Consider the following 70,854-nt stretch of genomic DNA (forward strand, 5'->3'; position numbering starts at 1 on the left):
GCCAATAGATCTCGAAAGAATTGGTCTAGCAAACTTGACGATGCACCATGGGCTTATAGGACTGCTTATAAGAATCCCATGGTCATGTCGCCGTATAAAATGGTTTACGGTAAGGCCTGTCATTTACCTCTTGAGCTAGAACACAAAGCTTATTGGGCAATCAAAGAGCTCAACTTTGATTTCAAACTTGTCGGTGAGAAGTGGTTGTTTGATATCAGCTCATTAGATGAATGGAGGGCCCATGCATATGAGAATGCCAAGTTGTTCAAGGAAAAGGATAAGAGATGGCACGATAAAAGAATACAAAAATGTGAGTTCAATGTAGGTGATTATGTCCTGCTATACAATTCTCGCTTAAGATTCTTCGCAGGCAAGCTTCTCTCTAAATGGGAAGGTCCCTACGTTGTCGAGGAAGTATATCGTTCCCGAAAATGGGATAAATGGGCAAAGAATGGGCAAAGAATTCCGGTTTATAGGTGCCATCAAAATCAATAACACGGAAGGTAATTTTCCTAGAGTGATAAATGGGCAAAGAATCAAGCATTATATCTCTGGTACTCCCATAAATGTTGAGAGCAATATCATCAATATCATAACTCCAGAGGAGTACATAAGGGATGTTTATCAGCCTGTTTGAGACTCTGAAAACGAAGAGGTATGTGTTTCGGTAAGTAATTGGACTCCAAAACTTTTCCAGTAGGAAATTTTCTCCGTTTTGGAATTTATGGAAAAATAAAAAATAAAAAGCAGTCCGGAGAGTGCACGAGGCGGCCACAAGCTTGGTAGCCACGGGCCGCGGCTACAGGGCTTGTGGGCACCTCGTGTGCCTCCCGGACTCCGTTTTCTTGCGGAGCACTCATTCTGGTCCAGAAAAAATCATTATATATACGCCCGAGGGTTTTGATCTCCGTATCGCGCAGTTTTCCTCTGTTTTCGTTTCGAGCCTGTTGTCTGCCGCAGATTTAGAGCAAAGATGTCTCAGGAATCTGTTGGGGAGAATAATCTCCCTCAAGTTCATGAAGAAGTAGATGCTGATCTGAAAAGAGTAGAAGTCATGAAAGCCAGGGACAAAGCTAAGGAGAAAACCCAAGCTAGGGAGGAAGTTCAACCTATGTTCAACATTGAAGACGTTGAAGGAGTGGATTTTATCCAACCCTTCCTCCACATGTTGTCTCCATCCTTGATTGAACTCTTGAGCTTTTGTGAAACAACTCGTGCTCGCAATATTTCCTTTTCTCGTGAAGTTGTTTTGCTGGAGAATCATGACGCGGATCTCCAAGGTATAAATCAAAGATTGATAGCTCTCTTGGAATCAAAGGCAAAGACTCCACCACCATCACCACCAAAGGAAGACAACTAAGCATTGGTATGGGCAACTCCCTTGGCTTGTGCCAAGCTTGGGGGAGTTGCCCTGGTATCGTATCACCTTTATATATTTTGCTTTTACCTTTGTTTTAGTTCTTTCTTTTTCAGTTTTTACTTTCTTCTCTTAGTGGGATAAGTCTTTAGTGTTTAGTTTGAGTCTTTTGCCTTATGTCTCCCCCGATGTATTCGAGATTGCGAGCTATATAATAAAGAGTATCTTAGTCAAGGGATTTGTTTTGTGCCGTGATCAAAAGTATGAAAAGAACGATAGCATGAAAGATCATGAGATGATCTTATGGAAAGTGATAGCTTCACATATAACAAGTATGATGATTGAAACTTGTTGAGAATAGACCAACATAGACCCCAGTCATTGTTGCAATTAATAAGAAGTAATAAGGAAAGAGAGGTTCACATATAAATATATCATCTTAGACATTTTTTACAATTGTGAGCACTCAGCAAACTATTACATGCTTAGAAGTAGATGTTGGACAAGGAAGACAACATAATGAATTGTGTTTGCTTGATTCCAAACAATGTTATATGTCTAGAGATCCCTTAGCATGTGACGATTGCTTCCACCTCATATTAGCCAAAACTTCCGTACTAAGTAGAAATACTACTTGTGCATCCATAAACCTTCAACCCAGTTTTGCCATGAGAGTCCACCATACCTATCTATGGATTGCGTAAGATCCTTCAAGTAAGTTGTCATTGGTGCAAGCAATAAAAAGTTGCTATCTAAAGTATGTATGATTTATTAGTGTGTGGAAAATAAGCTCCATACGAACCTGTGATGAGGAAGACATAAAAGTGACAAACTGCATAATAAAGTTCTTTATCACAGGGGGCAATATAAAGTGACGTTCCTTTACACTAAGAGGTCGTATATCCAAACCTTAAAAGCGCATGACAACCTCTGCTTCCCTCTGCAAAGGGCCTATCTTGTACCTTTACTTTTGTCCTTGTGAAAGTCATGGTGATCAACACCAATTCCCTATTCCGTCTTCATCTTGGTGAACGTCATATGCTAGGGAAAGATCTATATTCATATATCAACTTGGAGATGACTACTTATGCTTTATTATTGTTGACTTTACCCTTGAGGTAAATGGTTGGGAGGCAAAATTATAAGCCCCTATCTTTCTGTGTGTCCAACTGAAACTTTGATACCATGAGTACCACGTAAGTTGTAACAATTGTGGAAAACAAAAGAGATGATTGAGTATGTGGATTTGCTTTACAAGCTCTTAGTTGACTCTTTCTGATGTTATGATAAATTGCAATTACTTCAATGACTATGGACTGTTGTTGACTAGTTCTCGGTAAGGTTTTTGATTCATATTTTGCTTTGTGAAGGAATTGTTATTTTCCCATAAGAATCTTTATGATGTATTGTTGTTCTATGTGTGATCATGATGCCCTCATGTCCGTATTATGTTTTATCGAAACCGTCATCCCTAAACATGTGGACATGTTTCTGGATCTTGGTTTTCGCTTGAGGACAAGCGAGGTTTAAGCTTGGGGGAGTTGATACGTCCATTTTGCATCATGCTTTCATGTTGATATTTATCGCTTTATGGACTGTTATTATACTTTGTGGTATCATACTTATGCCTTTTCTCTCTTATTTTGCAAGGTTTATTTGAAGAGGAAGAATACCGGCAGCTCGAATTCTGGACTCGAAAAGGAGCAAGTCTGAGTCCTCTATTTTGCGCAACTCCAAATGCCCTGAAAATCAACGTGGAATTTTTTGGGAATATAAAAAAAACTGTGCGAAAGAAGTGCCACAGGGGAGCTGCCAGGGGCCCACAAGCCTGGTAGCCGCGGCCTGCCCCCCTGGCCGCGGCTACAGGGCTTGTGGGCACCCTGGTGGCCCACTGGCCCCCCTCTTTTTTTTATATGAAGGGTTTTGTCCAGAAAAAAAATCAGGGCAGAGCTTTTTCGAGGAGGCGCCGCCGCCACGAGGCGGAACTTGAGCAAAACCAATCTAGAGCTCCGGTAGGACGATCCTGCTGGGTAAACTTCCCTCCCGGAGGGGAAATCGCCGCCATCGTCATCACCAACACTCCTCTCATCGGAGGGGACTCGTCTCCATCAACATCTTCATCAGCACCATCTCATTTCCAAACCCTAGTTCATAACTTGTAACCAATCTCCGTCTCACGACTCCGATTGGTACTTGTAAGGTTGCTAGTATTGTTGATTACTCTTTGTAGTTGATGCTAGTTGGATTACTTGGTGGAAGAGTTTATGTTCAGATCCTAGATGCTACTCATTACCTCTATGGTCATGAATATGATTATGCTTTGTGAGTAGTTACTTTTGTTCCCGAGGACATGGGATAAGTCATGCTAATAGTAGTCATGTGAATTTGGCATTGGTTCGGTAATTTGATATGTTGTATGTTGTTTTTCCTCTAGTGGTGTTATGTGAACGTCGACTACATAACACTTCACCATTATTTGGGCCTAGAGGAAGGCATTGGGGAGTAGTAAGTAGATGATGGGTTGCTAGAGTGACAGAAGCTTAAACCCCAGTCTATGCGTTGCTTCGTAAGGGGCTGATTTGGATCCACTAGTTTAATGCTATGGTTAGACTTTGTGTTAATTCTTCTTTCGTAGTTGCGGATGCTTGCGAGAGGGGTTAATCCTAAGTTGGATGCTGGTCCAAGTAAGGGCAGTACCCAAGCGCCGGTCCACCCACATGTCAAACTATCAAAGTAACGAACGCGAATCATATGAACATGATGAAAACTAGCATGACAGAAATTCCCGTGTGTCCTCGGAAGCGTTTTTCCTCCTATAAGACTTTGTTCAGACTTGTCCCTTGCTACAAAAGGGATTGGGCCACTTTGCTGCACCGTTGCTATTACTTGTTACTTGTTACCTTTCACCTGCTACGTTTCACCTCACTACACTATCACTTGTTACCGCTACTTTCAGTGATTGCAGTTATTACCTTGCTGAAAACCGTTTATCAGAGCCTTCTGCTCCTTGTTAGGTTCGACACTCTTACTTATCGAAAGGACTATGATTGATCCCCTATACTTATGGGTCATCAGCAGCGGAGGCGCAGGTGGTGCAACATGCACAAGATCGCCGAGTGCCTCCAGTCTCCACTCTCCAGCCGCCAGCCTTCACACACACACGGCATACATCGCGTCATCGTCGAGTTTCATCGGCAACGCGATCTCGACTAATTTATGATATTAGGTATATTAGATAATCATTCCCTATTTCCTATTCCCTAATCATAGATTTGCCAATTAAGTAATTTACCTTCCACTAACACTGTGTAGCTTTTGATACAATCTTTTTATATTTTCAGCATTGTGCTATCATGTTGTCCAAAAGGTACTCATTCGATAACGATAAAATAAAAATAAAACAACCTGAGGTCCTCTTGGTAGAATCACAGAGAGGAGTTATTGCCAAGAAAAAATAATCAAGAGTATACTAGCGCGTCAATGAACCAAGATGATGAAGTCCCGACACTCATGTGATATAGTTGATTAACATCGTAATGTCTCCACTTTTAACTACAACTTATTTACTCTGCATGTGACTATCACATCGGTTGGAAGAAACTTCTCAAAGTCGAATTGTTGAAGAACTATTTGAGTTCAGTAGTGATTCAAGAGAGTGAATGTTAGAAGGATCTTTTGAAGGTAATATTTATAAATTATTTGATATGAATATTGCATTTTAAGTGTTTATTGGCTACATTTCATATATATGTATATTTATTATTATTATAATATTTATATTAAGGGCCCCGATTTCTAGTTTCGCCCCGGACCCAAATTTCAGGACCGGACTTGCTTTTATATGCGTGCGTAGTATGAATGTCATTTTTTAACCTATCTTACAGCCAATCAATAACCACCTAGGTTCCATAAAATTTTCATGCACGCCTTCTAAACCGCGATGAAAGGAGTACGTCTATAAGGCAGGGACGTGCGACAACTAATTTCTAGCGGATCTATGCTGCACGTACAAGCTGTTACACTGCTAAATGTAATCATATAAATACTTATAGTTGGAGCAACTTTTACAAGATAGTTTTCCCAACTACAAGTATTTTGGTACAGAGGTAGTACTAATGGTTGGGACGTGACTCAGGTAGGACGCGCCCCCTTCCACTTTCCGTAATATGTAGTGTTATTTTATCAAACTCAAATTACTGGTTCAAGGTAGAAGGCGCACTGTGTCAAGGGTAGAATCCATGTGACTTTCTGCTAGCTAGCTGCTACAAATTCAGTTTTCACACAGAAACAAAAGAAGACCGTACATGGTGCCAAACAAGTAAAATGTACAGGCCAAATAGGGATCAACCACGTTGGTACGCAATACACGGGGAACCATTGCAATGAAAAGAAGAATCAATCAAAATCCCAGCCAAGGTCCAACCTTTGATCACTGCTAGTTCATTACCAAATCACCAATGTCAGCAATGGTAGATATTCCCTCGGTCCCAAAATAAGTTTCTCAAGTTTGATGCAATTTTATACTAGAGGTAGTGTAAACTTGAGATATTATTTTAAGACGGGGGTGTATTATATATAAAGAATCGGAGCTGACCAGCTCGCTAATCGTCAACCCCAGGAACGGGGGCTCCTTGCCTTGACCTACTTTTTGATGCGGAGATGGAGGACGATCCCTCATTCCTGCCGCGGCGCGTCAGCCGACACTAGCAATGCACCCTCACTGCTAGGAGGTAGGGGTCACCGGTAATCCCCCTCGTCACGCTCATGTCGCGTGCTTCACCCGGCACTGCACAAGAACCAATTTTTTATGTGTGAGAGAAGTAACCAGGGAACAACGAATATTTCTACCACAAGGACTAAACCCAACATGTACTACAATCCTATAAATAAGATTGCAGAAGAAATGTAACATGAGACTTTACCTCGCCAGACTTTGCAACAGCTCCGCCCTTCATTCGGTCACCGGAGCCGTCATCATGGTCTCCTTCTTCCTCCGGCATACGGTAACGGAGCCATCATGGTCATGTCCGTCGTGTACAAATCGAATAATCTCTTCCGAAGTATCTGGGTTTCTTACGAAAAGTCATCTGTTACAGAAGGGATTTTATTTTTTTTAACTTATTTGAACTCAAGATTTTATGTGTGTTCAAAATGCACCATTCAAGGCCAAATCATCAATTTTCAGCACTTTCTGAGTTGATTTGGTATTTTTCGTGCATTTACTGATTTTTTGAGCTAAATGACCCAGAAATTGAAAAGCACTACAAATGAATTCTGAATAGATTGAAAGTTGGCATGGTATCATCATTTCACCCACATAGCATGTGCTAAAAAGTTGAGAGGGTTGCGGAAAAAACTGGATGCACTTCGTGTATATATATGTGGTCGAAATGCATGATACCATAAAAAACAACAAATGAAGTTAGAAAGGGTTAAACCATTTAAATTTGGAAACTATAATGGCACAAACATAAACTAGACATATATAAATTGGTGCAAGCAGTACATAATAATACTCGTCCAAACAGTACATAATAATAGCTAGCATAGATATATATATATACAAGTGCTCGCCGTTGTGAACACTACTCGTCTGAATCGTCTGAATCAGAATGTCCCCAACCTGGTGTGAGGTGACGCTGGACATAGTTGATGACTCGAATCTTGTGGTACAACTCGTATGAACCGTATGCATCTTTTGCTGCATACTAAATGTTGATAGGGTCAAGTGAGGTCCTCTCCCAATGTCTGTGCTGAAACCTTGGGAATTTGGTCTTCATATCAGCATACTCCTCATCGGTCAAGGTGACTGCCATATGAGCCATCGAAGTCCTGTCACGTCGAAGCCTGAATTTCTGTTGGAGATCAATGTGGCAATCAGCTGGTATCTCAATACCGAAGTCGTGCCTCATCTTCAGCTTGTTGTTCCTTATGTCAACGCTAGCAAAACTTATGCTCCTGTGAAGGAAGTCCAGTAGTTCTGGACAATGCTTGTCTCTACTGCAACAACAACAAATTAAAATGGAACAAATGTTACATACTGTTGCAACAAGGAAAAATGTTTCACTACAACTAAAGAGAAAATTATCTTTAGGATTCAAATGGAACATATTGCTATCCTATGCAATTTTGATATCTTATGAATTGATCAAGAAACCGTAAGTTAACTATGACATTTATATATATATTCTCCCACGGTTTTGCAAATATACAACAAGGAAAATGGTTTCACTACAACTAAAGAGAAATTGATCTTTATAGGATTCCAATGAAAGATATTGCTATCCTATGCAAGAAACCTTCAATTAACTATCCAACGGAACATTTATAGAAGCTGCATATTGCTATCCAATGGAACCTAGAGAGATCACTATATGCAATTTTCATAACCTTGGATCAAAGAACGCCGCAGAAAAATGTTTCACTACAACTAAAGAGAAATTGATCTTTATAGGATTGCAAAATGGAACATATTGCTATCCTATGCAATTTTCATATCCTATGAATTGATCAAGAAACCCTCAATTAACTATCCAATGGAACATATATAGAAATTGCATATTGCTATGCAATGGAACCTAGAGACATCACTATATATATGCAATATTCATGACCTTGGATCAAAGAAAGCCTCAAAACATACCTTACCCATTGGAAGATCAACACATGGAGTTTGAAACATAGTTGGATGACGGCAACACCTCATTGGTCAGCCGTGTACTCCAGATCAAGCCCCAAGAATTGCTCATGCTCCACCGCGGCGTCAAGCCATCCCTTCAACTGTCTAAGAAAATGTGGCACCTTCCTGCTGTCGTTCGTGTACACGACATCGAGTTTGGTCTTGCCATGTGCGAGCACTTCTCTGAAGCGAATTGGCATGGTGGAAGAAGAGAGGGGAAGAAGAAAGGAAGAAGAGAGGAGAGCAAGAGAGGAGAAGAACAGAGAATGGCGAGAGACTTTGCTTCAGTTGTGCTTTTCATCGCTGGAAACGACGCGGGAGGCAAACCGTTTGGGCCTTTAGTCCCGGGTTGAGCCACCAACCGGGACTAAAGGGTGATACGAACGGTTGCCACCACCACTTAGTCCCGTTTTGATCCACTAACCGAGACTAAATGGGGATACAAACGGTCTACCTGGTGTTGATCCATCAACCGGGACTAAAGGGGGATACGAACGGTTCCAGCCTATTGGTCCCGGTTCGTGTCTGGAGCCGGGACCAAAGGGTTGACACGAACCGGGACCAATGGCTCACGATGCCCGGCTGGCGCCCTGGCCTCACGAACCGGGACCAATGACACCATAGGTCCCGGTTCGTGGGTGAACCGGAACTAATGGGATTGCAGGCCGTGGGCCAAAGCCCTCTTTTCTACTAGTGCAATGTTGAGAGGCTGACATTTAACAGGTGATAGGCAACGAGACATAACGAAAGAAACGAGACAACTAGCATGACATTGATAGTAATGGTATCTAGGGAAATGGTCATCTTGCCTGAGACCCCGCTTGGAAGAAGAACGACTCCGTGAAGCAGACAAACCAACGTAGTCGAACGGATCCTCACACTCCGAAGTGGTTCGGAATTCTATCGAGAAGAAGGAAATCGGAAACAAGAATCAACACACGATATTCAGCACGGCACATGCATGATATGATGCGCAACCGAATATGATGAATGCCCATTTCAACTATGCAAGCATGGCATGGCAGTTCACAACAATCAAACACTACACATTAAGTGAAGCTCAATATGCAACGAGTTGCATATTAACGAAACTCCACATTTAAATATTTAGTTCCCTCTCGTTTAGGTACACGACAAATTTAAAATGTTGTTAACATGGTAAGAGGTGAAGCATGTGATTCTACATGGCATTCTAGTCGGTCTACACCTTAGAACATTTGAACGGAGCTACGGTTAACTAGCTACGAATTAAACCGATTTTAACACGCTATCACACAAACCAATGTAAATAGCACGTTAAACAGTTTTAGATATGCATGAGAGTTTGAAAATATTAATCTACATGAAATTCTACACACTTTACATATATAACTTATTTCGATTCGACGCACGGTTTAAAAGTTACGGACATTTTAAAATAATACAATTTTTTTGAAATATGCAAGTGCTGGAAAATGCCCAAAATCTGCACAGCCGGAAAAAAAACAAGCATGGCCCCGAAGCAACCCATGCTCGTATCTTGTGTGTGAACAAACAAGTCCCGGTTTTACATGAAACAGAGACCGGAATTTAATTCCGCAACCTCCACGAAGCAGGAACGCTGCGTTAACCAACTCAACTGCTAAGTGACTCGTGTACAGAACTACTCCCTCCGTTCCTAAATATAAGTCTTTTAAAATATTTTATTAGAAGTCTACATACGCAGCAAAATGAGTGAATCTACACTCTAAAGTATGTCTATATACATCCGTATGTAGTTCACTAATGAAACCTCTTTAAAGACTTATATTTAGGAACGGAGGGAATAGCACCCACCCTATGGCCATGGCGAACGAAAGGCCAGTGGCCAGGGCGATGCTGCGAACAGGCGAGAGAGGTGGGGGCCCTCCGGACCCGGTGGCTGGGAACGTGCGGAAGGCCGGAGAAGGGTCGACGGCGACTTGATCCGGCCGGATCTAGCCGGTAGGTGGCTAGATCGAGCAAGGGCGGGAGCTTCAGGTTCCATGGTGGGCATGGGGCCTCCTGCGAGAGAGAGAAGTCAGAGGGAGAGGAGAAGAGAGAGAGGCAAGAGGGAGAGAGACCGGGGACGCGCGGCTGGCCAGGTTCTGCTATGGGGCTGCTCCGGCGACGACACTCGCCGACGCGGCTACCGGGGTCGGACGAAGACGGTGGCGCTGGACGAGGCCCTCGAGCAGAGGCAGTTGCCTCGATCCAGATGGGATCGAGAGCTGCGGGAGGCTGCGAGGGCTCACTGCGGGCTGTGCGGGAGCACCCTGGCCGTTGGATCTCCGATCCGACGATCCAAATCGGGTGAGGGGTTGGATCTGTAGGGAGAGGTGGAGGCTGCTGTTTGGGGGTGGTGCTGAAAACGAGGAGGCCAGGGGGTGGCGGCGGCTGGATCCCGAGGTGGGACTAGGCTCTAGGGTTAGACTAAAATGGTTAGGGTTCATGTGCTATAAATAGCACATAGCTAATAGGAGGGGGGGGGGGGTGCACCCTTTTGAGTCGTGTGATCACAGTCGGACGTCTCCGGTTGTGGGGATTGACTAAGTGGGCTATGGGCTCTGTAGAGGGGGTTTGTGTTGAGATGAGGGGGAGTTTGGCAGCCCGTGACACGCGTTTTAAAACACCGAAAATGCCCGATAAATGAACCGATGACTGTGCCGCTACAGTCGACCGTTCGGGTATCAAATGGACTCCGATTGGGACAAAATTTGGCAAACGGCCTAACTACATTAAAAAAAGACCGCACGTCTAGTTTCAACCCAATCCGAGAATATTTTATAGACACTTTTAAAAACAATATTTTAATGATGCCGCGGGCGCATGAGTGTGTGGTAGGTCTTGAAACGGTCAACGACAAGAACAGAGAGAACCGACAACTAATAACGGATGCAAGTTCTGAAAACTGGTGGCAATGGAGTGCCGATGCAATGCAGATGATGCGCATGATGCGATGAGGAATGCGACAATCAAATAAATCACACGATGACAATGGACTAAAAGGGGAATCTTCTAGAGCGTCGGTCTCGGGCTGCTACAAGCAGCGTCTCACCTTAACCTTCTCCTAAACCAACAGGCCCCATGGTGGTAGACGATGGGCAGGAACCGAGATACATCAAAGTTATGGTTTGATAGAAACCAACAACAAAATGAAACAATGGCTCATTCTCACTAGTAATAACTCCTAGGGAGTTCTGATAAATGAAGTGTCAAAAACAACATAGAAGTTAAGCAATCGACACAATAATGGGGTAGAACTACAAATCGTGAGGGGTTGTAAGTGGCTCATCGATTTACATTTTAGCTAGCAAACCAAACACGGTTATCAGAGAAGGAATCAAGAAATGCCTAAGGCAATGGATATCAAAGCGAAAACCAAAAAAAGGTGAGAAGAAACCTTGTGCGTCTTCATCTTGTAGTTGTTCCCGGCAATTTCAGCAGGTAGATGGTGTGCACCAGTCTTGAAAATGAAAGTAGAATGAGTTGTTTCATGACACCAAATTTATATGCAATATAATCCAAAGCGTGCCAGTCAGGTGAACATAGCACTCGGCAATATCCAAGAAATATTTGCCAAAGTTGAAAGATGATGTTTCATTGGTTAGAAATGGAAAGCAGCAACATAGAAAGTCCATGTTAATGGAATTTTCAGCAACCCTACCAACTTAGTAACAAAGTAAGCATTTTCTTCATAAGTTAATAACCAAGAGCTAGCTACAACTAAAATTAGAAAAACATGTGAGCCTGCATTTGAGCCTTCCTTAGACAGTGCTTGTGCAACTACAAAGTTCCCTCGTACCTGATTTAGCTCAGTGGGGATCAATCTTTCTCCATAATGACTACACGACTAAAATAATAAAAGAAAAAATATCTCAAATATGCATGGCTCATGAGACAGGATATATAAATTAAGAATGTTTCCGCCACTTATCATGACATCCATGTTTTGTTTTTGAATTCAAAGGATGTAAGGAAGCAAGGTTAATGCTTTGCCACACAAACATGCACTCACATTCTCGTCTATTAGTATAGGTGAAAATGTTAGTTGCAACATACGGAAAGACGGATTAACGGATTCATGGCAAGTATTGTTTTTTTTTGTTCACACAGAATAATGCATCTCAAATCCTAACAATCTAAGTATCCGAATTACCACGAATGACTTCTGGAGCCAGACTTATCCCTATAATACACAACAATGGGTAGAAAGCCAATGTACATATTAGAATTCATGTTTGCCACTTACTTTAGGAATGAATTTCTGGAAGGTTTCTTGCTTTTGCCATCTTTAGATGTTGGTCAAAGTGTGAACTACAAAGGATGTTTTTGTTCTTCCGAAATCTGTTGCTGAAACAAAAATTTGACACAAGTCAAACCATCAATTATTTTGCTAAAAAATGTTCCCATGCTGACAATATAAGAAGGCCACTCCTTGAATTTGTTCACCACGCACCAGTTGTTTGCATTGCCACCAGCAATATACGGTTTAGCACTAAACTTTGTACGAGCAAAAGGGAAGATGGCCCAAGTTCCACGCATGAATAGAGTGTGTAAAAGATCTGGTGATTTCTAATAATGGAAATCAGAGAGGAAACTCCCTTTGTAAAAAAAAATATTTTGCCCAGTAAAAGTGATAATAAAATTAAATTGTTAAAGTAGTACTCCCTCCGATCCATAAACCACCACACTTATTATGGATCGGTAGGAGTAATAAAAAGGAAAAGAAATGTAGAAACACAATATTTGCAACGAAAAAACTATAATATTTCTCTATCACAAGCAAAAGATGAAAGAAAGTAAAATAAGAGAAAGACCCAAAATAATAGAAAAAGGTACCTGATACAAAAAATTGTATTTGACCACTTCCTTTGGCTTTGAAACTTTTACAAGAAATTTTGTCTTTAATTTTTCATTAGTTGTTTTCAAAACAATATATATTAAAGACCAAAGCTATGCATGGGCAAGGGAAAAAAACGATCAGATCCACGATCAATAAACTACAACAATGATCATATCTGCACCAATCATCTCATAACACCACATGAACGAGGAAGTTTTGTAACAACAACGCCTTCAGAAAGGAAGCATTGCTCAAGCCCCGCCATCACCGGAACCAACCACCTAAGGCCAGAATCTATGTTTTCACCCTGAAGAACCAGCCTAAGCATATCCGAACAATGCCTTCAACAAGGTAACAATGTAAAAACATCGTCATTGCCAGGTATAACCAACTCGGGTCAGACCTAGGTTTTCACCCCGGAGCTCAACCCCGGTGCTCAAGCAGCACCATCATCGACGTTAGCCATGTGTTGTCGCAACCACTTTTTCTCGATCCCAGCAGCTACATGTGATGCGTCGCCTCCGCTGCACAACCTCCCCTTTGGATCAGGCCATTGTGCATAGTTTGTGTTTCATCGCCAAAGCCAACCACTGGGTCTAGAGAGAGAAACCCTCACAAGAACCTTCCGATGGCCCCTTCAATTCACAGCGAGGTCACCGACGTGCTTAGCAGACCCACCAGTACCGCCGCCTCCTTCCGATGTTTAACCATGGTGATCGCCGTCACCGCGTCAACCTGCCGCCACCCACCCAACGAACACAGACAGCAACGAGGACAGGATGCATGGTGGAGAGGGCGCTGGTAGCTTCGGCGTGAAGGCGCCGCTCGAGTCACCAAAAGCAAGACAGGGCCGAACCGATTTCTTCGGGTGTCATGGAGTGCAAGAGGACGGCGAAGATCTTGCTAGCCTGATGCACTGAAGTGCAGAGCTAGCCTTCGATCGGGTAGCACTCAGATTCATTCAGGACGTGGATGTGTACTAGACCGGAACAACAAAGAACAGCAACAGCTTGCCTAGATCTGAATTGCATAATTCATGGATGTACCACCGCGGTCCCTGCGCTGCGCAGGCTGGCAAATAAACAGCCGAAAACAGTAGATCTGCATTGCATAATTCATGGATGGATTTCAAACCCCAGCGACATATGCTTAATTACCTCAAAGTTCTAATATTTTACACTAAACGCAAGAAAAGTCTACATCAAACACATGGAAGAAAAGAGTCGGCGTCAAGTGCACTTAATTTTCTGAGATTAATAGTATTATATAATACTCCCTCCGTCTCAAAATTCTTGTCTTAGATTTATTTAGATATGAATGTATCCAGTGACGTTTTAGTATTTTGATACATTCATTCCTAGACAAACCTAAGACAAGAATTTTAGGCCGGAGGGAGTATGAAATTAGTAATTATGATCTACAACAAGTACATAAAATAAGATCTTTTTGTTTCGTGGTACTACTCCGTGTCACAACATATTTGCTGCTTTAGCTTCTTCTACTTTTTTTTGTGAGCCAAGTTGACAACGATTGGATGTGAACACCCTGGTTCGCGGGATCCGGCATGTCCCAAATGTGACACCGGGAGCTTGCAGGAGAGGAGTGATCGAGAACGCCCTTCATTGGAGCGGAAGCGGTAGGATCGGATCGGATCGAGAAGCGAAGTGGTTAACAATGAAAGAGCCATTTGATCCCGTGTGATACCATGAATGAGGGACAAACGAGATACAAGCCGGCTAACCGTAATCGGTATGTGATAAAAGTTCGGCAATAGAGAGAAGCTTGCAAGAGCCCGAACTCCCAAGATCCAACCTCGTTGGAGGCGGAGAAGGAGCTCGTAATCCTTGGATTGGCAAGAGGAGGACGAAGAAAAATTCAGGTATAAGGGGCGAAGAAAATGCTTGCATAAGGTATTGCTTTCCCATTTAAAAATAGTAGAAGAAGATAAAGATAAACCAACAAGTCTGCTCATGTTGTGAGACAAAGGAGTATCCCAAAGAAAAAAAAAGATGTTATTTTTGTGTACTTGTTGTATATCATAATTGCCAATCTCATATTTTAATACTCAAAAAATTAAGTGCACTTGACGCCAGCTCTTTTCTTCCATGAGCTAGGTTGATACATGGTCTTCTTTAAGGATGACAATTTTACCAACGGGTACGGGTACCCGCGGGTACCGTACCCGCATGGGCAGGGTATGGGCACACTTTTATACTCATGGGTAGTACCTATACCCTACCTATTAAATCATGGGTAGGGTACGGGTATAGCCTTGTATCCGTGGGTATACCCATACCCTATCCATTTGTGAACTAATCTTATGTTATCGTCAATTAATCATTAATTTGTCATGTGACTCATCTACTCCTATTAACTTATGAGTATGTTGTGATTTCTCAATTTTGCTCATGGTCATGTCGTATTCATCTACCTCTTATTGAGCCAAGATAATTCAATTTTGTGTCAAAAGTGCTATCAGTGAGTGTAAAATTGTAAACAACTTGTGTACTATTTGGTCTACCCGCTGGATATCCAATGGATGCAGGTAATCGTCGGGTATGGGTATGGGTAAAGTTTTATACCCGTGGACATAGGTATAGGTAGAATTTTATACCCATTAACTATAGGGGTATGGGTATGGTATTGCTCTACCCTGCCCATACCCTACCCATTGCCATCCTTAGTCTTCTTTCATTTGGCTCTTTTCTTTTCTTCTACTCGCATTAGTCGATCGCAGAATAAAGTTAGTCATGAGCTCGCCGCGTATGACCGCGGCACCCCTTGTACAGCGGTATGGCTGTTTTCGGAGCTGGACTCTATTCTGAACTTTTCTAAGGCTTCCTTGAGTAATGAAATTTCTATTTTTCCCGCAAAAAAAATTTGTATATAAGAACTTGGAGGGAATTAAGCACTTATAAATGGCTGGTGTGGTAGTGAAGGTGTGAAAGATGCCACTGTACCCACCAAGGTCCTTCAAATCCTGTTATCCAGGAAATATGCCTAGAAGAAGATATACTAGTGTTTTGGGCGGATTATTTGCCAGCATGCATTGCATGTGATATGAGGCTCACTCCAGTAGAAGTCTATGGAAAAAGACAGCACACCGGCCAAGAGGAGGACGTGAATCAGTAGTGAGATCTATCGCGGGGCCTCTATAAATGGCTGTACCCAAAGGTAGCTAAACATCATCCATGCATATCGGAGACATGGCTTTCATGCGCTCGTCGTCCTCATCCGTGGCTCTCGCTCTGCTGCCGCTACTGGTGGCAGCCGCATTCTTCATCCCCTCCACGGCTTCATCAGCTTCACATACCCTCGACCATGGCTTGGATGGTGAGGCACTGCTGATGCTGGGGAGGTTCCATGGGTGGATGGCTGCGCACGGCCGGTCGTACCCCACCGTGGAGGAGAAGCTGCGTCGGTTCGAGGTGTACCGGAGCAACATGGAGTTCATCGAGGCGGCGAACCGGGACAGCCGGATGAGCTACAGCCTCGGCGAGACCCCGTTCACCGACCTCACCCACGACGAGTTCATGGCCATGTACAGCAGCAACGACGACTCATCCGAGTGGGAGGAGGCGACGGTGATCACAACTCGCGCTGGCCCCGTCCACGAGGGCACCGCCGCCGTCGAAGAGCCACCTCGTCGTACCAACCTCAACGTGACGGCGGTGCTGCCTCCGAGCGTCGATTGGAGGGCGAAAGGCGTCGTCACACCAGCCAAAAATCAAGGGGCGACCTGTTGTAAGTGTCATCTTATTCTTACAAACGTCCAAAATAAATCATGCATGCATGCTGTGCGAGTTGTCGTCGTCGTCTACTCGTACTCCATTCCATTGATGCATGCGATGCAATGCAAAAGCTAAGTAAGTGTGGTCTTACGTTACGTGATCCGTGCAGTTTCTTGCTGGGCGTTCACGTCGGTGGCGACGATGGAGAGCGCGCAGGCGATCAGCACCGGCGGATCGCCACCCGTGCTGTCGGAGCAGCAGCTGGTGGACTGTAGCACTCTCCACCATGGCTGCGGCCGCGGTTGGATGGACGATGCCTTCAAGTGGGTGATCATGAACGGTGGCATCACCACGGAGGCGGCCTACCCCTACACCGGCAAGGCCGGCAATTGCCAAACGGGCAAGCCGGTCGCGGTGAGGCTCAGGAGCTACAAGAAGGTTACACCGCCCGGCAACGAGGCGGGGCTCAAGGAGGCCGTGGCGCAGCAGCCCGTCGCCGTATCCTTCGACTACAGTGACCCCTGCTTCCAGCACTACATCGGCGGCGTGTACAACGCCGGTTGCTCCAGGTCCGGCGTCTACATCAAAGGGGCGTGCAAGACTGCGCAGAACCATGCGATGGCCCTCGTCGGGTACGGGACCAAGCCTGACGGGACCAAGTACTGGATCGGTAAGAACTCGTGGACTGCCAAGTGGGGTGACAAAGGCTTCATCTATCTCCTTAGGGACTCGCCGCCCTTGGGCTTGTGCGGCCTTGCCAAGCTCCCGGTTTACCCTATCATATGATGGCACCTCCATCATCATCTATCTCTGTGTGACTCCGTGCATACCTTTATATATAAATATTAAATAATTGCACGGTACCTAGCTATTCATTTGTGTACCCCATGTCTATGTATGTATGTAAAGGTTCGGGTGCTATACATGCATCCTTGCCTATAATAAATAAACAATCTATATCATACATTATGTTTTACTATGTATCTAAAAAAGTGAAAACGACTTGGAATTTGGGGTGGAGGAAGTACCTCCGTTCTGTTTTATTGAAGGAGTAAAATGCACACGCGGTACATGAAATAGGGAGTCCCGAAATGCACATTGGAGTCACTAAACTTGCTGACTGGGATGTTTACGCGTGGACCGTAGGATGCATGGAGAGCAAGAGAGGCAGGAGACGGGGGTGGGGTAAGGGGGAGGTGACCGTGGGGGAGAGGATGAGAGCGGAGTCGGGATGAGCTCTGGTGGTGCTGATAGGGCGAGCTCGGCGCGCCGCAGAGGCAGGGTGAGCTTGACGCGCCGGACGGGGCGAGCTTCGGCAGCAGGACGGCAGAAATTATTTGAGAGAAATGGAGACAGAGGAAGAGAGAAGATAGATGGACCTCACATGTGGATGTCGACACACAGTCAGCTTTCCAAGGATGCCATTTAACATGGGTTATGAAGATTTGGATGTATTATGTGAACCCATAAGCAAGTTAGGGACTCAAATGTGTATTTTGGGAGTTCGGCGACCTAAATGACACTCGCTACCAAGTTCATGTACTATCCGTGCATTTTACACTTTAATTATAAGCTTTGGCTGGTCCTGAATTAAACTAAACCAACGCCAAATGCTATGAAATGGATGTAGTATCCGATATGCTGTAATAATATTGCATATTTGGCTGCCATCAAAATGCATGGGACAGGTTGTTCAGAAAGTCCAAAAGGGAGTATGCATCAATAGCCTTCTCTAGGATACAATAATACAGAGCTGAGCGAGCACAAAACACACCACACTGTGCTTACCCACGCTTATTAAGGAGGTACACAAAGCCACTGACTTCACAAAACAAAGGGTGTCCTCATCCCACCATGGTCCACAAGTGCTTGCAGTGGTCTCATTGTAGTATATTAGCATTGGTGCCATACTGCAAATATTAGTTATGGGCCCGATAGACGAGGGATTGTATTAAGCGCCGCCCTAAGTTGTTCCACCGACCCTCTTTAATTAAAGTACCGTCCGTTTCTAAATATAAGGTGTATTAATTTTTAAAAAGTCAAACCATATCTATGTTTGACCAACATTATAGCAAAATATATAACGATTTTACAATACCAACTATATAAAATATAAAAATATATTTCATGGAGAATCTAGTAATTGAACTCATTTTCAAAATGCCGCTAACGATTATGATAAACTAACTGATTTCTTTTTTGGAGAAAAAAATTTGAATTAATTAATTTAAACTAACAAGGGTTGATGGTGCCTTTTAGGGATAGTAATTCACACGTCTACACTACAGTACACCTTTGCGGGACAAACTAATAGCAGTTCTCCTACAATACCATTTACCAAGCAAGCATGACCTTGCAACCATTCGAAGTTTTGTATAGCAGAAAGTGTACCCCTCCTTTCATCTGGTTAGATGTAAGAGAGTGTCTGTTGTTTGTTCTTGTAGTAATCGAAGATACCACATCAAAAAATGAAGGTCAGATAAAACATGAAAATACCTCAGAGCAAGCCGAAAACTATTATAATAAAACAAGATGAGACCTATCTTTCAAAGTTGGACATTCTATCTACCTCAAGATCCCACCATTGAGAGGGACTCAAAGATTTCAATAGAGAGGGAAACTACCTCCATGGTTTGTAGGACCATTTATACAAGATCAAGTTAAAAAGATTAGAGCTCTAGCTTACAAGTAAGAAATGATAATTAGAGACAATTGGAGAATAATAGTTGTATTGATTGGGGCCTCGAATGGCGGTTTATATAGATTACAAAGCTTGGACTCCAAGACTAATCAAGGAAAAAATAGCGCGCTAAAACGCCGCTATAGCGCGCTAATAGCGTATTTGAAAACTAAACGATATGCTATGCATATTTCACTCGCTATGGCGCTATTCACGCTAAATACGGCAATTTCGCGCTATAGCGCGTATCGACGCTATTTTTTCGACGCGGCGCTATTTTTCTCAGACGAATTTTTCATCAGCCCACTATTCTTTTGGGCTTTCCGGCCCAGTAACCCTAACCAGCGACGAACAAACCTATAGCAACGACCAGACCTACCAAGCGAACCCTAAATCCCTAACCAAACCTACCGAGCGACCGCGGCAGCGACGGCCACCGGTGCTTCGCCCGTCTCCTCCAGCCACGGCCAACCGCCTCCTCCGCTCGCAGCCTCCTCTCCTCTTGCCGCCTCTTGCCGCCTCCTCGGTTTTAGCTGCTGAAATCTGTCATTTGTGTTGCTATATGCTGAAACCTGAACAATGTTTTGTGACACGTTATTTTGCAAAATAGCGCGCTATTAGCACGCTATTTCGTTCATAGCGTTTTTTGGAAGGCTGCGCTATTTCAAATAGCGCGCTATTTTTTTCCTTGAGACTAATAGAGATAGGTTACAATTCAATGAGGGAGGCCGAACCGGCCAAACCTAACCGACCTATACTCTAGTATCCCCCGTAGTCTCAACGTCAGGAGTAACGATGTTGAGACTGGAGCGTATGTCGGTGAACGATGCAGTCGGAAGTCCTTTGGTAAAAATGTCAGCAAATTGGGCACTGGTAGGAACATGAAGAACACGAACCTTGCCAAGAGCCACCATCTCACGAACGAAGTGTATGTCAATCTCAATATGCTTGGTGCGACAATGTTGAACTGGATTGGAAGCCATGTAGATTGCAGAGATGTTATCACAATAAACGATGATAGCACGCTCAAGCGGTCGATGAAACTCAATGAAAAGCTGACGCAGCCACACCGCCTCGGCCATGGCATGAGCAACCGACCTATACTCAACCTCAGCAGAAGACCTGGAAACTGTTACCTGCCTTTTAGAACACCAAGAAACAAGATTATCACCCAAATAAACACAAAATCCGGATGTGGACCGTCGAGTATCTGGACAACCTGCCCAGTCTGCATCAGAATAAACTGTCAAGCTTGTTGGAGAAGAAGAATTAATAAGAAGACCATGATCAAGAGTGCCTTTTAAATAGAGAAGAATGCGTCTGACGTGAGCAAGATGAGGGCGCGAGGGTAATGCATAAAAAGAAAGGCTTGCTGAAAAGAATAAGAAATGTCGGTGCGAGTAAGAGTGGCGTATTGGAGAGCACCAGTGATGCTGCGATATAAAGTGGGGTCAGAAACAGGATCACCATCAGCCGACAATTTAGCACCAATGTCGGTCAGAGTACGAGAGGGTTAACAATCAGACATACCAGAACTAGAAAGCAACTCTAAAAGATATGGACGTTGAGAAAGGAAAAGTGTAGACTTTGTGCGAGAAATAGTAACACCGAGAAAATGATGAAGAGGACCAAGATCAGTCATGGAAAATTGATGATTAAGAGAAGAGATTATATGTTGTAGAAAAGAATCAGAGCTAGCCGTCATAATTATATCATCAACATAAAGCAAGAGATAGTTAGTGTGTGCAAGAGACCGAAAATAAAGAGAGAAGAATCGGATTTGGATGGAATAAAGCCTAATGTTTGAATAAAGGTAGCAAAGCATTGAAACCATGCACGAGGAGCTTGTTTAAGACCATAAAGATATTTTTTGAGGAGACACACAAAATTTGGAGAAGATGGATTCTCAAAACCAGAAGGTTGCTAACAGTAAACTGTTTCATTAAGAGTGCCATGAAGAAAAGCATTTTTAACATCGAGCTGATGAATAGGCCAAGAGGAGGAAACAACAAGACTAAGAACAACACGAATAGTACTTGGTTTAACAACTGGAGAGAAAGTCTCATCAAAATCAATGCCATGTTGGTGAGAGAAACCACGACACACCCATCTAGCTTTGTAATGAGCAAGGGTGCCATCAGAATGTAATTTATGACGAAAACCCATTTTCCAGAAACAACATTAATACCAGGAGGTTTGGGAACAAGAGTCCATGTATTATTTTGCTGAAGAGCGACAAATTCATCGCGCATAGCTGAAAGCCAAAGAGGATCAAGAAGAGCTCGTTTATAAGTGGTGGGAATAGGTGAGATTGTTGGGGTGGCTGTGAGATTCAGGCGTTTTGTGGGTAGAAGAAATCCGTGTTTTCCGCGGCTGCACATGACATGATCATTGGTAGGTGGTGGAATAGGTACGACATTGGGTGGGAGTGGTGGTGCGGATGGGGGAGAGATTGTGGGTGAAGAGGAAGAAGAGATAGAGGTGGCGGGTGTGGAGATGTCTGCCATAGAAGGACGTGGTGAGGAGGAGGTTGTCGTGGTAGAGGTGGTGGTCGCAGCAGAGGTGGTGGACGCGACAGAAGTGTGGTCTGCTGCGGCAGAACTGGGGAAAAAAAGTCTGTCGTGGCAGAGAGACGGGGCAAAAATCTGCCACGGCAGAGATGACCGAAGGATGAACTATGGGAGGGGTTTCGGTGGTGGCGGTTTGTAGTGGATTTTGTGATGTGGTTTTAGATGCATAATAGGGAAAGGTATTTTCATCAAATGTGACATGGCGAGAGGCAAGAACGCGACCACAAGATGGATCGAAACAACGATATCCTTTGTGATCATCAGAAAGAACTCGTGGACTGTCAAGTGGGGTGACAAAGGCTTCATCTATCTCCTTAGGGACTCGTCGCCCTTGGGCTTGTGCGGCCTTGCCAAGCTCCCGGTTTACCCTATCATATGATCACCCCAGCAGCCGTACGTGCACCTCCATCATCATCTATCTCTGTGTGACTCCGTGCACACCTATATATAAATATTGAATAATTGCACGGTACCTAGCTATTCATTTGCACGGTGCTACACATGCATCCTTGACTATAATAAATAAACAATCTATATAATACATTATGTTTTACTATGTATCTAAAAAAGTTAAAACGACTTGCAATTTGGGGTGGAGGAAGTACCTCCGTTCTGTTTTATTGAAGGAGTAAAATGCACATGCGGTACATGAAATAGGGAGTCCCAAAATGCACATTGGAGTCACTAAACTTGCTGATTGGTTCATGTGACACTCAAATCTCCATAACCCACCTTAAATTGCGTACTTGACATGCTGACTGGAATGTTTACGCGTGGACCATAGGATGAAGAGCAAGAGAGGCAGGAGACGGGGGTGGCGGTGGGGTAAGGGGGAGTTGATCACCCGTGACCGTGTGGAGAGGATGAGAGCGGAGTCGGGACGAGCTCTGGTGGTGCTGATAGGGCGAGGTTGGCGCGCCGCAGAGGCAGGGTGAGCTTGACGCGCCGGACGGGGCGAGCTTCGGCAGCAGGACGGCAGAGATTATTTGAGAGAAATGGAGACAGAGGAATAGAGAAGATAGGTGGACCTGACACGTGGATGTCGACACACAGTCAGCTTTCCAAGGATGCCATTTAACATGGGTTATGAAGATTTGGATGTATTATGTGAACCCATAAGCAAGTTTAGGGACTCAAATGTGTATTTTGGGAGTTCGGCGACCTAAATGACACTCGCTACCAAGTTCATGTACTACCCGTGCATTTTACTCTTTAATTATAAGCTTTGGCTGGTCCTGAATTAAACTAAACCAACGCCAAATGGCGCGGCCTGGGGGGTGGCCGCGCCGTGCAGGCTTGTGGCCATCTGCTGGCGCCCCTCTGGCACTTCTTCGGCCCAGTATTTTTTATAAATCCGGAAAAAAATCCTCGTTTATTTTTACGGCGTTTGGAGTTGCGCAGAATAGGTATCTCAACTTTGCTCCACTTTCAGGCCAGAATTCCAGTTGCCGACATTCTCCCTCTTCATGTAAACACCCTACTAACATAACTCTCAATATTACCGAATCCACGTCTCAAAACTAATTGAGAGGAATCGAAACTTCTCTTTCTACTCAATGCACATGAAGATGGAAGTTTTTGCATCCTCTTTGGGTACCTAGCATATTTGGGACTTCTTTCATAGCATAAGCCAACTACCAAGTCATGCACCGCCGTGCTCTAAAGATATAAGTGAAGCACAAGAGCAAAAGTATCTAGCTCAAAAGATATAAGTGAAGCACACTAGAGCAAAAGTATCTAGCTCAAAAGATATAAGTGAAACACTATGAGCATTCTAGCAAAATCACGATGAGTGCATGTCTCTCTCTCAAAAAGGTGTGCAGCAAGGATGATTGTCACACAACAAAAAGAAAAGACTCCTAAGATACAAGACGCTTCAAGCAAAACACATATCATGTGGTGAATAAAAATATAACTCCAAGTAATGTTACCGATGGATTGAAGACGAAAGAGGGGGTGCCTTCCCGGGGCATCCCCAAGCTCAGGCTTTCTGGTGTCCTTGAATTTGGCTTGGGATGCCCCCCCAAGCTTGATCTCTTTCCACTCCTTATCTCTTTGTCCATGAGAACATCATCCAAAACTTGAAAACTTCACAACACAAAACTTAAACAGAAACTTGTGATAACATTAGTACAAGAAAACAAACTACCACTTCTTTTGGTACTGTAGCAAACTTGAATTCTATCTATATTGATGATGGGATACTGTATTCTCACTTTTCCATGGCTAGTACCCCCCGATACTAACCATAGTTTCATCAAAACAAGCTACCAACTCAACAAAAACAGAATCTGTCAAAAACAGACCAGTCTGTAGCAATCTGTATACTTCGTATACTTCTGGTACCTCAAAAAATCTGAAAAATTACGACGGCCTGGGCAAAAAGCATATCAATCAGCAGCAAAAAGAATAAACTCAAAAGCTCTTTCTGAATAAAAATGAAAAATCATCTCATGAGCGAAAAGTTTCTGTCTTTTTCCAGCAGGATTATTATTCCAATCAAGATCATTTATGTGACAGTATAGGAACCAGAATATTAGCAACAAAGGTTTTATGCAAGGTTCTATACAAACAAACCACAACAAAGAGAAAGCTACATAGGAGCATCAAGAAGATTTGAACATCAGCTCGTTCCCGCAACCCACACACGCCGAGGCGTGGCGGGCGACGGAGGAGGAGCGCGCGTGTATGTCTCTTGTTCTCATGCTCATAGATGTGGGGAAACATCCTCCCTTATAAAAAGGTCAAACCCCTACCAAACTAGTAATATGGGACTAAACTTTAGTCTCACCTCTTGTCTTGCACGAATGGGCTTAGTGGGCCTCTAGGATATATCAGGAATTCTGAAACTGGCTATTGGGCTGGCATATATATGGATCAAATTCCAGCATGCATGCGAGAGTGAGTTCTGTTTTTGTAGTGAGAAGAAGGGTAGTTGTTTTTTTTCCTGAGGAAATAAGAAGAGTAGGCGGTGGACCGTTGGAACTTGCAAGCTGCGAGACGAAGGAGACGGCTTCCAAATGCGTCGAAAAAAACTAACTTGTCGCACCAAGTCTAGCCCGATGGTCTAAAACGTGTGTTTCCTGCGTCAAGATGTTCAAAACTATATTTCATATTGATAGACTTTGACAATCATTTTTTGGGTCAAAATTTATGCATCAAAACTTTACAAAATTGTGCTTCAAAACGGTAATAAACCGTGTTCCACTTTTTGGAAGCACATGTATCAAAAATTATGTTCAAGCGTGTATTTAAAAGATGTTCATCATGTATTTGAAAATATTCAATGTGTATAGAAAAATGTTCTACACCTATTAAAAAATGTTCAACGTGTCTGCAGAAAAAACGGTCATCATGTACTAAAATATATTTAAAATGTATCTGAAAAGTGTTTCACATTTATTAAAAAATATTCAAGGTGTACTCAGAAAATGTTCAACATGTATGTATTCAAATATGTATTTGAAAAACAATGTCACCATGCATATGGAAAATGTTCAACGTGTACCAAAAAATGTTCAACGGGTATACGGAAAATGAACAATGTTTTCTCGAAAATGGTCAATGTGTATTCGAAAAAATGTTGGCCGTGTAATGTATTAATCCCCCCACCCCCACCCCAATTGTTAAAAAAGGTGGCAATACAGAAGAAAATAGTCTTATTAACGTACACCCGTGTTAATGTGTTGTAACCTGCTCCGCTCGTGTTTTATTTGGGGATCAGTGCAGATTGCTTTGGAATACAAAGCGGGGGAAACCATTTTTCGTCAATGCAGCATAGTGCATGCATATATGCCAAGAGCAAAGAGTTGTCCTTACTCATTTAATTCGACGTAAACATAGCAAAGATTTCAACGATGGGGGTACACATCCATTTAATAACAATAACCAGGATGAAGAACTAAAGAGTATGCGACGTGATACATTAGTTTTGATTGCGGTGATTGATTGCACCTTTCTCAGAATTTGTATTATGAAATTCCCAGGTTTTTTTAGAGGGCAATATTTCTTTAGATTTTCAAAAAAATCCTGACATTATAATGAACAAGTTTATAGAACTACTACCACAACGACCTCAGTTTCTCACTTAAGATATAAGAAAACATGAAACGTGTTCAAAAATCATTCAGTTTTATTTAAATAATTTCCTAGGAATTATTATTGAAAGAAATTAGTATCATCAGAATAACTTCAAAAGGCTCGATAATTTATTTACATAATTTCCTAGGAATTAGTATCATAAGAAGTTTATATTTTACTAGAAAGGATTAACTTCGTAGAATAGCTGTGAATTTGAAGAAATGGCATTGAGTGGCGATGTGACAATTACAGGAATAAATGCATATGGAACAAGACGATGCTAACATTACAGTAATAAAAGCATACATAAGATGTTGCTCCTGTCAGATGTTCAACCGCATATGTTGGGCAAGAAAGACATTGTCCATACCAAGAATCAAAGAACCGCAGTAATTTTCTACACCGCTGAACTTATAAAAATTTAGAACATTACTAATTTCGTACATGTATTGACGATGTGCTGTGTGGTAAAACAATAGTAACAACTCCTCACTCATAAATGAAGCAATGAATTAGCTGCCTAGTCTGTTGTAACAGTGGCCAATATACAAACGAAGGAGACAATGAATTAGCTGCCTAGTCTGTTGTAACAGTGGCCAATATACAAACGAAGGAGACAGGGATACGCAATACAGAGGGGCTAATATAATATTCCCTCCGTTCTAAAATATGTGACTCAAAAATGACTCAGTTTTATACTAATTTAGTACAAAACTAAGTCATTTTTGAGTCATTTATTTTGGGACGGAGGGAGTAGCGACAACTGGTTAGGTATGATTGCAGTAGGCTGGGTCGCGAGTGCTCCTATATATGCTGTTTCGTGTAACCTTGCTAGTACTTTCAGTAGGTATCAATATATTAATTACTAAGCAGCCCATGATTCTAAAGCATAGCTAAGATGATATGAAGTTCGGTCATGCCAAACTTATCGTCCCTGAGCTCTTTCCATGTGCGCCATGAGATATCGATCTAAGGAAAGAGAAAATAAACAATAATTATTATTTGACAAATACATGCAGTTGATAGTAAAATCTAAATTAATTTGAAGTGCAGCGTATGGTAGGTAGCCTCTTAGCTTTAAGTCGATACCGATAAGATGATAATTAAATATGCGATAAAAGAGTGTGCATAAGGAGTTATATGTGTACCTCAGATCGATGATGGCGTAAATTTGCTATGAATTATGAGCGAAAATCAAAGGCATAATATCGCACATCCATGAGAGGTCCAAAAGTAGGAGGTGGACTAATAAGATCGATCGGAAATGCCACGGAAGCTCCAAGGCTTTTGTGTGCCATGAGAAGCCAAATGAAGGTAAGGAATTCCCCTCCTCTGGCTAGCTGCGTCGCGTGTGTCTCCGGTCGAGACCTCCCAGCAGCGTACATGATGATCCTCACCCACATATCTCTCATCTCTTCCAATGTTTCTTTGCATGGTTCAGGCAAAGACAAGGTGTAATCCTCCTTTGATAAGAACTCTTTAAGAATTTGCAGAACAACATGCTTCCCACCATTGTTGCATGTGGCTGTCATCATCGTCACAAACTTGTTGTGGAAGCCTTGTATTACTGACTCGGCACTAGTAGCGGTGACCTGCAACATAACTGGTTGTGTAACAAGAAGGTACATCATATAATTGGATAGCTTCCTGCAGATACCAACCAAGGCAACTGACTCCGCATCCACATTTGAAACCTCAGTCAGGTGTATCATTGTTGCTATATGCAAGCGGATTATGACAGCACTAAAGTTGTCGGACAACTCCCTTGCCATACTATGCAGGAACCGACTGAGATGTTCCCACTCTTGTTTTTGGCCACCTCCAAAAGGGGATTGGAGAATGGCTCTAATTTCCTTCGCAAAACTCTCTGTGATATCCATATCCACCTCCTCATACTTGATGTCTAATAACTTGCTCAACCAAAATAACTTGCCAACTGCTTTTGCCATCTTCCTGATCATGCTAGTCACTCGTTCCGACCACGGGCTACTACTTGGCTTTTCCTCGCATCCCACATAGCTCAGAAAGTTGTACTGCCCCATGCGGTTTGACCACAACGGCTTTTCCTCCGGCCATCCAATAATATTACTGGAGACAAGCATCCAGGACATGCGAGTGAGCCAAACACACTTGTTGGCCTTCATCCATGCCCATGTCCAAGGTGACACCATAACCATCATGAGCATTGCACAAACTTCCAGGAAAAAGCTTCCTATGAATAAAGTGTAGGTGATTGCAACGTCGGCTCTGCTGTATCTCTGTTTGTTGCCAACTACGAAGAGCACAAGGGCAACCAAAGCCGATACTTGAGATGTGCACCGAAGCAAAATGCCACTTCTTGTCCGAAGCACTGCAGCCTTGGTATAAACATCACAATACATGATGCCAAGTTCAACATCAACCAACTTGGCCAGCTTGGCCAACTGGACTTCATCTGATTGAGCATAGCTCGTCCAAGTTTTTGCACCGAAGCCTTGCGGTATCTGTAGGAGTGTAAATCCAGCAAATAAATGCCGAACAATTGGCGCTGAATCCAAGCAAAAACTAACAATGCTAGAGTAGCTGGCATCCTGATCTAGTTCTCGATGGTTCAACTTACTTTCATCACTAGTACTGTAGCCACTGATGTTTTGCAGGTTCCCATACATGAGGGCCATCGTCCTCTCCCCGTACTTGATGATTCCAGCAACAAACATAAAGATTCCCGGAACAAGAAGCTGATGCACATTGCGCCAAGCAGTGGACTTCCAGAAGACATACAATGCTAGGGCCACTTGAACTACCAAATTCAACAAATGTCTCAACCACAAGCTGTTGTCCTCCAAGGAAAAGGCGGTGATAGTGTCCTGTCCGCCAAGATGAAGGAGTAGGAAGGGCGCCCAAAAGAAAGCTAGTGGGTGATTTTCTGGCAGGGCGCCCTTTTGGGAGGCATGGGTGTTTTCCTCTAGTTTTGAGAGCAAACCAAGGGCATAAACAGCTACCAAGTCTGCCACCAAATAAGCAATCCAAATGATGCCACTAAGAAACTTGGCGCCACGTTGCCGAAGACCACCAGTAAAGAAGAGGAATATTTGTAGCACGAAGCTGAGAAGCACCAGCAGTTGGATCTCCCATTCATTAAATAGTTGCAACAAGCTCGCCATTGTTAAGCAGATTTCCTATGCCACGAACCTGCACTAATATAGGGATATTAATAAAATGAACATTTCAGTGTGGCTCTCGCAAAACTAAAGAAGAACTCTTGATTTGCTTGTTTACAAGAAGACATGACCTAGTGCTTGAAGCTCCCACACCAGGTAGGGTCGGGAGAGGAATTATACAAGGTAATCCTAACCCCTGCTAGTGCAGTGCAGAGAGGCAGCGTCGAATTTGCTTGTTAACAACAATTTCTTAATTTATACTCCATGTGCCAACTAATAAGCGTGCAAAGTGAACTTATAGCCCAAAGTAAATTACGGACTATAATATACCAACGGTTCTACTATTTATAAGTTGTTATATACATTTATGTTACAAGCATAAGTGTATATCGTTTACGAATTTTAATAAAACTAAACTGTGCAATATATTGATTTTTCTTTCAAAAAATATAAGAGTTTGGTAAAACAAATAAGAGTTTTAATATTTGAAATGGACGTTTAGAGAAGTTCAAAATATGATTGAGGCAGGAATTTAAAAAATAAAATATGAATTCATTATGAATCACAACATCCAAAAAATGAACATCTTAAGTGGGTGGCGCTACAAATTAAATATGAATTTATTGTATACCACAGTATCCGAAATATTAGGAAATCTGCTTAACGCTACTGAAGATGCAGTGCGTGACGGAGAAGGATTATTGGCAACTCTAAGTTGCCGGAAAAGTGATAAAAATGGTTGTTGTTTTTTTGAAAAGGATAAAAATGGTTGTTGAAAAATCTCCATGCATATGACTTTATTTTTTCCATGTTGAAAAATCTTTGAATAATGTGCTTGCAGATTAAGATATATTCAGTACCTTCTGTTGAAAAAATTGTGGATGTCATCTTTTGCTTACCTGACATGCTTAGATACATTTATGAAATCTTGAATATCCAATTTTTTCATTCACGAAAAGGTTAAACAGTGAAGCAGCCTCGTGCTTGAAGATTCTGTTCGCTGCTTCCAATAGAAAAAACTAAATTGTCGTAAAACAGCTTCCTGCTTGTTCATTGGGTTTCTAAAATCTTAGATATTTAACTTGGGTAGTATACTCTGCTTAGCTAGGAGTGTGGGGGGAAATACGTCGAAAAAAATAGCAGTGCTATTTTGTAGTTACTATTCCACATTTACAAAAATACGTAACATCATCTCTGTTGATGGGAAATATCTACAATACAAATGCCTAACAGCATCTCTGTTCATGGAATGTGATGGCTAAAGGTACAAAAAGGCCACCCAAGTTCAGGACTAGCTAGTGTTATATAATCTTGGTGATGCATACAGATACAGGCATGATATCAGAAAAGTCAATTTTTCTGACTCTCTGCAAGGCTAGCCTGTTTCAGAATTCTATTCCCAGAAGAAGTAGAAGCACCGATATGCATGAATGGATAACGGGAAACAACATAACATCCTATCTCATCTTCGGATGCACATAGATTATCTCACCCGCTCTAATAATACTACCAACAGATATAAATATCTGGATGAGAATTAGCAGACCCAAATATACTATATACTAGGAGTTCAGTCAACCAATAGATTGACATAATTAAACTAACCCAAGGTATGTACTACATTATATATTTGTGCAAAGCAAAGCATACCTTACATAGAAAAGGTGTGCGGATGCTTCGAGACCTCTGTCATGGTGGCGCCTTGAGCTTCGAGACTAAGCTTATGAAATAGCCCCAGCACCAGAAGTCTTTGTATAACAGGAGGAGGAGCAGAGCAGAGGAAAGAAAGCAACCGTGCTTACATGGGTTCATTCGTTTCTTGCAACAAGAGCAAAGTGTAATAAAGAACTAAAGATGCATCATGTGCTTTTCCTGGTCCACTTGGCGAATGCATGGCAACAAGAGCAAAGTGTAATAAAGAACTAAAGATACATCATTACCTTTGACAGGAATCAAAGCTTGTTTGACAGGAATCTAACCACTTGTTAGTCATTTTGTTTTCTCTAGTTAGTCCCGCATCTCATATTTTGCAGACAATTGTCTGTACAATTTTAGTCTTCCCACCAAAGAGATGAGATACAACCATATCTTAGTGGCAACCATGTAAGTATGTAGACAACTATAATGCATAATAAAGAAGCAAGCATGGATAAGTCCAGTTCATGCAAATTACTCCCTCCGTTCCTAAATATAAGCTTTTTTAGAGATTCCAATATGGACTACATACGGAGCAAAATGAGTGAATCTACAGTTCTACACTCTAAAATACATCTACATACATCCGTGTGTAGTTCGTATTGAATGCCCTAAAAAGGCCTATGTTTAGAAAACGGAGGGAGTACATAGCTGCATCTGTACAGGCTGAGTGGCTCTTATTTGTGCAACTGGACATGCATGATACAACATGCCGCAACTTATAGTTCTGAAACGTGAGTCGGATAACACGGTGAACTTCATTCCAACTATGGGCATTGCTCGGTATGGAGGTACACTTATTTTGCAGCCTGCATGGTGACTTTTGGCAACAACTTCTCCCCAACTGATAATGGGCAAACGCTCTCCGTGTGCATGCATACATAGAAAGAGGAGTTTCTGTACACGCACAAAGCTAGGGCAGCCTGGCACTACAAGAACCCGACCCAAGGACGCGCACACCAGGCCCGATGAGGTTGAAACCCGTGGCTCATTTTGTGAACTCCAACAGCGTTGCTCTAACTGTTAGAGTCTTAACATATGCTGCACAATCAAAATGCATATAGCTAACTCTATCAGCTCTCAAAAAGTACCAGCAGCAATGTGCAGGAATATGAACGCAATATTGAGGTTCTTTCCATTTCCTAAGTGTATTACCACCCCTGACTCTGGTTCATTAATTCTAGTGAAGAAAGAGTTCCAAATAAATTGTTAGTTTCACCTGCGAGTCTTAAATTACATACATGATCGTAGGCCCGGGCTCCTTTTCAGCCTAGCCTGCATGAATGCTGAGTTGGTTGCTGCTAGAAATTTGCAGATTAATCTCGAAGGGTCTAGAAATTTGCATATTAGTTTCAGTGGGTTCCAGTTCTTATAGTACAGATTCACCTGATGGGAGGTAGATGTCTGTATTAGAATTCAAAATGTTTACAACTTTATGGTATGCTCTGCCTCAAGAATTGCATGGGACTACGTTCCCTAGTTATTTCATAATAACTGTCAGAATTAATAAGCCAAATACCAAATGTAGTTTGTAAACATGTTTCCTAAACTACTTCTCTGTCAAAACTAGAATCAATCATCGTAAACAAAAGCTTAAATCTGAAAATGACAAACAACAGTAAGCGAAAATGTGCATTTCCATCTCAGAATGTGTTAACTGACTGAACAAGCAGCACAGAGTTGGATGGGAATTCGATTCTAGTATATCATGGAACAGCAAAGATGTAACCCCTCTAGTATATGTAAACTACTCATGAGATTAATTTAACACATTTCGGTTTAATCACGACAGTAATGCTTGAGAAGAAAAAAAAATCTACAGAATCAAGAGAAAATTGATCTCCATCTGGTACAACCATTGCCATTGTAGACAGATGTGACCTATCTGTCAAAGTTGACCCGCGAATACAACTATTTTTTTACGAAAATATATAGAAATTGTGTTGTACAGATGCTGTTGCATAACTGAAAGTTGTAAATGTATAGCCTGTCTCAGTTGCAATGGAGCATAACTGAAGACAAAGAAGCTCAAGAACGTACACATAAGTAACATAACTGACATGTCCCTCACCTCGCAGCAGGAGGCATCGCACCATTCCCCGCACTGGACAGCTCCGATGCAGCCTGAGGGGGTTGTGAAACTATTATTTTGTTCAAAGCTGAACTGGGTTTGTTCACAGAACTTGATTGGACTGAATGGATTATGCATTCATTCTGCAACATATTCCGCGTTAACTGAACTTGACTGAACTCAATGGAGGGTCCCTTCTTAGGTATTGGTCCATCTGTCGCCACATATTTCACAGTAGACTGAGTTTCGCTTGGATCAATCCTTTTGAGAAACTGAACCTTTGGTCTCTTAGGATGCTTCTTTGCCGCAGTTTCCCACATTTCTACTGTCCTTGTACCGACCATCGAATCAAGAGCAACTTCCTCCAGGCAATCATGGTATTCGATGTGGATGCCTGAAAGATCAACAAGATCTTTACAGAGCAGCTGAAGTGACACAAGATACGGTAGAGCTCCTTGTCTGATTGTAGGGAGGACGGGTGTTTGCACGACAAGGCATAAGCGTCGTAGGCTTGGGAAGTCTCCATTGTTTATGACGAAGCTCCTAAGGTCAGCCTCGACCATTTTGAGGTAAAGCAGATACCGAAGCTTACACAGGTTTGATAGATCATTCCCCACCAGATTAGTTGATGAAAGGCACAACTCCGTAAGGCCGCACAGGGATGTAACAAACTGAGGCAGTACGCTCAGCATGCCCCGCAATTTCAGCGAGCTGAGATAACAATATTCTTGTATAGAACCCAGGAAGTCCCCCAGGGAATTTCTAAAGTCAAGTGACAGAGATCGAACTCCTGTAGTGTCCATACCATCTTGAGCATACTTCTGAACTGCCTTCGAAATGTGAGCCATGCTCTTGCTGTCTGCACCAGTGAACTCACACCATATCTTAACCTTCTTTAATTCATTCATATGAGCCATTAGTTGTAGAAATCCAGCGTTTTCATCTGCAACAAATCCTGCAAGAGTCTTCAACTTACATTTTTTGGGCAAGAGCTTCTCCAGTTCACTCATTTTCAGGTCCTTTTTCCCAAGCTTAAACTTTCCAAGCAGGTGAGCTAGGTGAGGCAACCCAATGACTTCATACGGCAATATATCTATCTTGGTCTTCCTAAGGTCCAGTGTCTCTAAGCAGTGTAACTTTTCAATATTCCTTGGAAGGTTGTTGATAGTCCCCCCAAGGCTCAGATATTTCAGATGCCACAGCTTATGTATGTCCTTGAGATGATCGTCCTCCAAATCGTTGCATTCTTGCAGATCCAGTACTCGCAACAGCTCACACCTACAAAACTCAGAAGCGGATTCTTCCACATTCCCAAAGACTGTCAGAGATCTGGCACGAAATTTTTCATTGCCGGATACGTTGACGCTTGCTGGAGTTGTATGTTGGTGGTTCAGGACCAAGGTGCTGCCACTGGCAGGGTTCTGGATGAAGAGGTGACGGAACTTACTTCGATTTTGATCATGGAGAGAAGTGATGAAGTTATCAGACATGGATTTGTGCAGCATGAACTCGTGCATGATACCATGAGTTTTGCACGTCTTCACTTTCGTGTTGTTGCTAGCATCGATCGGTTGGATGATGTTCCGGTCAACAAGTTCCCGGAAGTTCTCGGCTGCTACCTCCATGTCACTGCGTTTGTACTGACATTGCATGTACCCTTCTGCCAACCATCGCCTGATCAAAGTATTCCTCCTGATTGGACGACCATTTGGGTACAGACTTGTATACAACAAGGAGGTCCTGAGAGGATAGCCAGACAGGCTCATGTAGTTATTCACAAGAACCTGTTGCAGCTTTGCAAAGTCTTCATCCTTCTCCATATGAAGCCCGAGGTTGCGGCAGACTTGCATGCAGTGGCTCCCCGTGAGCTCGTTCTCGCCTAGCAAAAATTTGGCCACACTAACAAGAGCAAGTGGAAGGCCGTCGCATTTCTCGACAATCGCTTTCGAACCCCGCTCCAATTCAGGTGAACATCCTTGAAAGAAGACCTTCTTCATGAGCAGAACCTTGGAGAGTTCGGCGTCAAGAATGCCCATCTTGTAAACATAGCCACCACCTGAGCTGCAAGCATTAGCTACTGACTGAAGAGATGTTGTCACAATGATTCTGCATTTTGTTTGTCTATGGAAGATGGATTTTATGGCGTCCCAGTGTTGCTTGTTGATGTCATCGATTACGATCAAACACCTGGCAGACAAATTGGGGAATGGGCAATTGGTTGCGAATTCACTGATTTGCAGATAATAAACATACATAAAGATCCACACTTTGTGGTCCGCAGGAGGCCGTCGATGGAGTTTGGGTCGGTGTGGAACTGCCGGAGTATGGCCGTGAGGAGCCCCTCGGTGTCCCTGTGCTCCGACGCGGCGGCCCAAGCGCGGCAGGGGAACCTCCGGACGACGCCGGGGCAGTCGAACACCGCCCTCGCGAGCGTGGTCTTCCCGGAGCCGCCGAATCCCACGACGGAGATCACGCCCGACCTCCCCGGCTCGCTCTCCAGCAAGAGCTCCACGAGCTCCTGCTTCGGCTTGTCGATGCCCACGAGGTCGCCATCGGCGGCGGCCGCGGGAGGAGAAGCCGCTCCGGCGGCAGCGGCGGGAGAAGAGGAGAGCCTGCCGCCGGCGCGGACGTCGTAGTTGGCCCTCCGCTCGTGCGCGTCCCTGAGCCTGACCCTGAGCTTCCGGATCTCCGCCGCGAACCGGGGGGATCTGGTGGTGCTGGTGACCGCCGTCTTCACGCGGCGGAGGACCGACGCCGACGCATCCCCCTCGCACGCGACGCAGGGCAGGTACCGGTCGATGCAATCCTCGATGTCGTGCGCGAGGTCGCGCATCTCCTCCATGGACACGAGGGCCTGCGGCCGCGGCGAGGAGATCATGGGGTGGGCGTCCCTGGCGCTGGAGATCATGTCGAGCTCGGTGCGGATGAAGCGGAGGTCGTCCTTGAGGCCCTTGGAGAGCTTGTGCTTCTCGCTCAGCAGCGCCACCAGCTTCAGCACCACCTCCTTGGTCAACGCGCTCGCCGCGGCAGCCTCCATGGATACCGGCCCAGCACCCGGCTATGGGGCTTGGGAGAGCAGGCCAGGCAGATGGAAGAAGGTGGTGGGCTATTCAGGCTGCGCCATGGTCGACGGCAGCGAGCAACAGTAGAACCACCGCGACATGGAGACGGAGGAGGGGATGCTTCCGCGCCATAAAAGCATCTCCAACGGCACAGCAAAAAATATGCCTTTAGCGCGCGCGACGCGGCGGGATGCTCCACCGGACGCGTAAAAACTGCGCGTGCACTAAAACAAGTTGAACGCGCTGTCCATCGCCTTATCCCGCGCTGGTAATTTGGAGCGCTCACTTCCGCGCACGGCAGACTCGAGCGCGCGTGAACTCTCTCTCTTTCTTCCTCCTTCGCACCGCGCGCGCCGGCGCCAGCGCCCCTACCACCATGGACGCGCAGACCGGCACCCCGCTGTACAGCCGCGAGCCCCCCGCCGCCGCCGCAGCCGCCGCCGCCGAAAACCCTAGCGCGGCAAGCGTTGGCGCTGCCACCGCCGGAGCTCCGCCGACCGTCGGCCTCGCGCGCAGCCTCTTCTTGCCACCACGGATGACCACGCCGACGGGTGGCGTCGCGCCGGCGCCGTCCCGTGCCGCCGCCGCACCGTCGAAGCTCCCCAATGCGGCGGGGTCGAAGAAAGGAAAAACATCCGCGAAGAAGAAGGCGGCGGACGGCTCCGGGAGCTCGAAGGCGAAGAAGAAGCTTGCAGGGCGGCGGACCGGCGCGACGTCTACCGAAGCGCCGGCGAGCTCACTCGTTGAGCCAGCGACTGATGCGCACCACGTGTTCGACGAAATGCCCCCAAGGTGAATTTCAACTTTTATTTTCTTGTTATTTTTTCAATGCATCATCGACCACGCCGGCGGGTGGCGGTGGCCTCGGCGCCATGGAAGGCATGGGTGGCTTCGGAGCCATGGGAGGCATGGGTGCACCTCCGGCCGCCATGGGAGGCATGCAGGGGCGGAGCTAGGCTAATGCAAGGGTATGCAATGCATACCCAACATTTTCTGCAAAACAAATCCAGTACATAAGCTGTTAGAGAAAAGAGAAATGTAGAAAAGAACGTTCAGCGCCACTTGGGCCTATATATTGGGATGCTACCGTTGCTAGTTAATGCTACTGGCTTCATTGTGGAGCCTTTAACGTGGCCGATTTGACGAAGCCGAGCAGTCCAACCACCACGCCTCGAGCTTTCAATTCATGATTCCGCTGATTCAATCGCCGTTGCGCCGCATCAAAGTGCATGCCGCGCTGCATGCTCGCATCAGACATTTATTAAAGCAACAAACACATCATCTCATCTCCGCCACGCCGCCGATCATTCTCATGCGCGCCTATTAATTTGCGGGTACGCCTGCAACGACGTGCCCAATTATCTCATCGTCTGATTATTTTTTGCCAGTCTAAGATTGTTTAATCTTTATTTCTCTGATTATTACTTAAGAAAAGAATTTCGCAAAAAAAATTAAGAAGAGAGGATTTTCTTCATTCCCTAATTTGTTTTGATTAATCTATTGTTGTACCCAGTCAACTTTGGGTGATGTTTACATTGTCTCACTATAAAACTTGTGAAGAAGTGCAAGAGAAAGAATGCATATAAATTTATGAATTATGAACAATCATTTCTTGCCTCTAAAAGGGTGTGATCGTAGAGTCAATTTATTATTCTCCTTGTTGTTGCCATGTAACTAAATTATTGAAGACATTGTTGCTACAAAGAATAATTTAAAGTTTCATTGTTATTATTATGAACTTTTTTTATGTTTTATATTGTTGTGAAGAAAAAAAATCTTTACGTCGCATACCCATATCGAAAATCCTGGCTCCGCCACTGGAGGCATGGGTAGCTTTGGAGCACCCTCCAACGCTATGGGAGGCATGGGTGGCATGAGTTTTGCTTCTCTCATGGGAGGCATGGGTGCACCTCCGGCCATGGGTGGAATGTCTTTCGATGTGCCTCACACACATACCCATGAAGATGCCGTTGAAAATCTTGCCAAGACCATCGAAGCTACACGTGATGCGGTGCGTGATGAGGTTAGGGAGGAAGATTCATCTTCGAAGGCGGAAGAATCATCTTCGGAAGAAGAGGAAGAAGACGAGGAAGATGATTGATGTGTTTATGTCTTGAACTTTGTTGGATGAACTTGTATTTTGAACTTGGTTTGCATTTTGAACTTGGTTGGATGAACTTGTGGGCATGACTTTTATTCATCAACTTGTTTGTGTTAAATTTCACATGTTCATTGCATTTTGATGAATGTTTCAAACTTATTTTGTGTCCAAATGCTATATATTTGCGCGCTGCATTTTAGCGCGGCTGTTGGAGCCAGCGCTGCGCGACGCACCAAACCAGGCGATATGGGCGCGCGGCAAACATGTTTTTTGGGCGCGGCGCGAAGCGCGGCTGTTGGAGATGCTCTAAGTCTGCCAACCACTCCCCCGAGGTCTACATGTGATCGAAAAGATAATCCAGTTTGAGTCTATTGTTTTGAACCGTTCGATTTCCATCCGATGGTGGGGCCGAAGCCATTCTTGATCTTCCCCACGGTTCTTCTTCCTCACGATTCCCGCACCCATCGGGCTTAGAACATCTACAACCGGACGCTTCAAACGACCCCTTACATGTCCGTGACACGTTTGGTCGGAGATCAGACAGAAGAGAGAAAGAAAAAAAATGACTCAATCAAATCTCTCGTACCATTCCTATATGTTCAGGTTGTCCGCGAACGCTCATTTAAGGACATATATAGAAAGGATATAAGGGCTCGTGCACACGCCCGGTCAGTCTGTCATGTAGGACGCAGCCCGGACATTTTTTATTTTTCTTCATTCATTCTTTTTTTTCTTTCTCTTCCTATCCATCAATCACGTGCAAGTGACCGGACATATGAGGAAGAAAATGAAAAGGATGACTGTGTGGATGGACAAATAGGGAACACCGCCGCGGACATTTAGGGGGCCATAATTGCTATGCCTTGTTGTAGATGCTCTTACCCCTGCTTCTGAGCCCCGCGGTTGTCTGGCACTGCCTCTGCACCGCCTCGGTGCACCGCCCCCGTGTTGTCATCGCTCATGTCATTCTTCCTCATGTCATTCCTCTAACCTTGCACCAACCTCATGTTCTTCTCCAATGACGGCAACCCTCCTTGCACTACCGTTGCCGCATCGGTATCATTCCTCTAACCTTCTCCAATTCAGTATCATTCCTATAACCTTCCCTCATGTCATTCCTCAAAACTCTGAATCCCTCCTCCTGCGATGTCGTTGCCGCGTTGTTAGGACATGTATAATGGGGCCAGCACCATGCTGCTGCCCAACATCCACGTAGGAGTAAAGTAGACGAAGCATTAGCTTCATTTTTGGTGTGGTCTGTCCCATACCCTCTCTCTTACTATTGCATTTTTACTCTAAATCCATGGATGTACATGTCTTGTGTGGTCCTATATTGCTCTTTCCATGTGATTTTGCATATTTTCTCTTTTTTTCTTCTCCTTTTTGATTGAAGCACCAGCCTCTTCCGCAAGAGACCACTCGGCTCTGCAAGCAGCATGATTTTTTTTTCTATGTTTTTTAATCTGACGTGGATCATGGGGCATCACTCCAGCATGGAGCGTTGGTCATGCCCTTACCGGTGGGAAGTCGTTCATGTTTGAGGCTTGCCGACGGACCCTTGCATATACACCTCTAACCCATCTGAGATAGTAGTATCTGATTCTCCCCGATTATGTCCACGAAGATGTCACCGATGCAGTACCCCATGCACACGAAGTATGTACCATGTACACGGGGCCTCATGCGCACGTGCCCCATGACCGCGATGTTTGTAGCAGGTGCACGTGAGTCTGTGCCCACGGGATATCTATAGAGAACTTGCCCATTTTCTTTTGAGAGCTCGAGAGAGATGGGGGAGGGGGATAAGAACAACTCAAAGTTCATGGGCGGCTCCCTTGGGGAAGATGAAGTGGGCCTTATATGGCCGTTAGTAGTGTCACGCATCTTTCGAAAGTTTCGACAAACATCAAGGCCACTTAGTCCGTGTGAGTCTTTCGGATTCTAGAGGATACACCAGGGGCTCTGGATTTTGGTTTTTGTTTTTGGACAAATTAGGTCTCAACAACATAGGGCTCTGATGTAAAGCTTGAACCTATGTCGGAACAAGCACCGAATTGTGGAGGCTCTCAAAACTTCTGGCAAGTATCCAAAAGCTAAGATGGTTGTGTCATGAACAATACTTGGGCAACAAGAGCAACTTTAACGCGCCGACCCAAAAAGACGACACTTTTGTTTGCTTTTTGTCCGTTTGGTTCGACTGTCCGTTCGGTGTCCGCCCTGTCACTACTAGGAAAAGACCTGCTAGTGGCGCACATGTTTTGGCTACTAATGGCGCACTATAGGTGCGCCACTAGCATCACGCCATTAGAATTTTTTACTAATGGTGCACCACAGGTGCGTCATTAGTATCTGATATACTAATGGCGCATCAGGTAGTGCGCCATTAGTATAGCTCATGGCGCGTCATTAGTATGCCTCCCAGATGCGTCATTAGTATGCCTTCCAGGTGCGTCATTAGTATGCCTCCCAGGTGTGCCATTAGCATGCCTCCCAGGTGTGCCACATGTTATACTACCGGCTCTAAAAATATTTAATTATTATCCTCACACCCACAAGAAGGTTCAAGATAAACACATATTACACCACAATGAAAATATGTTTATAAACATGCACATACATTGAACGTAAGTTGACAAACAAATTAACCTAGAGGAAGCATAGTTTTGACCATCTTAACAATCATCTAGAACACACAAGTCACGCTCATGCAGGGACAGTTCCCTTTTCGTGTCGAAGCTCATCCAGCAGCCCTCGATGCCACAATTGTACCCTTCGACGCGCATCGGATGATCTCTTGGAGTCCTCTCCTCTCCTGTAGCCTTCTTCAGCTGCTTCGTCGTTTAGGTGTGAACCTCGCGGTGCTGCAGCAGATGCTTGTGCGTGAAGAACTTCTTTCCACAGCCATCCACCGGGCAGATGTGGCGCCAGCAGCATCAAGAGCATCTGTCCTCTCACGGATTCTGTGGCTCATGCCAGCCATCTCAGCAATTCCACCAGCATTGTCACTAATGGGACCATAAGCATCAATGGCAAGACCAGTTGCCATTGTGCTTAGCATGCCAAGAGCAGCCATTGCAATGCCGTACATTGCAGCAATGGAGAAGCTGACGTAGATGCTGACAGCAATAGCGAAAATTGGGATGATAACAGACTTGTACCCCAGAGCAAGACCGAAGATGACGTTGGTGGCAGCACCAGTTCTGCAGGAATCGGCAACATCTTGCACAGGTCTGCCACAAGGAAACAGCTGGGGCATAAGGCACAATAACATAAAATATGAACAATAATATAACTAGAAACTAATGTTTTAGTTACCTGTAGGCGTTGCTAGTGTAGTATTCAGTCACAAATCCAATAATCAGACCAGCCAATAGACCAACTGCCACGCAGAAGAAAAGGCCCCTGTGAAAAATCAAGAAAGCATAATCAGAAGGAAGTACAACATTGCAGAATTGAACAAATATTGACCCACAAAATTACCAGTTGGACACTTCCTTCTGAGCACCGAAGTTGAAGATGGTGAACTTAGCTGGAAGAGCCAACCAGCTGATGACCGCAACACCAACAGTCATTAGAGCAGTGGAGATGATGAGATGCTTCTTCAGAGCAGGCTCAATTTTGTTTGCAGCCTTAATCTCAAAGAAATCAGTTGCAAAGAGTGTGGTGAGCAAGCAAACAATGATGCCTGCAGAGCTCACGAGCAGTGGGTGGCACATCGCAGTGAAATCATGGTTGATTCCAAAAGATGAGATGGAAGCAACAACAAGAGCAGAGCAGGAAGATTTTGCATATGAACCAAAGAGATCTGATCCCATTCCAGCAATATCACCAACATTGTCACCGACGTTGTCAGCAATCACCTGCAAACAAGAGTTCCAAGTTCAGCAAAGGATATGTCATGAAGCAAAATAGTCACAATATAAATTGTAAGCAATGTCTGCTAATTTGCCTAAAACTATTAGCCAAAAGCTGAGAAGTGAGAAGAGAACTTACAGCTGGGTTCCTTGGGTCATCTTCAGGAATGTTCCTCTCAACTTTGCCAACAAGGTCAGCACCCACGTCAGCAGCCTTAGTGTAGATACCTCCACCAACTCTTCCGAATAGAGCCATGGAAGACCCACCAAGACCATAACCTGAAGGCGAGTTGTGCTGGCTTGGCCCTGACGGTGTACCGAAGGCGAGTTGGGCTGGCTTGGCCCTGACGGTGTTGCGGGCGAGGAGGTGGCAGAAGGTGAGGGCACGGTCGCCCTGCAGCCACGTCCCCAACAGCTTGACCTCTTCCTGCAGCAGTAGCAGGGCACGACAGAGATGTCATCGTCGAAGCAGATTTGAGGGTTGTGTCTTCCAATGGACTTCCGGAATACATATAAAGCTAGTGCAATTTGGGTCAACAGATTCAAGAGATGCCTCAACCACAAGTCGTTATCCTCCATGGCGAAAGCAGTAATGGTGTCCTGCCCACCAAGATGGACGAGGAGAAATGGTGCCCAGAAGAAAGCCAGCTGTTCGGTTCTTCTTAGCCTTTCAATGTTGTTATCCTGATGCCGTGACAGGTAGCCGAGTGCATAAACTGCTGCCAGGCCTGCCCCCAAGTAAGCAGCCCAAAGGGAGAGCCGTAGGAGCCTGTTGCCGCTACACCGCCGGAGCCTGCCAGCAAAGAAGAGGAACAACTGCAGTGTGAAGCTAAGGAGCACGAGTAGCTGCATTTCCCACTCATTATATAGTCTGATCAAATGCTCCATCGCATGTATGCTCGATTCCCTGGTGGATACAACAAAATGTAAAATAATTCAGTGTGTTTTGTCCAAAAAATAGCAAAAGATCGTTAGCTTTCAAATAGAATTCGTCTCCACTTTAGGCATGTTCAACGAAAAAGTATTCAGTGCCTGGTTTGTGACATCATTTTTCCCCTAGCTAGCTAGGCCCTATATTAGCAGTAAACCAGACATACAAAAATGTAGTAGTTTTTCTGGAAGTTCTATCAAAATGAGACGAAATTATATTACAAGGAATCTGTTTTGCATTGAGCAGAATGCCGACAGTGACAACCGGGCGAAGGGTCTCTGCAAGAAAGACCAGAGTGTCTGGCCCAAGTGCTTCTCCACTCTCAATGCTGAGTTTTTCTGAGGTAGAGATAGGTGTACTAACTGGCTTACATTTTTCCATACCTATTCTTTTGAGAATATCAGTAGTGTACCTTTCTTGTGTAAGAAGGATACCATCTTTTACCTTCTTTACCTAGATTCCAAGAAAGTAGTGAAGATCTCCTAGATCCTTGAGAGCAAACTCTAGCTTTAAATCTTTAAGCAGACAAGTTGTAGCATCTGGACTAGAGCTAGCAACAATTATATCATCAACATAGACAAGGACAAATATAGTAACATTGTTCTTACTGTAGAAGAATAAGGAGGTATCTGCCTTTGATGGTGTGAATCCAAGTTTTTGTAACTGTGTACTTAACCTGGAATACTAGGCTCTTGGGGCCTGTTTCAACCCATACAAAGCTTTATCCAATTTGCAGACGTGATGTGGTGTGTTCTTATTTTCATACCCTGGTGGTTGCCGCATGAACACCTCTTCCTCAAGAACACCATGAAGAAACGCGTTCTGGACGTCTAGCTGTCGTAGGCTCCAACCTGTGGAAATAGCAATAGACAGTACAAGTCGAATAGTGGCTGATTTAATAACAGGGCTGAAAGTATCCTCATAATCAATACCAAACCTTTGTTTAAACCCTTTGGCAACCAGTCTAGCTTTGTATCTGTCTATACTATCATCAGCTCTTTTTTTGATTTTATATACCCATTTGCAATCTATCACATTTGCACCTTGCTTTGGTGAGACTAACCGCCACGTTTTATTTTGTGAGCAAGGGCATCATGCAAGGTTATTTGTTCACCGGTACTTGTGAGGAAAGCACGTTTGTGTGTGTCATACCTGACTGTACCGTCTGTATATTTCTTGTCCTTGATAATACCTGACCGAGACCGTGTATGGCGAGGAGGGGCTGTAGTTGCGGCAGATCTGTCCACAAAGAAGTCAGCCACAGAGGATCCAGGCGAGGCGGTCGGGCTGGCCCCCGAAGCAACAGGACCAGAAGGCGGCCCACTGTTGGTGGAGCCAATGGGCTCCGCGCCTGGGATCTCGTCGAAGGCGGCGCAGACGCGGGTGGGCGCCGCACGTGGGGCGCTGTCGGTTGGCGCGGGAGGATCCTCCTCGGATCTGCCGACGCAGGTGGTTGGCGCAGACGTTGGCGCGTTGTAGCTGGCAGTTGTAGCTGGCAGTTGGCGCGGGGGAGCCGCCGAGGCGGGTGGACCCCGCAGGTGGGGCGCTGTCGGCCACGCGGTTGCGGGCGGTTGGCGCGGCGCGGATGCAGGTGGGCGCCGCACGTGGGGTGCTGGCGGTTGGCGCGGGAGAATCCGCCTGGGGCGCCGCGTCGGGCAGACTGGCAGCCTCGGATTGCCCGCCGACAGGAGCTGCAGCAGCCAGAGGATCCGCTTGGAGTTCCGCGACGGATTTTGCTGCATCTGGAGACATGAAATAACGCCCTGTAGCTGCATTTTCAGCGTCAGTTTAAGCAGATTCAAAGATATTTTCCACAGGATTAATCCTAATTAATTCACCCCCGTGACTCGAAGATGGAATAGGCTCGGAAAGGAGGGAGATTTCGGCACGCAAAAGAGCTCCCGCATTAGGATGGAGTTTAGCAAAGGGAAACATTGTTTCATCAAAGACAACATCACGGGGAATATAAATACGACCGGATGAGATGTGTAGACACTTGTAGCCTTTATGGAGATTACTATAACCAAGGAACACACATTGTGTGGACCGAAACTCTAGTTTATGATGGTTATAGGGACGAAGATTTGGGTAACATGCACACCCAAAGATTTTGAGAGAACTGTAGTCAGGTGTTTGATGAAACAAACGTTCCAATGGAGTAGTGTTGCCAATGACTCGACTAAGCAAATGATTTATAAGGTATGTGGTTGTGATAAAGGCATCATCCCAATATTTAAGTGGCATGGATGCGTGAGCTAGAAGGGATAGGCCAACTTCAACAATATGATGGTGTTTTCGTTCGGCCGAACCATTTTGTTGATGAGCATGGGGACAAGAGACATGGTGAATAATCCCAATGCTACGAAAGAAGGAGTTAAGTTTTTCATACTCTCCTCCCCAGTCACTTTGGACTGCAAGTATCTTTTTATCAAATTGTCTCTCCACAAGTGTTTGGAATTCTTGAAAGACAGAAAAAACTTCAGATTTGTTTTTGAGCAAGTAGATCCATGTGAACTTGCTATAATCATCGATGAAACTGACATAATATTTCTTTCTACCAAAAGAATCTCTTGCATGACCCCATACATCACTGAAAATAAGCTCTAAAGGAGCATGAGACACACTATTTGACAAATGATAGGGAAGTTGGTGACTCTTGGCACATTGACAAGCTTCACAAACAGACTCTGTATTGGAACTTTTGACAATGCAAGATTGCCTTTATTGACTACTTGCTTAACTATATTTGAGGAAGGATGCCCTAATCTCTGGTGCCATCTGGCTAGTGACGGCTTGGTGGTGGAGTAAACTTGGCGACGACGTGTCTCTCCACAAGTGTTTGGAATTCTTGAAAGACAGAAAAAACTTCAGATTTGTTTTTGAGCAAGTAGATCCATGTGAACTTGCTATAATCATCGATGAAACTGACATAATATTTCTTTCTACCAAAAGAATCTCTTGCATGACCCCATACATCACTGAAAATAAGCTCTAAAGGAGCATGAGACACACTATTTGACAAAGGATAGGGAAGTTGGTGACTCTTGGCACATTGACAAGCTTCACAAACAGACTCTGTATTGGAACTTTTGACAATGCAAGATTGCCTTTATTGACTACTTGCTTAACTATATTTGAGGAAGGATGCCCTAATCTCTGGTGCCATCTGGCTAGTGACGGCTTGGTGGTGGAGTAAACTTGGCGACGACGATGTTGATTAAAGACTCTTGATGTGATGGGGTATAGTCCTCCAATGCATCTACCGCGATGGATGAGTTCCCTCGTTGCCCGATCCTTAATGAAAAAATAGGTAGGATGAGTTTCAAAGAAAATATTGTTGTCGGATGTCAAACGTGACATGGAAGCTAGATTCTTATCGGCTTGTGGAACATGGAGAACATCTTTAAGAACAAGGTCACGTTTGAGGCTAGGGGAATTAATAGAGGATTGCCCAATGTGAAGAATATCCATACCTCCACCACTTGCGGTGTGAATCTGATCGTTGTCGTGGTACCTCTCTCGGAGAGCCAGCTTCTCTAGCTCATTTGTGACGTGATCTGTGGCGCCGGAGTCAGCGTACCAAACCGTCTCACCATCGGCTCCACCGTGTTCCCGTGTGGCGGCAGCAGCTTGCCGTGTTTTGGGTGTGTAGTCCTCATCATACCCGTGCCAGCAGTCAATGACTTCGTGGCCCGGCTTCTTGCAAAGTTGGCACCTTGGTCGGCGATTGTTGTTGTAGCCGTCGCCGTTGTAGCCGTTGGTGTAGCCCCCGCCGCGATCACCGCCGCCGCGGTCACCACCACCACCAGGGCGAGTCTGGCCCTGCTGTCCGGCGCGTCCTCCACCGCCGCTTCCGCGTCCGCGCCCTTGCTGTCCACACCCACGGCCACGTCCGCGGGAGGCGGCGTTGACAGAGGATTGACGTAGATTGGATCCTTGCAGCATACTGAGCCGGGCGTCGAAGCTTAGAAGCTGGCTGTAGAGCTCCTGGACTATGACCGGTTCGACCCGCGCGGCCAAGGCGGAGATCACGGGATTGTAGTCGATGTCGAGGCCGGCGATGACATGAGAGATGATCTCAGCATCTCCGAGCGGTGCGCCGGCGCAGGCAACTTCATCGGTGAGGGTTTTGATCTTCCAAGATATTCTGCCATGGTTAGATTACCTTTTTGCAGATTGGTGAGGGCCATCCTGGTGTTGATCTTTTGGGCTTGTGTTTGTGCAGCAAACATGGCATGGATGGAAGTCCATACCTCGGCCGGCGTCTGAAGCATCGCCACTTGCGCGAGAACCTCTCGAGAGAGAGATCCCATGAGGTATCCTTGTACCTGCTGTTGTTGCGCATACCAGATTGATCTGGCGTAGTTGAAGACCTTCTCTTCCTTCCCATCCTTGGTGATGGAGATGGTGGCGGGAGGCGCCCGGCTTGCGGCGTCGAGGAAGTGTTCCATCTGTGCTCCCTTGATCTGGGGTAGCACGACGGCCTTCCAAAGAAGAAAGTTCATCCTGGTGAGCTTCTCTGATGGAGGTGGACCGAGAGAGAGCGAGGTGTTGGAGGAGGATGAGGGCGCGGCGGATGTGATTTGGGTGGATGCAATGGTGGGGAGCGCGGGGCCTGTCATCGTCGACTCTCTCTGCGATCAATGGAGCGATTTCTCTTCTCGATAGCTAGGCGTCGAGAGGAAGGGCTCTGATGACCATGTGATGAAGCGTAGAACCCTTTGTCTCGGGCCACAATGTATTTATATCACAAATATCTTGGAGTACAAGGCAAGATCTTATCAAGAGGTTACATGAGATAAGGGAGATCAGAGAAGAGATAGAACCGGGTTTAAGCTACATCAACCAACAACCGTATCCTATACAATTGTCTAACACAGAGCACTGTGGTTCTCCACACAAGCCAAACGATGCCTGCCATCATGGGGACCAAAGCTTCCGAGCCTGAGAGGCTGAGAACCAGATCTGGGGGAGGGAGCGGGTGAGAGGGAGAGGGGGAAGCCACCACCGTTGTTGGCGAAGGGGATGGGTGAGCTCACCTTCAGAGATGGCGGTCTGGATCTCGGCGCACTTGATGACGACGTTGTGGTCATTGAGGCCCTCCTCCTCCTCGATGAGGTAGTCGCCGTAGCCGTTCTTGGCGTCGACGGCGGCGGAGGCGGCGCTGGGGGTGACCTTGACCTTGGAGACGATGAACCACTGCGCGACGGCGAAGACGATGCCGATGACCCCGCAGACAGGGATGAGGATCTCCGTCCCGAGCTCCCCGAGGATCGCCATGGCTGGCTGGCCAACGAAACCCTAATGACGGACCGGACGGCGGCAGGCGGGGTGGGATGGGGGGGACAGACGGGTCTTATCCGTGCGGGAGGAGGTGGCGCGGGCAAGGAGAGGAAACAGATCGTGGGAGGGAGGGAGGAGAGAAGTGGAGGACAGGAGGAGGCGGAGCAGTGCGGCCGGCGGCGTGCAAGGCTAGGGTTTGGAGGGAGACGAGGCTGGAGGAAGAGGACAGTGGCGGCCAGGTCCTCTCCACAGAGCGCGGGGACTGGCATGGGGATTTTAGCGGGGGTGATAGCAATGGCGCATCCCCAGGGGTTGCGCCATTAGTAACCCTGGTTACTAATGGCGCATCAGCTGGTGGTGCACCATTAGTAGTTTTGTAAAAAAAAATATATAGTAGTGGCGCACTGGGTGAGCGGTGCGCCATTACTAGTTAAACTAGTAATGGCGCACTCTGCTCCGGTGCGCCATTAGTACTTTTGTAAAAAAAATATAGTAGTGGCGCACCGAGTGTGTGGTGCGCCATTAGTGTCCATCACACTAATGGCACACCTACACATGGTGCGCCACTGCTATATAGTAGTGGCGCACTACTTGTCTGGTGCGCCATTAGTATCTATGTCATCTATAGCCCTTTTCCTAGTAGTGTGTTTAACATTTGCGTCGATAGTGCACCCAACGCCCGCGGCCCATATTTGCCAGCATGGCTGGCTAGCCGCCCCTTTAATAAATATGCACACATTTTGCATTATTTGGCAAGCAGGCATAGTCCATTTTGTACCTTGGCAAACTGTCGAACAGCTTCCGGACGTCGTCGAAGAAGTAGGCCGGTGAAGAGACACGCGCCTACCCATGGACCAGGTGCCTGGCCTGGACAAGTCCCGGCGGCGAGATGGTGGTGACGGAGAGGTGGCGATGTTGGGGGGAGGTGTGTCGGCACCAACAAATGGACGGTGGAGACGATGCGGAGGAGACGGCCGAGGGTTTGTTGTCGGTATGGGATGTGAGAGGATGGCCAATGTGCCACCGACTAGCGGGCCATGGGAAGGAGTAGGCGGCTACCGCACGCGTCCGTCTCGTGTCCATGCCGACGTAAATCAGGCTTAAAAATGGATCGAGAATGGATCGGCGGGCGGACGAAAAGCAGACGCGTGTCCGTTTGAATCGGCGCGTTGGACATTTTTTCTGTCCGCCGCGATTCAAACGAACGCGCGGGATGAAATCGACCGGCGCGTTGGAGTTGCTCCAAGTGTGGCATATGGTGTGTGATGTAGAATGTTTATATTTGGGCTGTCTAAAAAGAAAAAATGAGTTCTCCCATATTTTAATCGGTTTTGCTAAAACTTAGCTAGCTGAGTTTTAGCTATGGTCTCATTCATCAACTTCACTGTTTGACTTTTCATGATACAGAGATTCGTGCATGTACCTCACCAATCACCATACACATCATGTTTTACGTACAGTTCGTCACCACACAGACAGAGTGCCTAAAGCAGAGTTGATGGGCTTCTTTTTTTATCAAGCTACGTTATTTTCTAATGTTCGCTGCCATGGCTCTAATGACTTGTTTCCAGCCGCTTTATTTTAGTTGTTAATTTCCGTTTGATCTTGTGTTATTTTTGTATTTTATTTTGTATGGAAAATTAAAGGTAATACATATTTTTTGCAGAAGGACCTTTTTAGATACATTTTGCGTGGGAATTTGAAACATCAAAAGCGCACAACCCTTTTGCATATGTCTACAATTTGTTTGTTTTTTTATTTATACGTTTTATCAAAAAAAAATCTATTTTTTAAGTTAGTGCGTCAATTTTTTTTTGCATCATGAGTTACATGTCCATCACTAGACACCCAATTGCAAGTGTTGTAACCCGACATGTAACTGCAAGTGTCGTAATCAGATTTGCAACTGCAAGTGTTGTAACCCGACATGTAACTGCAAGTGTCGTAACCAGATCTGCAACTGCAAGTGTTGTAGCCCGACATGTAACTGCAAGTGTCATAACCAGATCTGCAACTGCAAGTGTTGTAACCCGGCGCGCAACTACAAGTGTTTTAACTTGACGCGCAACTGCGAGTGTTATAACTCGACATGCAACTGCAAGTGTTGTAACCCGACACGCAACTTCAAGAGTTGTAACCCGACGCGTAACAGAAACTGATTTAATACGACTCCAAGTGTTATGCCCCAACGCGCAACTATAAGTGTTGTAACGTGACGCGTAACTGCAAGTTTGGTAACCTGACATGTAACTGCAGATGTTGTACCCTGATATGCAACTGCAAGTGTTGTAACTCGGCGCGCAACTGCAAGTGTTTTAACTTGACGCGCAACTGCGAGTGTTATAACTCGACATGCAACTGCAAGTGTTGTAACCCGACACGCAACTTCAAGAGCTGTAACCCGACGCGCAACAAAAACTGATTTAATACGACTCCAAGTGTTATGCCCCAACGCGCAACTATAAGTGTTGCAACGTGACGCGCAACTGCAAGTTTGGTAACCTGACATGTAACTGCAGATGATGTACCCTGCAACTGCAAGTGTTGTAACCCGGGTGTAACTATGTCACACCAACTGGGCTATGGGGTTGTTTTTTTTGCTCTTTATCATTTTTAAACAATTTGTTGGATATTTTTAAAATAAATGACTAAATAATTTATAGGACAAAACCAAAACTGATCCTACGACAAAAGCATCATGCTGGCGACTACTGTAAAATACAGTAAAAACTGAAAGAAAAAAAATCAAATAAAACACTCATTTGAATAGACAAGGGTTCGGCAAATAAAAACATCTTGTACAGCCAGCACACTAGGACGTATATGCGTGCTTATCGTATGGAATCGTATATTTGCTCTAGTAAGAGCGACAGGTGAAACAAAAGGGCAAGCCCAAAAAAACACACGATACAAACAAGAAAAATGTTTACCAACCTATGTATGATGTCACGTGAATGAGACCATAGATAATCTCAGCTAGTTGAGTTCCAGGTGCTCCCTATTTTAATCGGGCATCCCTCCAAATATATAGTGCAGTTATAACCTTGGAGTATACCGTTTTCTTCTCTCTTTGTTAATCACGGGGTCCACATATATCTTTGCTTTAACCCCGCAAAAAAAAAAATCTTTGCTTTAATCATTTTGACCAATCTACCTTTGTAGATACTTAATAAACAAGATTATTCTTCAACTTATATTGTCATTACCATCAAAACCCACTTAGGAAATAATTGCGCTTTCACCCTTTCCCAAGCGACTCGATTCCATCGGATTTTTGGTTTTGTCACATGATTTCTGGTTTGGAGCTCGATTTTCGGATAAAGTGGTCAACCAAGCCCTCCGCAGGGCCGGTCCTGAGATTTCGAGGCCCCGGGGCAAAAATTTAATCTAGGTCCCTTAATATAAACATCGAAAAAATAACCAATATATGTATATATGAAACTTAGATAGGAAAATTTAGACACATACCTTCTTTGAAACGACACTGCCACGCTTATCATTGGGCACGTTGTTGACATTGGGCGCATTACGAACTCCTCCCGATGACTCGCCATGTCGATGTGGCCACTTTGGGGGCGGCAATGGGGCGCCTCCGTCTATGACACACAATAGATGGATCGTCAGGGTACACCATAGTAGGCAAAGTTAACCATTCCAACATTAGTATAGCATATATGTAAATTTGTTCATTAAATACCATGTCAAACAAACTATGAGATTGAGTAATCTAAACAAATTAAGATTTAGCACAACAGATTTGGGCGGTGAAAGACCTTCAGTGTCGTTTCTTTTTCTTTCATTGTAGCATGGCTAAGTTGTATCTTGAATAACTGATCAATAAAGCATCCCTGTTTATGCGTAGGCGTATAACAAAACTCAAAATTATCAATACGCACACAACTTGGTTCTCCAATTAATTAAAAATAATTTACGAATCTAAGGTGTTCTTTTATGGTTTTTAACTCGACCAGGGTAAAAATCTATTATCTTTTCAAACACGAATTAGTCACGAGCATGTACAGTGAACAGTAGCGAGCCAGCTACTGCAACAAATCTACCAAAATACATGTCAAGGATTGTATTTCCATCCCGCTTCCCAACCTCCGCTTGGATTGTTGTTTTTCTCCCACCCTTGTAACCTGGCTGCCATAGCCTAAACTTTCAAAAGTACAAACTTTCGACAACAGCAAAGTGAACAGTAGCAAGCCAGCTACTGCAACAAATCTACCAACAACTCAACCGGGCCTGCCCTCCCGCTCAGGAAATCATGTGCAATCCAAATTTCCTCGCCACCTCCAAATATGGAGCTTGCGGGGGTAAATATGAAGTCCCCTCAAAAAATTATGGAGATGGAGATATGTATGAATAATCTCCTAGAGTAGTTTTTACGTCGTATGCTCTGTCTTATTATGGAGTTTAGGTATTTTGGAGAATACGTTAGATTTTCTTTCGAGATAACGTCTTCAAGAAGTACATGATGCCAAGAGCACCGCCATTGCTCAACAAAGGTGGAGTTTTGCAAAGAGACAAGGGAGGGGAGGGGAAGATATTTTTCCAAGTCATAATCAGGGGCGGTGCCAGTAATCTGGTTAGGCTTGGCAATCGCCATACCTAAACATTTCTGCAAATAAACTTACTACGAGTATATACTATACTGGTAATGCTGATACATGTCGGTGTACATCTTAAGTAGATGAGGTAAGATTACATTAGCCCACGACATGCTTGGATATATTTGGTATTCTAGTGAGCTATTGCGTAATTGAATTTTATGTACATGGTTTTCTCACTCATGAATTTCGCCACACCTAATAATTATTCCTGGCTTCGCCACTGGTCATGATCTTCACATCTGACACCCTGACGAGCTCGAGAATTGGAGATCCACATCGGCATAGACAAGATCTAGAGGGGTTAGGACTCACATAAGATAAGATGGGAAAGAGGTGGTCAGATATGACGTCATGCCACGGCACATGATTGATGGGAGCCTTGCCATACGCGTGACCAAGACCACGCGGCCGCACCCGCACCATCACCCGTAGTAGAGCCGCTAGCGTCATGCCAATGAAAATCGTCGCCGTGAAGTTTGATGCCCCCACGAACGAGGTGAAGCAATGAAGGACCGCGACGACCATCGTTGTCGCGGGTCTTTACTGCTTCAGGTAACAACGAAAGAAGGAAAGGCGGCGAGGCCCAACGTTTGCCTCAGGTGACAACGAAAGAATGAAAGGCGGCGAGGGCCAGAGATGTTTTTTTTGAACTTTTTGCTGGGGATTCATTTTGCTCCGAAGACATGAAAAGGGAGCATAGCGCTCGGGGTTCTTTGTGCTAAGGCTGCGTTTAATTGGAACGTTTTTTTTGCTACCCTTGTAACATTTTACACTTGTATTACACTAGCCTACAACCAAAATACATGTCAAGGATTGTATTTCCATCCCGCTTCCCAACCTCCGCTTGGATTGTTGTTTTTCTCCCACCCTTGTAACCTGGCTGCCATAGCCTAAACTTTCAAAAGTACAAACTTTCGACAACAGCAAAATTTCAGCAACACAGAGTGCACTTTTAACAACATACCCAGATGCTCAGGACCCTCTGCGGTACAGTCACTATCATGTAGGACCCGGTCTCATATGTCATCCGCACTACAACACCATACGATACTGCAAAGGATCTCAACCACATCCAACCATACCCAGATGCTCCCTAAAAAACGAACAACGAGAAGCTGAGCCTGCTAAGATTTGCATATACATATGGACTAACGCTTGTTTGTTTGTTTAGAATTATACCTTATCATTGATGAATAGCACACCGAGTAAAACAGGACACCAATGACCCATCAATATGCATCCACTGAAAATCCAAAAAACGCAAGGCTTGGCAGCCAGGGAAGCGATTTGACGAAAATTAAGGGCAACACTTCAGCTCCACAAGTTTACTGAATAGCATCACGACTGAAAGCGTGCAACAATCATATCAAGTTCATGACGTTCGAGGCAAAAAATCTATCATCACACCATAAAAGAGTTCTATTTCAAGGTTTATCCGATAACATGGAAAGTCTAAACATCCTCTTCTCCTGCATTAAAGCAACTGATGACTTCCTTACTGTCCGAATTCACTCGTGTAGGGTGCCCAAAATGTCGTCCTCTCTGTAGAGGAGGTACCTGAAAAATTTCAAATGCATTAGAAAAAGCAGATAAAAATGTATGATGAGTAACAGTGGAATGTTTTTGTTGTCACCCAAAGGTTCTGACAGAATGTTGTCAGGAGTACTTATTCCAGAGAAATAGACCAACTACTGTCGCTCTCGTTGCCTATACAACATCTACTACAGTATGCTTCTTAACAGGGGGCATTTGTTTATCATGCAGATAGTAGATCATTAATGCAGATATACTAGACTACCCAACGGAATTTCATATTTAACATCACAATAAAATTTCAGCATAGAAACAGTCCACATAAGCAGGATAATACATACAGTAAAGTTACAAGCTACAACTTGAGCTAACCTCACAAATAGTAAAGTTACAAGTTACAAGCTACAGTTTGATGAATGCACAAAGAAGCTGGAGATCCGTAGTTATAAAATAAGAAGTCAACAGTACCGCAAGTCTTACTTTAAAAAAAACAACGAAACAACCCACAACCAAAGTCCATGAATGCAGCCAGGAAGAAGTCGTGCAAGATGAGCACATGAGTCCTAAACTGGATGATTTCACAACTACACTTATAGAACATGATTTCAGAGCTAAGAATATTACAAGAAGCACATCATACAGAGCACACTTTCTTACAAACTGTTCCAATAATAAATATATACACACTTACAAACTGTTCCAATAATAAATATATACACACTGATAAGACAATCCAAACCACGCATGAGTTAAATCTCTTCTGTTATTTTCTTTGCTTACTTAAAACACCAAACGAGAAAGCACACCAAAAGGACCGGCGCCCTTCCAAAGATGAAACGGGCACAGGGAAGAAAGCATTGGCATATATACCCTCCTAGGTGAAAGGCACAAGCTCACAGGATACTCAGAAAGGATATAACTGGATATAACTACTGATGGAAAGCCACAAGCATATAATGAAGTTTCAAATGAGATTGGTAGTTGGGATAATCATTTTACTATGCAAAATACGTTTCTATGTTAGTTTTGTTGTTTGTTATGAAAAGTTCACTTAGTGGATTTCTGAACCTAAGCCATGAAAAACCTGAGAATCACAGTCAATCATGTTATTAAATAGGTTGTTACTTCTTTTAAAATAAAATTGCACGTCAAGCAAAAACACTTTTTTCAGTCTAGTCCGTGTAAAGAAACACCACCTAAATTCCCACAGCATCACGCACGTGTCAACGGTCAACGACTCCTCCAGTGGCCGCTGCCTCCCTCAAAGTCCCAGTCCCAATCCCAATCCCAATCCCTTGGCGGTGAGCGCCGGCGAGGGTCCTCCTCCTCCTCCGGGGGGATTCTCCTCCGCGGCAGCTCCTCTCCCGTAGGTTTCCTCTCTCTCACTTCACCCTTCAACATGCGTCCGGCGATGCCGAATTGAATAATGCATCTGATGGTCCGTGCTCCGGCGGCAGAGCGCGCGCGGCATGGAGCCGAGCCCAATCAGCGCCTCGCTGGGCGCCATGGGCTCCCTCGCACGGAAGCTCGACGACCTCCTGGCGACCCGTCACCGGGCCCTGCGCGGGTCCGTCACGGACGAGATCGAGCAGCTCGCGACCGATCTCCGCACCCTGCGCGGCCTCCTCGCGAAGCTCTCGAACGCGCAGGGCCCTCCCGTCGCCGCGAGGCACTGGATGAAGGACGTGCGCGAGCTGTCCTACGACACGGCTGACTGCGCCGACCAGTTCGTCCGCGCCGTTGGCCGTGCCAAGATTCACAGAGCTGCTCGCCGGAAGATCATCCCCCGGTTGAAGATCGCCCGCCTTCCGGAGAGGTGGAAATGGCGCCTGTGGATCGCCGGCAGGGTCTCGGAATTCAGGAGTCGGGCGCGGGAGGCGACCCGGCGGTACTGGAGGTATAAGCTTGATGATTTCGCCTCCAATCCTGGATACCCAGGTGTTGGCTGGGAGCTTCCGGCTGTTTTGCCGGATCCGGGTGATCTAGTTGGCATACAAGGCCCAATGGATGAGCTTCACCGGCGGTTGATTGATGGAAAAGAGCAGCTCAAGGTAGTGCCGATTGTCGGTGTGGGGGGAATCGGCAAGACCACTCTTGCACAAAAATTATGGAGTAAGCTCCGCGGACAGTTCGAGTGCCGGGCATTTGTGCGGACAGCCCAGAAGCCTGATATGAGGGGGATCATCAGGAGCATACTCTCGCAAGCCCGTCCGCACCAGCCGCCGGACCGTGGGGAGATGCACCACCTGATCCGCGATCTCAGGGAATATCTACGTGACAAGAGGTATAAAATTCCCTAGAGACAGAGGTGGTCTTTCTTCATGGTGTCCACCGGACACCTGAACTTTCTGAATCCTCATGTCCCAAAGAAATTAATGCTGTCCACAAGCTTATTTCCATTTTCCCTTTTGATATTATCATCCTTTGTTGTCGGCTAATAAGCATGTCTGTTTAAAATATTTGTCAGGTACTTTATTATAATTGATGACTTATGGGCTATATCACTATGGGATGTTCTAAGTCGTGCTTTTCCAGAGGGTAACTGTGGCAGCAGAATAGTAACTATAACAGAAACTATGGAAGTAGCTTTGGCATGCTGTGGTTTTTGCCCTGAGCATATTTTCAAGATGGAATCTCTTGGTGAGGATGACTCAGAGAAATTATTACTCCAAAGAATCCTTGTCTCTGGAAATCAACAGTTCGGTAATGTTTTGCCTCAGATTAAGAGAAGTTGTGGGGGCTTGCCACTAGCAATCATCGTTGCAGCCAGTCTTTTAACAATCCAACCTGATAAATTGGAACAATTGGGATGTATGCAGAATTCTGTTGGTGCAAATCATACCATGGAGGGTTTTATAAGACAAATATTGAACATTAGCTTTGATAGTCTTCCACATTATTTGAAGACATGCCTGCTTTATCTTAGTACCTATCCAGAGGGCTGCCTATTCTTGAAAGGTGATTTGGTGAAGCAATGGGTAGCCGAGGGTTTTATATGTGCAAAAGAAGGAGAGGACATGGAGGAAGTTGCCGGGAGCTATTTTGGTAAACTTGTCAGTGCAGGCCTGATCCAAGCTATGGGTATCAACTATAATTACGAGGTTTTGTCTTATTCAGTTCATCACATGGTACTTGATCTCATTACATACAAGTCCATTGAAGAAAATTTCATCACTGTACTAGATTATTCTCAAACGGCAATACCCGTTACTGATAAAGTTCGTCGATTATCACTCCACTTCGGCAGTGCAACATATGCAACTACGCCAGCAAGTATCGGATTATCAGAAGTTCGATCACTCTTCTTTTCTGGCTTGTTTAACTGTGTGCCTTCATTCATGGTGTTTAAGCTTCTTCGAGTTCTAGTTCTTCATTTTTGGGGTGATACTGGAAACACGAGTTTCAGCCTTGAAGGAATATGTGAACTGTTTTGGCTGAGATATTTGCAGGTCACATGTAATGTCACTGTAAAGCTTCCAGATCAGATTGAACCGATGAAACACTTGGAAACACTGGAAATAAATGCAGAAGTATGTGTTGTTCCGCCGGACATTGTTCGGCTTTCGAACTTATTGCATCTCCGTCTTGGAAGTGGGACAAATCTACCAGACGGGGTTGGGTACATGACATCTCTACGTACACTCATGTATTTTGACCTTGGCAGTAGTTCTGAAGACAATCTATGGGGCCTTGCCGAGCTGAAAAACCTGCGGGATCTTCATCTCACCTATTCTTTGTCACTATCTAGTGAACATTTGAAGAAAAAACTGATAGCTCTGGGCACTTCACTTGGGAAACTGGGTGACCTCAAATCTTTCACGCTGGCTTCTGCTGCTGCTGGCACGGCCATTCTTTTTGATGGCTCAAGCAGCATGTACTCTACTCCTGTCTTTCTTGAGAGACTTGAGTTGTTACCACCGATTTGCGTCTTTTCCAGATTTCCCAAGTGGATTGGACAACTCCACAAACTTAGTGTTTTGAAAATTGCTGTTAGAGAACTGCTGATGAATGATATTGATAGCCTCACAGGATTACATTCCCTTACAGTTCTCGCGTTGTGTGTACAGACAGCTCCTGAGCGAAGCATTGTCTTCAATGATGGGGCTTTCCCAGTTCTGAGGTATTTCAAGTTCAGGTGCATTGTACTTTGTATGTCATTCATGTCAGGAGCCATGCGCAATCTTCGGAGGCTCAAGCTACATTTCAACACGCATATGGGGGAGAAGTACGGCAATATGCTTGCTGGAGTGGAGCACCTTTTAAATCTCCGGGATATTGCTGCACATATTGGGGTCACTGCCGAATTTGATAGGAAGGTTATTGAGTTGGCATTCAAGGATGCCATTAGGAATCATCCAAGGTGTCCTAATTTTTATGTAAAATGGGTGGATCCGGTTGATGAAGAATATCATCCTTCAGAGAAACAGCATCAGAGGCAAGAAAGAGTGCTATCGGGTGAAAAACATGGGGTTCTAGAGAAAGCTGAAGCTACAAACAAATATGCTGATGACCGGTACGGATCTTTCTCATTGTAGCAGTAATTCTTTCCAAGATCGCCCTTTTTTCATCCGTTTCTTTTCCTCCAGTCTTAACGTTATTCTCTGGGCAAAAAAGTTGTTAACTGAAAGAGTGCTGTAACAGATATTTATTGGAAAATTTCGTGCACCGTAAAACATTGTACAATGCAGTTGTTCCAAACCAAAGCTTGCAACATTATAATATCAGTTTATCTTATCCTCTGATAATGTTTTAAATAAAAGTAATTGTATGTTATCCTCAGGTCATCTCAAAATTCAGACCCGCCACCTAGTGTCGCTTCATGTAGCCTGAAGTCAGGTATTTCTGTTTCTTTTGTGGCCCATTTACATGTAGATGATTTCTCATTCTAAAGCAATATATTCGAACCCATAGTTGCAGAATCAAAAGCGTCACTGGAAACCAAAGTTGCAGAATCAAAAGCGTCACTGGGAACCAAAGTTGCAGAATCAAAAGCGTCACAGGCAATCGAAGTTGCAGATTCAGAAGCGCCACAGGCAACCGAAGTTGCAGAGTCAGAAGTGTCACGGGCAATCAAAGTTGCGGAATCAGAAGCGTCACAAGCAATCGAAATTGAAGAATCAAAAGCGTCACCGGCAAACGAAATTGAAGAATCAAAAGCGTCGCCGACATACCTGTATAAGGTGAGTTCCCTCTTCAACAAGCTCCAAAAGCTTCAACATTTACCATGTAGAGAAAGGTGTGAAAATTCACTCTCTTACCATGTAACACTTGTACCTGAGAAGTTCGTAGCTTGATTATTTTTTGAAAAGACAATGAGATCAGAGCTCGACTATAAGTAGTTTGAACAAAGTCTGATCCACAAAATACGTGCATCAAACATCAGTAGGTTCCATATAGTTGCTCGGAGACTGCCATAGTGGCGGTCTTCGTGATGTTATCTGATTGTTGCTGCGTCATCATAACTTGGGTGACACGAATCTCTACCCAATCGCCACCTTCTAACGGACCAAATGCACACCCACTTTGACTAGCATATGCAAACTTCTTATTATGGCACTTCCATTAACATACATCAATGTTTTTTAGATAATGTCTATCATGCATCATGTAATGTATAGTTTTGTATGAGCATCTATCAGTCGAAATCATTGCTCAAAATTTCCAGCATTTACCTTTTGACGATTTCAGTTCTAGTTACTCACTAATAGTCTCCTGGTTGTATTATTAAGTCCTCACTCCTCAGCATAGTTTGTTAGAAGAAATCCTCGGCATAGTTTGGAATGTTCTGATTTTTTTATTTGTTCTTCTCAAAATGGTAGATATCCGATGGATTGTTTATTTCCTCCATTCCTTGTGAACTACAGATCATAGTACTCTTGATAAAAAAATGTCAAACTGTATACTAATTGTCTTGTTTAAACAGCAACGACGCATTACTAGATTTGGGGATTGGGATAACAGTGAGGACTTCCCTTACGTACCCAGGGCTCCACTACGTGGAAGAAGACCTCGAAATGCCCACCTTTGCCGTGAACCTGCGCCACGACTATACACAAATCCTGGGCGTGAGAGCATACCAAGAGGCCCTTCCATAAATGCTGCAGGATCTGCTTCACCAGTACAGCCAGACAGTCCATCAAAACTGAAGCACAGGGCAGCTGGAATGCACACTCCAGAAAGGAGGGCTTTGTCAGAAGTTCATGGAAGTAGCAGAATGAATCAGAGTAACCAACGCCACAACGTACTACATTATAATGCTTGGTTTCTTATTGGTCCAGAAAGATATGTGCACACATGTGTCTGAATAATGAACTGTTGTTTTTGCATTTGTCAATCCGGCCTGAACAGGAAGTGGCTGTTCCAAGATTTGGTGACTGGGATGAGTCTAACGCATCATCAAGCGAATCGTTTACGCATATCTTCAGCAGGGTGAGGGATGATAAATCATCTGATAATCACAGGAAGGAAAAAAAGGTGCAACAGGTATGTAAACGCAACTCCGAAGTAAAAGACTAAAGCTTCTGCTAGCATTGACCTGCTTATGATTTTATTTGATTTTGGAGTTTCAACTGCATACCACTTACATAAATGGGAAATAATAACATGCATTTTCGTAAGGGAGTTGGTAACTTTACTATCATGTATTATATCTTTAACAAAACCAAATAGAAATAAGCAATTTGGTAATACTGTTTTGTGGTCTACAGCAAGTAATTTTTTTGTGCTTCCTCTAATACGTACTTGTTTTCTCCCCATCTAATACTTGTTAGACTGAAGGTGAGCCTTGGCGTAGCAGTAAAGCTGTTGCCTGGTTCGAGTCCTGAAAACAGCCTCCTGCAGAAATGTAGGGAAAGGCTGCGTCTAAAAGACCCAAATGGTTGGACCCTTCCCCGGACCCTGCACAAGCAGGAGCTATGTGCACTGGGCCGCCCTTCACTTATGCCCGTACCACAATTTCCGTTAGACTAACTAGCAAAATGGCCCGTGCGTTGCCACGGAAAAAAAAACATAATCTTCAATGATGATGACCACATTATGTTCACATATCATCGCTTGATTTTGAAATTTTATGCACAAATGCAAGAAAATATTTCTTCTTTCAAATTTATTCATAAGTTGAAGCAATCTTTACATTTTCAAAAAATATATATCATGGTTGTCAAAAATCTTGGTAACTCAAAGATTTATTCTGAATTTCAATAAAAAAAAATCAGAAAACATATAATAATAATTCGATCCATCCAACAGTTAATTCTTCAAAATTCACGCAGTTATATTGTCACAAAGACTTAGAAGCATTAATGTTTAACTACATACATTAGATCTTTCGTGAACAATTTTACTAATATGGGAACAATTTTAAAATCGAGAACATTTTTTACAATTTACAAACATTTACTAAATCGTGAATATTTTTTATATTTCAAACAGGTTTAAATATTTTCTTTTGAATTGGCGCCCAATTCAAGAAAAGGCGAACATATTTTTTTATGTTTGAGGATTTTATTTTAAATTCGCAAACATTTTTTGAAACACATGAAGTTTTTCTAAATAAACAAACATTTTTATAAATCAGTAATATATTTATTAAATTCATGGACATTGTTGTAAATCAGTAATATATTTATTAAATTCATGGACATTATGTTTTCGTCAGCATTTTATTTCAAAATTCCTATTTTTTAAAATGCAAAAGTTTATGTAATTCTAAATTATTTATATTAGAAATAAACAAAAATGGAATGGAAAATTTTAAATAAAAAAAAGAAACTATCAAAACAGGCATTAGCTATTTTTCAAATTTTAGGACATTTCTTAAATGCATTAACATATTTTCAATTAGAAAGCATTTTGTTAAGTGCCTTTAATAATTTTGAATACATGGAATTTTATTTGAAATCATGGACTTTTCTTATTGTACAAATATGTTTCTAAAATTGCAACATTTTATTGTATATGCGAGCATTTTATACAAAACTCCGGGCAGTTTTTAAAGTCACAAACATTTTATTTTTTAAATATATTGATTTATAGTTTTCAGTTTATTAAATTTTTAAAGATTATTTGAAGTTCTAAATTATTTAAAATAAAAAAATTAAACGGAACTGAAATTAAATAAATAAACGGAACTAAAAGCAGGCGCCTGTGCATGGGCCGGCCCATACGGTGTGCTGGATATTCTCCCAGCGTGCAGAGCGTAATATATGAGGTTTTTACATGGACCGGCCCAGTCCAAGATTTTTTGCTTTGTGAAACGTTTTATATTACTTACCGGTGGCATGGTGGGTAATTTATGCAAACTTTAGGAGTAATTTCATGACGGACGACCAGAAACCCTATTTGCTTTATTATTATTAGGGAGAGATTATGCCCGTACCACAATTTCTTAAAGCACATTTAATGGAATAAAAATGTATACAAAATATGCAAATGTAATTTGACTTAATTGATCTAGTATCACAAAACTGTCCAGTCACTTGAGGTTAAACCTTACCCTGACCATAAATGACAGTACTTTATCTGAAAGTGTCTTTCTGTTCTAAGCATCATTATCTGTTTATGTTTCATTCTCCACGTGATATTCATCGATTGACAATTTTCTCTTTTCTCCAGACATGTCCTTGCTGTATACTTTAATAAAAGGGGGATACAATCACAGAGATTATGGATAAACTTCCTGCATGTCCTTGTCATGGACGCCTCCAGTGGTCGCGGAAAGGTTCCTACATGTATCTTGCGTCCTACCTATGGTTTGAGCTCCCCTTCCCGGCCTTCTTCTCCATCAGCAGTTCCATGGCCTCCCACCTCCTTGTGGGCTCCACTGGTCAAGCCTTCCCTAGTTGCGTGGAAGGGACCGGAGTGGCGATGTCCTCCTCCCAACTCGTGCATAGCTTCCATTTTCTTTCGCAAAGACACACATCCATCTCTTCATTAATGAACAATACTTTGTGAATGGGTTTGCGATGAAGAGGGCAACAAACCCTATGTGCGGCTGTTCTTGGGTGCTTCTTCCCCCCAAACGCTATTTGGCGCCTTCACCAAGTGGCACACACCCCTCCCATGCAAATGGGCTGTCCCATCTTATATCCGCTAGTATATTGCTGTAATGGCTCCGAAGCTTAACTTATTGGCACACTAAGTTTTGTGAAGCTTCTAGAAGCTTTCAATCCAATTTTCTTTTTTCTCCTTTGCTTTTTCTTTTTTCGAAATAAGTGAAAAAATCACAAAGTTTTGGATTATTGATTTTATGAACCTTTTCTCAATATTGTGAACCTTTTTCATTTTTTTATTTTCATGAACAATTTTCGAATTTATGGAATTATGTTCAAATCCCCGAACATTTTTGTATCATGAACTATTTCAGATCCATGATTGTTGTTTAAATTTATGAGCCTTTTCCAAATTCGTGTTTTTTCTAAAAATTTTGAACATTGTTCAATCGTGAAATTTTTTCAGATTTGCATTTTTTCAATTCATGAACTTTCTTTAAATTATGTGAATTTTAAAAAAATTTATGAACTTTTTCCCATTCGCAATCTTTTTGATATTTTTGTTAACTTTTTCAATTACACGATTTTGTTTTGTGGGACAGCACTACACGTCCACCGGTGGATAACCCGGAAAGATCCACCATCTCAGCAACCGTTAGATCTGATCTCCAGCCCCATCCTTATTATTTCAACAAATGTTGCAAAACTTTTTGCAACATAGCTCATGTTGCAGAAATATTCTGTTATTCAACAGCGATTATGTTGAAGATTTTTTTTTTGGTTTCATTTTTTTTTCAAGATAGATAATATTGTGGAAGGGCTTTTGCAACATAAATAATGCTGTAGAAATTCAGAGGTAGAACGTCATGTATAACGTCGCATGTACGTGGTCCATGTCAGCGTGTATGTCGTTGGCAAGAATCGATGGTGTCGACGGGAGCGGGGAGGCGCACGACTCGACGAGGAGTTTGGGAGCAACGAGCAACACAGGAGGCCGCTAGAGATAATGCTAGGGATCCAGATCCAGATCCTGCAATGGAAAGATTGCAACAAAGGCTCAGTTGTAAAACCGCTAGAGTTAATGTTAGGTGAGCCATGCACGACACGCGGCATACTAAAGAGGTGGCGGACGCTCCGTGTGATTAGAAATGTTTTCATTTTGTTTTCTAATTCCTGTTTTTTTTTGAAAAGTTGTCAACTATGTTCAAAATTAGAAAATTCAATGGTCAACGGGTAAAACTGGTCCACAATGGGGCGACTCATTTTGTCCGGCGCCGTTTGTTTGGGTCGGCGCTGACAAAAAAGATGACCCAACGCGTCGATCCATTTCCGCTCCAAATTTGGGACTGAAATGCGTTGGCGCGGACGCAAAGCGGACGCGTGCGTGCTTTTTCGGTGTCCGTTCTCAACCACCGCGGTCAACATAATTTATGACTGTCGCCATCCTTGGGTCCACGCGTCGGCGACCGCGGCCGGCCTTTTTTATTCCAATCGTGCGGTGGGTTCCGCCACCCGCTTCCAGAACCCGCCCCCGTCCCCACCTCGCCACCTCCTCGGCGACCAAAGCGACCGAAATCCTAGCCCACCACGGCTGGCGGCTTCCCAAACAAGGGCAAGGCCCCGCTCTTCCCCCGCGCCACCTCCCCGTCGTCGTCTTTCCGGCCTCGCCAGCGCGTGAGCGTCCCGGTGCACCAAGCGCGGTGGCACTGGGAGCACCGCGCCGCACTCTCTTACGGACAAACGCTGGTCGACCCTGGGCCGACCCTGCGCCAACGCTGGTCGACCTCACCGGCCACGACGACGACGACAACACCTAGGGTTGCATGGACGTAGTTCTAGATTTTTTTATTTTAATTTAATATAATGCGGACACGACACGTGGACTATCGTCGGCCTTTGTGGCTGGCTTTTAACATTTAATTATGCTTTATGTTTTTTTCTCACCGGCAAAAAATGTATCCGGCCAGCGTTGGACGCACGAGCCGACCCATTTACGGAAGCGGACGTTCGTGTCCGCCTGACCGACCCAAACGGACAAAAAGCGAACGAAATCGCTGTCTGTTTGGATCGGCCCGTTGGAGTTGCGCTAACAAATCCAACCATTTGTTTTAGGGAAGTCAACCTATCAATTCAAGTCAAACAAGCACTATGGCTATATTTGTACCTACTAGTAAATGACTATTGCTCTTGCCCGTCCATCTTGTTCTTTGCAGAAAACTCCCTGCATTTTCCTGAAATTAACCCATGGTCCTGTATTAAGTGAGAATAGAAAATGTTCCTCGTTTCGTAGAAAATCCCCTAAGGTTTTGGTTAGCAAACAAACAACCCTATTTTAAGTGGGAACAGAAAATGTTTCGCTTTATACAAAAAAAAATCCCTGGGGTTTCGATTAATCAATTTGCCACCCATATAGATTTTTTTTTAAAGATTCAAATGTTTTTTAAATATCCATATTGTTTAAATCGTGACTCCAATTTTACTATGTTATATATGAAAATTCATTAGAAAAATATGTAGAATCTGAATATGATGTCTTTCTACCCAGTAACCATTTTCAAAATGTTGTTTAGGTACATATTCAAATGCCTAAAAAATATCAATATCTTTTATACCTATATTTAGATTTAAAATTTTATATATGAAATTATATTCGAAAGATGTGTAGAATTTGATTATAGTTTTCTTTCACCTATTAATAATTTTTAAAATTCTGTTTAGGATTCAACCTTAATTAGTAGTGCATGATCCGTTTTTTATTTCGTACCGATGTTGGTCCAAATTGAGAATGAACACCTCAGCAAAAAAGAAATTGGAGACAAAAGAAGCCATCTATAACTATGCATGTCCATTGGCGAGGGTGGGAAGAAGGGTAAATGACAAGAATGATAAGATATCATGTTAAATAGAAGACGTGGACCTATTGGGGTCTTGAGACATGTCTATTATGTTACGAGCGTATTTTTTCCCTCCGTTGCAACACATGATCTCTTTTGCTTGTTTTCCTTATAGGGAGCCTCACGTGAAATTTCCTTGGATAGATACACTACAATGCCGACCCAGTATGGTTTTCATTTTTCTATTCCATTTTGCATATCTTTTCTTCAGTTTTTTCATTTTTTCTTTGTGCGTCTTTTCGTTTTTTCCTTTGTTTTTTATTTTTGGTTTCTTTTTCTTTTTCTTTTTTATTTCTGTTTTTTGTTTCTTCAATGCTTTCTCTGATTTTTTTTTATTTTTCCATTATATTATTACCGGGTTTCTTTGTTTTATTTTTTTATTGGGTTTTTCTGGGTTTCTTTTGTTCTTTTGTTTTCATTGATTTTTATTTCTTATTTTATTCAATTTTTTGATTTTCTTTATTTATTTCATGATTTTCATCAATTTTCTTTGTTTTACCTTGTTTCTTTCTCGGTTTTCATTGCTTCCTTTCTTTTGTACTGGTTTTCATTCCCTTGTTTTTCTTTTCTTTCTTTTTATTTCTTTATTTTTAAAGTGAGATCAAGAAAAAGATACAAGTCCTGAAGTCTGAGAGGACTCAACTGAAGACGGAGAAAACCCATTACATCATGGAGGGGCATACGAATAGGAATAAGCTTCGTGAGCTTAAGTTAGTCCTTAGAAAAAACTAGGTAGTGTCGAGAGGGGAAGATCGATACATATTGTAAGAAGTTGGTACTTTTCTTTTGTGAATTTGATGAAACATTTACTTTGTGGAGCTGGTAGTATCTTTTGTGAGTTGCTGAAACATTTAGTTCGTGAAGCTGGTAGTATCGTTTGTGAATTGCTGAAAAGTTTAGTTTGTGAAGTTGGTAGTATTTTTTATTAGGTAAATATGACAGTGCCGGCGTGCAACTCCCTCGAACACCATAGGCATTCAAAATACTACCGGCATCGTCTCTAACGCTACCACTAAATTCTAACAGTGGCGCCATGTTGGTGGCGTCGTGTGTCCACGCCAGTAGGTCCCTTTTTATCATGCCATAGTTAGGCTTTTCTGCACTAGTGCATGTGGTTGTTTAACTCCATTCTGATAAGTGTTGGTGGTACCATAGTTCTGCTAAAACCTAGCAACTCAACAAGATATTAGAACAAAGCACGACTTGAACAACCAATGTTCATATAGTATGGAAGAAAGGGAGTACATTCTTAGAAACTAATTATTTTTGCATTTTATTAGGTAAACAACCACTGATGCATTTACAATACTGATCCAAATAGATGGCCTAAGAGAAAATGTAAATACATAAGCATTAACATGATCAAACAAGCAAACATTACAAATACGGCTAGGGTTCCTAGCTGTTAAACTAAAAAAGTAAAATAAAAAATTACATTTAAGTTCTCTCTAAAATGTCCTAGTTTTCGCCAACATGTTGCATGTGTCTCAAAACTTCAATGAAGCTACAAGTGCATTATTAATGTTTGCCAATGTCTTGTATATGACATAACTGTGATGTACTACAGGTCGCGAGGTCAAATGATTGCATAGAGAAAAATCTAAATGATCATGTAAATATAGGTAGAAAGTAAGACATATTTCACATCAATCCAGGAAATCGAATTAACTATTAGAGCCATATGAAAAATGTTTTTCTAATAAATAACTGTACAGTAGACATTAGCATTGTGGAGAAAAGAATGAAAAATTGATATCCTCTATTCTTAAATAGCTACAACCCACTAGCTAATTTTTCTCTCCATGCAACAATGCCACATCATCAAGTCATAAGTTACTTTTTCCATTAAACTCTTCATGCAAAACATATCACTTCATGCATTAGTATTTCCCAAGGAATTAAGTCCTGTAAGAAAGTTTTATACTAATTTAGTCTTCTACCACTTATCCATACATTTTTTACGAGGTTCCTGCCACAACGCGCGGGGCATCGTCTAGTTTCAATGGATACATTGGTTTATAGGTGGATTCTATAGGGATATGTATGTGTGTCAAACATCAATCCATCTCATAAAATCTTTCGGTTGTTACGGAGAGGGGAAGAACCATTCAGACCTAAAATATTTCTTTTGACTATCACTCCTACTAAGAGAAACAATACTGCTTTTGCCGCTCATTATGTCGAATATACAATAGATGGGAATGCCATGGACGAACTTTCGACAATTGAAGAACTTGCAGTGCGCAGAATGTTGCTTACATTCCCATTTGCTATGACCAATCATTGCCCGAAAGAAACACAAGGTTCCTTCTCTGAAAAATCCGGTGATAGGGATCAGAGGAACCTGTTACCGCAAACACTCTCGAGCAAGTCTTTCACCTCAGTCCACCTGCCCTTATCTAAGTCTGCCTCGAATACACGCAGATCCATCGTGTGGTGATCAAGCTCGAGCTCGTTCATCACTTCAAGAATGCTCCACATCACCTCATTAGTTTTTTCTTGTCGGTAGATGTGACTAGGTAGCATTTCATGTCCATGTAGACCGTATTGGGTTGTTCCTTAATGACATGCTCCACGCGACTTTTGGACAATGAATCTCCGACAAACTCATGGTTGAGCAGATTCCCCATCCCGTAGAGAGCAAATATATTTCCATGATGGAAGGCTATGTCCTCGTAACAAAAGATTCCGTGATGGTGCTCACCAATGAATGTGTCGGCTGCTTCTGACCAGATAAGCGGGGGTGGCGTGCCCGGGCAGCAACCTACAAAGTTGGCATAGCTGAGGAATGGACAACCTTGGAACAACGCAGTGACGAGTTTAGGTGACAAGAGGACAATCTTTTGAATGTCTGAGTGTGGCGCGCCACGGAAGATGTGGGGGCTTGAAGTGGCTGACAACGTCATTATCACGAAGGGCCATCCAGTTGTACGAGCATGTGATCTCAATGGCCGTGTGGTTCTGCAGAATCGGTCTTGGAGGAAGTAGCTGAATGATTGCCCGTGCCGGAATAGGAGCAAGCTGCCGAATGAAGCGTCGGCGCAGCAATCACTGAACGTTGGGAAGCGGCGCACCTTCTCATCGATATGGCTCTGGTACTCGCCTTTTCCAAGGTTGATGCACGGCACCGCTGGCGGCACCAGCGGGCGCTAGAGCATCTTTAGATGCTATTGTGAGGTACTTGCCCTTTATCTTCCTTACAAGAGCACAGAGCTCGTCGAACTGTGATGTACTACAGGTCGAGAGGTCAAATGATTGCATAGGGAAAAATCTACATGATCATGTATATAGGTTGAAAGTAAGACATGTTTCACATCAATATATGAAATTAAATCAATCGCTAGAGCCATATATTTTTTTTTTGTTAAATAACTTTACGGTGGACAGTAGCGTTGTGGAAAAAATAATGAAAGATTGATATTTCAATACATAGATTTGTTCATTATAGTGGATTCTATAGGGACATGTATGTGTGACTATCATCAATCTATCCCGTAAAATCTTTCGATTGTTACGCAGAGGGGAAGAACCATTCAGACCTAAAATATTTTCTCTGAGTATCACTCCTACTAAGAGAAACTATACTGCTTTTGCCGCTCATTATGTCGAACACACAATAGTTTGGAACGCCATGGACGAATTTTTGGCAATTGAAGCACTTGCACTTTGCAAACAGCTGCTTACGTTCCCATTTCGATGTCCAATCATAGCCTGAAAGAAACACAAGGTTCCCCCGAAAATTCTTGTGATAGTGCTTAGAGGAACCTGTTACTGCAAAAGCTCTCGAGCCAGTCGGTCCAACAAAGAGGACTTGGTCGCCCAAGTCTTTGACCTCAGACCACCGTCCCTTGTCCAAGTGTGCCTCGAATACACGGAGATCAATTGTGTGGTGATCAAGCTTGAGCTCGTTCATCACTTCAAGAATGCTCCACATCACCATCAATAGTTTTTTCTTGTCGGCAGATGTGACTAGGTAGCATTTCATGTCCATGTAGACCGTATTGGGTTGTTCCTTAATGACATGCTCCACGCGACTTTCGGACAATGAATCTCCGACAAACTCATGGGTGAACAGATTCCCCATCCCGTAGAGAGCAAATATCTTTCCATGATGGAAGGCTACGTCGTCGTAACAAAAGATTCCGCGATGGTGCTCACCAACGAATATGTCGGCTGCTTCTGACCAGAAATCCGGGGGTGGCGTGCCCGGGCAGCAACCTCCAAAGTTGGCATAGTTGAAGAAGGGACAACCTTGGAACAACGCCATGACGAGTTTAGGTGAGAAGAGGACAATCTTTTGAATGTATGAGTGTGGCGCGCCACGGACGGTGTGGGGCTTGAGGTGGCAGACAACGTCATTAGCACGAAGGGGCATCCAGTTGTAGGAGCACGGGATCTCAATGGCCGGCGTGGTTCCGCAGAATGGGTCTTGGAGGAAGCAGATGAAGGATTGTCCGTGCCAGTATAGGAGCAAGTTTCCGAATGAAGCGTCGGCGCGGCAATCGCTGGGCATTGGGAAGCGGCGCACCTTGCCATCGATAATGCTCTGGTACTCTCCTTTGCCTAGGTTGATGCACGGCACCGCTGGCGGCAGCAGCGGCCGCTGGTCCTTGGCGGCCAGGCGCCAGTCGTGGCAGACGTTGGCAAAGCTGAGGCGATCATCGTGGGACGCGAGACGTGAGAGGAGCATGCCGGCGAGCTCATGCGGCAGGTCCTTCCAGGGCGGCGAGGTCATGCGCCCCGCCTC

The 70,854-nt window shown here is 43.9% G+C and overlaps 6 protein-coding genes and 1 non-coding gene across 10 annotated transcripts; 2 read left to right on the plus strand and 5 right to left on the minus strand.

Moving 5' to 3' along the window:
• Positions 1-16,050: 16,050 nt before the first annotated feature.
• On the plus strand, positions 16,051-17,586 carry LOC123412871 (ervatamin-B-like). The gene is made up of 2 exons (XM_045105832.1): positions 16,051-16,623; positions 16,780-17,586. Exons 1-2 carry the CDS (start codon positions 16,071-16,073, stop codon positions 17,394-17,396), a joined length of 1,170 nt encoding a protein of 389 aa, XP_044961767.1. The 5' UTR covers positions 16,051-16,070; the 3' UTR covers positions 17,397-17,586.
• An 8,830-nt stretch (positions 17,587-26,416) lies between these two features.
• Positions 26,417-32,353, minus strand: LOC123410919. 2 transcript variants are annotated; one of them, XM_045103845.1, is made up of 3 exons: positions 30,736-32,353; positions 27,089-29,111; positions 26,417-26,909 (listed from the first exon to the last, which is right to left on the minus strand). In XM_045103845.1, the coding sequence occupies exon 2, from the start codon at positions 29,081-29,083 to the stop codon at positions 27,122-27,124; it is 1,962 nt and encodes a 653-aa protein (XP_044959780.1). In that variant the 5' UTR covers positions 29,084-29,111; positions 30,736-32,353; the 3' UTR covers positions 26,417-26,909; positions 27,089-27,121. The 2 variants fall into 2 exon arrangements, with proteins under 2 accessions (XP_044959780.1, XP_044959779.1); XM_045103844.1 differs by having other exon boundaries at positions 30,731-32,353.
• A 159-nt stretch (positions 32,354-32,512) lies between these two features.
• LOC123410918 (disease resistance protein RGA4-like) lies at positions 32,513-36,034 on the minus strand. The gene is made up of 2 exons (XM_045103843.1): positions 35,114-36,034; positions 32,513-35,033 (listed from the first exon to the last, which is right to left on the minus strand). The coding sequence occupies exons 1-2, from the start codon at positions 35,881-35,883 to the stop codon at positions 32,843-32,845; spliced, it is 2,961 nt and encodes a 986-aa protein (XP_044959778.1). The 5' UTR covers positions 35,884-36,034; the 3' UTR covers positions 32,513-32,842.
• Positions 36,035-40,833: 4,799 nt separating this feature from the next.
• Positions 40,834-42,751, minus strand: LOC123409602 (pyrophosphate-energized vacuolar membrane proton pump-like). Its single transcript, XM_045102458.1, has 5 exons — positions 42,374-42,751; positions 42,003-42,290; positions 41,490-41,869; positions 41,325-41,411; positions 40,834-41,239 (listed from the first exon to the last, which is right to left on the minus strand). Exons 1-5 carry the CDS (start codon positions 42,749-42,751, stop codon positions 40,834-40,836), a joined length of 1,539 nt encoding a protein of 512 aa, XP_044958393.1.
• A 3,999-nt stretch (positions 42,752-46,750) lies between these two features.
• Positions 46,751-46,889, minus strand: LOC123414459. The gene has a single exon (XR_006614423.1). It is a non-coding gene; the product is annotated as a small nucleolar RNA Z247 (small nucleolar RNA).
• Positions 46,890-47,714: 825 nt separating this feature from the next.
• On the minus strand, positions 47,715-48,078 carry LOC123409603 (pyrophosphate-energized vacuolar membrane proton pump-like). The gene has a single exon (XM_045102459.1). It carries the CDS (start codon positions 48,072-48,074, stop codon positions 47,715-47,717), a length of 360 nt encoding a protein of 119 aa, XP_044958394.1. The 5' UTR covers positions 48,075-48,078.
• A 7,478-nt stretch (positions 48,079-55,556) lies between these two features.
• On the plus strand, positions 55,557-63,574 carry LOC123410144 (disease resistance protein RGA5-like). 3 transcript variants are annotated; one of them, XM_045103038.1, is made up of 8 exons: positions 55,559-55,589; positions 55,681-56,507; positions 56,691-58,736; positions 59,004-59,059; positions 59,135-59,403; positions 60,147-60,464; positions 60,572-60,706; positions 62,837-63,574. In XM_045103038.1, exons 2-8 carry the CDS (start codon positions 55,693-55,695, stop codon positions 62,858-62,860), a joined length of 3,663 nt encoding a protein of 1,220 aa, XP_044958973.1. In that variant the 5' UTR covers positions 55,559-55,589; positions 55,681-55,692; the 3' UTR covers positions 62,861-63,574. The 3 variants fall into 3 exon arrangements, with proteins under 3 accessions (XP_044958974.1, XP_044958975.1, XP_044958973.1); XM_045103039.1 differs by having other exon boundaries at positions 55,557-56,507; positions 59,141-59,403; XM_045103040.1 differs by having other exon boundaries at positions 55,557-56,507; positions 59,168-59,403.
• The last annotated feature ends 7,280 nt before the right edge of the window (positions 63,575-70,854 follow it).

This window comes from Hordeum vulgare, chromosome 7H (genome assembly GCF_904849725.1).
Source record: "Hordeum vulgare subsp. vulgare chromosome 7H, MorexV3_pseudomolecules_assembly, whole genome shotgun sequence".
Lineage (NCBI taxonomy): Eukaryota > Viridiplantae > Streptophyta > Magnoliopsida > Poales > Poaceae > Hordeum > Hordeum vulgare.

Bases quoted from the DNA above. Each gene is read 5' to 3' on its own strand.
- LOC123412871 (XM_045105832.1), top strand. From the start codon at position 16,071: ATGCATATCGGAGACATGGCTTTCATGCGCTCGTCGTCCTCATCCGTG. The intron at 16,624-16,779 runs GTAAGTGTCATC...TGATCCGTGCAG, and splicing joins AAATCAAGGGGCGACCTGTT to TTTCTTGCTGGGCGTTCACG.
- LOC123410918 (XM_045103843.1), bottom strand. From the start codon at position 35,883: ATGGAGGCTGCCGCGGCGAGCGCGTTGACCAAGGAGGTGGTGCTGAAG. The intron at 35,034-35,113 runs GTGTGGATCTTT...TTTGTCTGCCAG, and splicing joins GGCCTCCTGCGGACCACAAA to GTGTTTGATCGTAATCGATG.
- LOC123409603 (XM_045102459.1), bottom strand. From the start codon at position 48,074: ATGGCGATCCTCGGGGAGCTCGGGACGGAGATCCTCATCCCTGTCTGC.
- LOC123409602 (XM_045102458.1), bottom strand. From the start codon at position 42,751: ATGGAGCATTTGATCAGACTATATAATGAGTGGGAAATGCAGCTACTC. The intron at 42,291-42,373 runs GTATTCCGGAAG...CTACTGCTGCAG, and splicing joins AAATTGCACTAGCTTTATAT to GAAGAGGTCAAGCTGTTGGG. The intron at 41,412-41,489 runs GTAATTTTGTGG...GATTTTTCACAG, and splicing joins CAGAAGGAAGTGTCCAACTG to GGGCCTTTTCTTCTGCGTGG.
- LOC123410919 (XM_045103845.1), bottom strand. From the start codon at position 29,083: ATGGCGAGCTTGTTGCAACTATTTAATGAATGGGAGATCCAACTGCTG.
- LOC123410144 (XM_045103038.1), top strand. From the start codon at position 55,693: ATGGAGCCGAGCCCAATCAGCGCCTCGCTGGGCGCCATGGGCTCCCTC. The intron at 58,737-59,003 runs GTACGGATCTTT...TGTTATCCTCAG, and splicing joins AACAAATATGCTGATGACCG to GTCATCTCAAAATTCAGACC. The intron at 59,060-59,134 runs GTATTTCTGTTT...TCGAACCCATAG, and splicing joins TTCATGTAGCCTGAAGTCAG to TTGCAGAATCAAAAGCGTCA.